The sequence below is a fragment of the Centruroides vittatus genome, unplaced genomic scaffold (assembly GCF_030686945.1).
Source record: "Centruroides vittatus isolate TY-2023 unplaced genomic scaffold, ASM3068694v2 contig_726, whole genome shotgun sequence".
In the NCBI taxonomy this organism is placed as follows: domain Eukaryota; kingdom Metazoa; phylum Arthropoda; class Arachnida; order Scorpiones; family Buthidae; genus Centruroides; species Centruroides vittatus.
Window position 1 is genome coordinate 1,293,899 of NW_027122463.1, and position 64,031 is coordinate 1,357,929.

The 64,031-nt window shown below is 29.7% G+C and overlaps 1 long non-coding RNA gene across 2 annotated transcripts; it reads left to right on the forward strand.

Annotated features, from left to right (window-relative positions):
• Positions 1 to 44,463: 44,463 nt before the first annotated feature.
• Positions 44,464 to 45,699, forward strand: LOC136980806 (uncharacterized). 2 transcript variants are annotated; one of them, XR_010881609.1, is made up of 4 exons: positions 44,464 to 44,845; positions 44,926 to 45,116; positions 45,193 to 45,398; positions 45,605 to 45,699. It is a non-coding gene; the product is annotated as an uncharacterized lncRNA (long non-coding RNA). The 2 variants fall into 2 exon arrangements; XR_010881608.1 differs by having other exon boundaries at positions 44,464 to 45,116.
• The last annotated feature ends 18,332 nt before the right edge of the window (positions 45,700 to 64,031 follow it).

Here is a 64,031-nt window from a genome sequence, read left to right on the forward strand (position 1 = left end):
ATTTCACATAAATTATTCATTATTTATTTTCTTAAAAATTATTATTTATATACATAAATTACAAAATTAAAAAGTTTTTAAGAAGGTTCTAAAATATCTTTATTATTATTATTATTATGTTGCGAATGTCATGCTCAGCTGATATCGGTGCTATGCCAGACTAAATTCAAAGCATAGCCACCCAAACAAGTGTAACATTTACCTGTGTTATTGGTATATGTGTCAACATCTAGAAACTTCCTAACAATGTGACATGTGTTCAATATTTGTTGCTTTCTGTGGTGTCAGGTATATATTTTTATTAAGTTTTAATGTTTCTAGACTTATGTGAGAATACCAGGGCTTTATTTACTTAAATTTTAGTTAAAAATAATATATTATACTCAATTTAAAGATTTACTTTATTTAAAATATTATTAGAATATTTTTCATGATAAAACGCCTTAAAATCTAGGAGGAAGTGTTGACAGAAATTGATGTAATAATTGATAAAACCATTTTTTGATGAACAAGATGAACAAATTGATAATTTGTTCATCGTTTCACCCCCTTTTAACGGTAAACTGTTAAATTTAGTATAAAGATGTGATAAATTTAAACCATTATATATTGGAGTGATAAAGTGACTTGAATGTATGTTAAAATCATTCTTAAAAAGGTTGAAATACTTTAAATTACCTAGAATTAAGAAAGGGATTGTTCATCCCCCTTTTGTTAGAAAGGAAGTTGATTTCCTTTCTGTAGACACTTTATTACAGTCTGAATCATCTAGATTCATGACGCACAAACAGTTTTACCCCAACTTCTCTTTTTACGTAAGAAGAATCCCTTGTTTTGATTGGGTAAAACAGAAGAATAATATCGAAATTTGCACCCAAATCGAGGAGTTCGCTGAAGACTTTCATCGCAAGAGAAAGTCCATTTGGGTTTTCCAATGAATAGTTAGGAGTCCGCCATAAGTCTTCGTTGCAAAGATACAGCGAGAAGGAGTCTCCAAATATATCGATAGTCTCCACATGGATTGATATGATACAAGTCCCTCTCTAAAAAGTGATATAATAATAGTGGAAGAATAAAGACTTAATATTGTGTCCACATATAAAGACTAAAGAGTCAAATAGAAGACGTCTAGAATCTACTATATTGAGGCATCATGATCTCCAAGTCATTTATGTAAACTCTCTCTCTCGCGATTAGAATATAGATTTATGATACCTTTAAGTTGGATCGTTTGTTGTATTTCCATTTTTAATTTCATTAAATTATGTTTCGTTATTGTTAATTTGACTCATAAATGACTCAAATGCATCCAGCACCATTCCAAACTTACTCGCGTCCCTCCCACTCGTTATTCCGCGAGGTGTAGAGTGTGTTAATTCGCTAATTCCGTAGGTTAACTGGTGTCAGGAGAAAACTAAATTACAGGGACTCTTAAGCGTCTGTGTTCTTCAGGATATCTTCACGGATTCCTGTCCAAATTTTAAATTAATATAGGAAGCCATCCTACTCAGAGAGGCCGATCTAGATCGGAGCCCGGTAAACGGTGGACGGATTTCACTATAAATCACGTATAACTACCCTGGTGGATCTCACACTTATATATATAATGTAGTGTATGTGGTATAACACCAGTAAAAGACAGGATAACAGGTTCAATAAATACCTTATCTATCCTCCACATCTGTCTTATTTCTTGAGTGAGTGGAGTGTATTTGTCGAATTTTTCAGTGTGGACAATTTTATGTTATAAGTGTTTGGAACAGAGATGTCTATTATATAAGTGATCTTACTGCATTTGTCAATGAGAGTGATGTCAGCTCTATTGTAAAGAATTGTTTTATCTGTAATTATGGCTCTGTCGTAGTATATTTTGTGTGTCTTTTTTTAAAACTGCCTGTGAAGTATACTTGTAGTATGGTACCTGTGGGTTTAATAATCTGTGTTTGTGTGCAAGCTCTTAGATTATTATATTTGCTATTTGATTATGCCTATATAAATAGTCTGCTTGTGCTAAAGAGCTTGCAACTATAAGTTATATATTGTATTGTCTCTATGATGTAGCATTTTCTGCAAGAATCATTTGTTAGCGATGTATCTTTCGGGATGTGTTTTTTTTTATAGCTTTTAGTGTTTATGAACTGATCTTGAATGGCAACCATAAACCTCTCAATCTCTCTAAACAGATAATCCCTAGTCAGCCAGTAGTTTGACGCAGTTTTGTCAACATAGTCCTGAGCTAGGTCATAGGCATACCTGTCATGAAGTGCTTTTTGGGCCCATTCTGTTTAGTGGTGTCTGTTATTTATGTGTTACACTTTGAGAACCTGGACATAGCTTAAGTTTAAAGGTGTGTAGTTACCGTCTGCCAATGTTATAGCTTTATGTAATCTTGATGTTTCTTGTTTTTTGTGTGAAAAACTCTCGCAGTGTCAGAATTTGTTTGTAGTACAGATAAACTATATTAGTCAGGCCACGGCTACCTTCTTTACGATTAAGAGTTAGTCTTTCTACAGATAATTTTGGATGATATTGTTTATGTTTACTGAGTGTTATTCTTGCTTTCCTTTGGGGTTGCTCGAGATCTGTGCGTGTCCAGTGTATAACTCCAAAAGAATAAGTGAGTACAGGGACTATGTATTAATAGCTTTAACAGTGTGTTTTACATTTAAATGTATTCTTAGTAATGGGTGTAATTATTATTATAATTATTATTATTAGCAGTTAATTTACGTATGTTTTGACTGATTAATTGTATAATGTGATTGGCACAAGAAATGTTCATAGAAAGTTTATCGATCCTGTGGGAGAGTTATAGATCGTATATGTTTGTAAAATGATTAAATTTTTTTTCTGTATCGAAAATGAAGAAATTGCGTGAGGAATAATCCATGCGTACATCATAGCTGAGTAACGAATCTTTTGATTTTCCAATTATTACTAAGATTTACATTACTGAGACGTTGTAAAAGAAATCGATATTAAGTCAATCGAAATACTCGTATTTATCCTGGTAAACTAACGATCGATTCCATGTGATCTATCATTAGGTAAATATAAATGGCATTCTTTGGTAGATCTTACATTATTGTTATATTGTTTAGAACAGCGACGCTAAAACTATGACTCTGGGTTGAATATGTCTTATAACACACATTAACCTGACCCGTGAATCCATTTATAAATGATAGAAACTCGCCTACTTTTGGTATAAAAATTATTCCCGTCTACCTACGAGTTTTCACACTAAGGCTCACCAGTCGAAAAGTTTGGGCACCACTGGATTAGAAGGTTTGGTTTAGTTTATTTGATTACGGCAACCGAAACGTGGGCGATCTGACTTTTATGGGAAAATGGTCTACATTTTGGTGTTACAAATGTAAAGAAAACTCGGAAAACTCTACATGGCTAGCCCATTGGCGAGGCGTGAACCCGCGACGAACTACCAGTGTTCAGTGGTTTTATCAATTCCGCTACAGGTGAGTCTGAATTAGAAGACTACAGTATAAATTCGTTAATCTGCATCGATAATCCAAAATGTCCAGTAATTTGGCAATTATCCGATAATCCAGAATTATCCGATAATAATTCGACATGCTAGTATTCTACGAATTGGAATTCGGACACGTGGTGCGCTAAAGTCCCCAGCACAATAAGGTTTTCATTTACGTTTTTATGTGTTTTTCAGCCAATCTTAACACAGTATAATTATGCCCTGTATCATCATCACATTGATTAAATACGCCTTACAATGCGCGCTTGTATACTCGTAAATACCTAATAATTATTACACTTTAGTGGTCTCAGCCATCTTTGATCAGTTATATCTATCCGAAATTCGCTTTTAAACATGACGTCAATATACTGAACATGTTCTAAAGTATATCTTCTGTAGAAAACAATAATCAGATTAATATTTAACTGCTCGGAACTATTGTGCTTTATAAAATCCACCCTATTAAAAATTCTGTGCACGGAATGCGCTAATATCCATATAAAAATATATTAAGTAAGCGGTGACATATATATATATATATATTCAAATTATAATTTAAAAAGCATTCTTATTACTTAAAATACGTTAAAAAATCAAGAATTCTGAAAACTTGTAACGTATAAAATAGGAGCAAAAATTGTTGTGACATGGGCACATTCCCGTGCTGAAATTTTTAATATTTTAAACTTTTTAATTTAAAATGCATTCTCCCGATCTCAAATTAGTAGTGCCTTGTTCCTGTACACCAAACTTCTCCTGATAACAGCAGAGTCATGCTGGTTATGAATGTAACTCCATTGTAAAAGAGTTTTTGAAATGAAAGCACGTGATTTCCGGTAAATTGCGGAAGTCACGTGATTGTTATATAGTTAATCCGGACCTCTTGTCCTTAGTCATTCCGAATCTCATCTCGTAGTTTATGTTTCGAATACCGTTCTCGAGATTAAGGAAAGACAGACAGACACATAAACGACAGAGGGAATTTATGTCTACAAAATTTTTTCAAAATGCATCCCATCAGGTGTAAGTTTATATCGAAAACTAGAAGAGGGAAGCCTGGTAAAGCGACTTTAATACAGCTGAATAAGCAAGCCAATGATGTAGCCCGTTTTAAATGAAACGGAATACATACATCGATGGATTGAATATCGAGTTGTATTAAATTCGCTCTATTAGGCAACATGCCCTGTATCTTTTTTTGCACGTCGCCATATATATATATATATATAATATATATATATATTTGTAAGTAGTCTTTTATTTTACTTTGCATTAGTGTACGTGATTATAAATAAATAAATAAATAAATATATAATATATATTTATTTATATATATATTTATTTATAAATACGTCCATTGAACATGTACGTTCATGTACACTGATGCAAAATTATAAAATACTATACATGTAATGTAAAATAAAAGACTACTTACAAATGTATTTCTCGTTTCTGAATAGAAAATATACTTGTTTACAACCAAAGTCCATTAAAACATATTTTATCGTAAACAAATAGGAAATATGTTTTCTTATTTCTTTAACATATAAATCATTAGAAGTGTCATCTAATGCGAAAACATTTATTTTTGTTTCACATGTAACTGTAGTTGAACTTATATCAACGATGGACATTTCTAAACGAACATTAAGCAACTTACCATTTCAAGCAAAAAGAACGAATTCGGTAAAAACTTACGTAATGGCTTCCATCAAATTTTCTTCCTAGACACTTTAGTCTTACTCAAGCTATTTATTGATTTAAAATAATCCAAAGGTTATTCCAGACGAAAGTACTTTGTGTAAAAATTATGTCAACGTATATACATTTTCTTATTGGGCTGCGATTTGAAAAAAATTGTAGAGTTATAAATTTTCTACTGTCTTCCGTCTGCCTGTCTGTCCTTCCTTCATTTCGAGAACGGAGTTAGATAGATGACCGGAATGACTCTATTATTATCAAGAAAAGTATGTTGTACAGGGGCACGACACTACTAAAATTAAGAGCATATATTTTAAATGAAATAAATTAAAAATATGATTAAAAATTGCAGCCTGGCATTGTGACAATATCACAATAAATGATTGTTCGTTTTAAATGAATTTTATTGAAAACCATTTAAGATATTTGTATTTATCTCAAAATAAAAGGAAGCTAAATCCGTATCGAAGGGAAACAAAATTCCACTTAACTTTCACAATTGGAACACGTACTGAAATCTGAAGCCTCAGAGATTTTAAGATAAATCCATAGGAGTAATCGAGAGAGAGAGAGGAAAATTGAACGAAATGGAAACAGAAACGATATTTCTCTTAAAGTGCTTTTATCCATGTATCCAGTAATTCCAAAAATATTTTTAAACGAAACATTGCTATGTTGAATGAATTTTCTTCACTTAATAAGAAGGCAATCTTGTTGACACGTTCTCTCTTCAATGTGTTTGCTTTCTTATTGAAAAGATTTTCACTTCCGTATTATCTTCCAAGTTGATGACATCACATTTGTTTAACCAAAACGTCATCTTTATTATTTTCTAGACAAATCCATCACAAATTTTAATACTTATCAAATATTTTTAAAATTTTTGAATCTAAGTTCTTTACTTTAAGTTGTAATTAATTTAAATCGGTAGTGAGAAAAGCAAAGTGATAATAGGTATGATTGAACAAATAAAGATATTAAATTTATTTATATTCCGATTTCTATATTATTTAATAATAATAGTTGTTTTAAAATGATTTTATTGGATAAAAATAATATCACTTCCAAACCTTAAACACTGAATTTCTATATTCGTAATTAATATATTTAATATGTAGCAAGTCAGCTCTCTCATTCATAAGGCCATCCAGAAATGAAGGAAACTAAGAATTTTTCTTAGTGCCTGAAGAAAATTTGAGGCCTTACTGGTCCCTACCTTGTAAATTAATGTTATATTTACTAACAAAAAATCTTTAAGACTGCTTTTTATTATTAATAATACATAATTATATTTTAAACGAAAAAAGTAAAAACAGCACAGTGATTATAAAATCAAATTTTGATGATGTTTGTTAGTCATTATCACAATGTAACAATTCTAATGAAATAAACACTGAAGTAACGAGTGGTTTTAATGCTATTATAGTGAAACTATGGATAGAATATCGATTATCACCAGAGGGTTGTATTCAAAAATAATTTCTTAGCACCCCAAATGTTTCTTGAGCCACACAGGAAAGCAGGCCTCACATTTTGTAAATTAATGATTTTAATGCAATCAAAAATATGGTCATTACTTATTATTTCATAATTCGATTCATTCAAAATGATTAAAGTTAAATGAAAAAAATACGTATTACGAGCAATTATTTATTGCAAGATCGTCACAATGCTCTCAATTTTAGTAGTATCTTGCCCCTGTACATCATACTTTGCCTGTTAACAATGGAGTCATGCCGGTCATCTGTCTAACTTTATAGCATCTATCTAACAATTTTTGAAAATTGCAGCCCGATAATTCTTATTTCATAACACTTATTTCAGAGCTGTATTAAATAACGTTAGAATTATATTATTTTCTGCAATGGGCTAGCTACGTGAAATTTTCCGGAGTTTCTTTATATGCCCAATACGTAAATGAGGCCAGTTTGCGATAAAATTCCCTTATCTCATATGTTGCCTTGCCTTATCCTATCAATCCAATCTAATTCTACATTACTTTCTACAACAGTAATTCAAATATTACAAAATAATAGGTGTAAAACTAATTTACAATTGTTCGTTTTATTAGATTTTACATTAAAAATGCTCGTGATTGTTTTATAATAAGATAAATAATACCGGTATATTTAGTTTAGAATAAATCCTAAATGTGAACAATAAAACTATTCATTGTCCTGCCATATAGCGATAAATTAGTTCGTCTACCAAAGTCAAATAGAAAAGATTTAGTCATTATATTTCTTGATATACTTTCCGAAATATTGATATTATTTCGAAATTCTAGAGAATGGTAAATTAGTCAACATTTCTAACTCGAATAACTTGCTTAACCATATCAGGTTATCTAGTTGAAAAATGGATCGATAAGATACAATGAAGATAATAAAAAAAAACTGGCAACATTGATGCTGGACTTTTCCGGAATTCTTTATTTGTTTTCAACTCTAATAATTACTATTATTACCATTAATTCTTCAGATCTGTTCGAGAGATATTAAGGGGGCGAGGACCATATCTCTCGAAACAATAGTCCGATTTTCTTGAACATTTCAAGAAACATTTCCCTATATTACACACACCTGCCTGCGAAATTTCAGAAATATTCGGCGAAAGGCTAAGGAGTTATTAAGCTTCAAAGTGGGTGAATAAATTGTCCCTCCTATACACATCCATACATAAAGGGAAAAAAACCCGATTTTTTGCTCGACATTTCAAAATCTTCCTATTCCAAAAATGTAAAAATTTTTGAGGGTCATGGTTTTGATCAATCGCCATACTTTCCCTCTGTTATATAACAGCCAGGAAAGTAAAATTGGCAAAATATATTGATCTGAGATAGTGTAATTCCACATATTTGTGTTTAATCTTTATCCATTTTCTTTCTTTATGGTCACTTCTTATCATTCTTTCCATGTGGTCTTCTCACGTCAGTTTCCTATCAAATCATATCTCTGTGTCGTAACACTGTCAAACTCTTCGAATTACTGTCCATCAGTCGACATGTTGACTATAACATGGGCCGGAGATAAATATTTTGAAGTAGCGCAATTTATCAAATTAATAGCAAAAGTACTTTTATTTAATACGCTATAAAACTTTTCTATATCAATAACAGATACTAAATATATATATAAAACTAAATAAAATATACTTGTCATTATATATATATATAAAATGGCTCAAACGTCAGTTAACCAAAAATTATTTTAATTGTTCTAAAAGTAATTTCAAAGTATATCTAAGTTAACTGACTTTTGAACTTCTCTACGAAATTAACTGTGTGACATTCGTCTGGATATTTTAGAGGAAAATAAATAAATAAAAAAACTGTTTAAAACGGAAAAATTTGGTACCACGTGATTTCGGTTTACACAGGTTTTAATGTATAAGTAAATCAAATAAGAATTTTGATTAAAATCTAATTTTTGTTTAGAAACTTTATAATTTAATAAATAAGATTAATCGTATAAATTATTTAAGATGTAATTTTGAAAATTGTTGGCTCGTTTACAATATATTATATAAGAGACAAAGCAAAATATAATAAATTATTTAGCTACTTAAATCTTATATCATATTATCAATTACTTTACATTATTTATAAAATTTTACATTCTCATTTCTTAAACTATTTAATTCTCAAATTAAAGAATGTAATAGCATTATTATACTGTCTAATTATAGTTCACTTCATAAAATATGAATTACAGTTAAACAATACTTTTATGAGGTAATATTACTTAATAATTTAATTCTAAAAATTTTTATTATATTATTTTGAATAATAAAGCGTATTTAAATGTTAAATAATGATTAAATTCAAAAATATAATTTTAAAACTTTACATTATTGAAAATTGTTAAACTGATTCATTATTTAAAGTAAATAGTATCATAAGTAAGTTATTTATGCTTTTTAATCATAAAATTTACAGTACAATATTATATATAGGTCTATTTTAAAATTAAACTATAAAGTCTCATAAATTTTGAATTTTTCAATTTTTGTTTGCACATGGTCGACAAAGAAAAGAAATCTTAATATAAATCTAGAAGAAGAATTGTCCATAAATTATGTAACGCTATTTTTATACTTTTCAACTACCATCCCAATGCACCTGTAATATTCCGTAATGCTGTCGCACATACCCACTCCCCAAAGAAGAATAATGCTCACTCTCCATCAACCTCTTAATTGTTCTAAGGAATAGTACACAGTACGGGGTACTGAACGTTGCATTATTGTGCTAATTACACATATATCGCACAAAGCAATGACATAAACACTATGTTTCTGAAGAGTTGTATAACGAATGAATCTGTAACGCAAGAATTGAGACCATAGCATAACATCCTCATTCATTTGTAATGGGTAGTAAAGATTACCTTATAACTTATCTCCCGCAGGTCAGTCAAGCGCTTGTATGGGGTCCGGAGATTGAGCGGTGCCCCTTTTGCTCCTTAGTGGGCTCCCCACTATCAGGAACACATGAAAAACTGTGACGACGTCAACAGTTCTTGGTATTGTAAACATAAACTGTGTATCGGCTATGTCACCATTCTACAGATATACAAGTTTAATAAATAGATTCACTAATGCATATTAATTATTTAATGTAATTATAATTACTGGAAGCGTAGAAAAAGAAATGATGATTCGTTTCCAACAAGGTTGATTCTATTCTTTTGCAGAAATGAATAATGTTATATTTTATTACAGTAGCAGGAACAACAAACGACTATTTCTTTTATTTTTCTGGATAAAATTGCAATTTTTCCTATTCTAACTGTGGCGTGTCTATCAAGTTTGGATGTGATAAGCGTCTAAAAGTTAGTTTTGATTTCTAATTTTAATATCCGAAAAAGATTGCATGCTTCATAGAATGTTTACTTCCTACTCATTTACCTTTCATCGTGTCATTCAAAATTGCTTTTGAAGTAAATTGTTTGGAAAATAACTTAGTTTAAAATTGTTGTTTATTTCACCTAAACAATAAGAAAACACTTGAAATGATTTTCTTACAGAAAGCATTTCCCAAATATTTTCTTTTGTACTGTACATAATATTGTCATAAAATGTAAATCGTTTGAAAATAATATGAAAGATCAATTGTATTTTTTTAACAACAGAAAAAAGCCGAATAAATTAGAATATTTACTTTCTGTCATTTTAATCTAACTGACAATGTCATTTTTTTAATACTTTCCCCTAGAGAATGTATTAAGTCTACGCTTGGAGATATGAAAAAGTTCGTTTGCCTGATCCCCGAGAGTTATACAATATATAAAGATATATAACATTTAAAAACACAAATAAAAACTAAACCTGTCCATTTTGTTTTCAAAAATTCTAGTGTGGCGATGAATATTGACAGATGTAGTTATTTTTTCAAAGAACTATTATTTTTACTTTAATGATCTGATTAAAAATGATGTAATAGAACTTTGTGTGGATTTTTATGAGAAAAAACAAAATTAAATTATTGTGTTTTAGTAATTTTCTAAAATAAATTAGATTATTTTATTACTTATAAGCGAAAATTAGTAATAAAAGAACGATAGATGACTGGCACGACTCTATTGTAACGGGATTAGTATAATGTACAGGGTTAAGCCACTACTAATTTGAGGTGAGAGCATATGTTTTAAATTAAATTAATTAAAAATATGATTAAAAATTGCCCCCCGGCATTGTGACCATAACACAATTATTAGAATATGCAAATATTTCAATTAACAATGTCGAAACTTTGATATTTCGACATAGTTTTGAAAATTCAAATTGATATTTTATAAATAATGATTTGATTCATTGAATTTTTTGTGTACTTTTAAATTATATTCTCAAATTTTTTAAAACTTAGAAAACTTTTGTATTGACAGATAATATTTATTTATCACTGAATGAACTCTTGGCTTCTTATACTCTAAATTATTTGGCAACTGACACTTTTTACTAGAACTTTTCTCATTCACTGCAAGAAAATCCAAAATGCATGTCACTATTATCGGTGTAAGAAATATGATAAAGTTAGTTTTATGCCTGAGGTTTGTGGCTAGTTCGACGGTACAAAGTTCCAGCCGTCAAATAACTTAGAATTCTAAATGATATTATCTCTGAACAAAGCCAAAATAGTTGATAGTCTTTTAAAAAAATGGACATTTTAATTGAATTAAATTTTATAATTTTCATTAGAAGAAAAACTGGACGAAAATTAAGAGTAAAAAATATTCGTAACTAAAAAGTAAATTTTTAGTGTCTTCAAAATTTCTCTCTTTCATATACTGTATCAATAACACAGGATCACATACAGTTTGGCAATTTGATATATTTAGGCAAAAAAGAACCCACAAAAGTTTGTAGAGTTAATAAGATAATGAGCAATCTACTGAGAAGAATGCCTTCGACGGAAGTTTCTATGAGAAACTGGCTCCTATTTAGGTATAACACATAAAAAAACCCAGATAAGTCAGGTGTGAACCCACGACTAACTACTGTTTAGTTGTTTTATCCACTTGGCCAATGATGGACGTCCTGAAAAGAAAATGGACTCTATATCAAAAACACCGCAAAAACAAAGAACGAATTACAGTTCCCAAAATTTATATATGTCTTTTAATTACGAATTATTAATACTTTTAATAAACATTAATAATAATTTATGATTATATTGAATTTTTTATACATTTGGTTTATATATATATTTTTTTAATGAAAAAAGGAGTTATTTTTATTCTATTAATTATGCTATTAACTTCATCAGTGCATTAGCTTTTTTCACACAGACTTCATAGTTAATTAATCTAAATATTAAGTTAATCAAATTTCATACAGAACTTTTGAAGTAATTATTTATTAATTACTTAATCAAAGCTGGAGTGTATGTATTTTAATTTCCTGAGATTTGAAAGGAAATAGAAAAAGTTTGAATAGGAATTTTTTCTATTTTTAATTAATTAAGTTTAATAACATTTAATAATCAATCAACATTCTTTTTAATTATATTTTCGGTTGAAAGTAGCGAAGAAATTACTTAGTTTTATTTCTAAACTTTTATAATTTTTGTAAACATTTTTACTTTATTTATTAACAGACTGTTTCTAAAATACTCCTTCGAATCTATCATATAAAATTATACACGAGTAACAATATTTTATTGTGGCAAATTAGTATGGCTATTATATATAATAAATTTCAAATTCCTTATTTTAACTTAGCTATACAGATTAACATTATATATATACATTATGTAAAATAAAGTGAATATAGTGTCTATAAATAAATTAGAAACACGTGACTGCTAGAAGAGTACACGCGATACTTTTTATATGGAGTGTTCAGATTATGTAGCGCTATTATTAATAGTGATATAAAAAACCAGTTTAATATAAGAAAATGTTCAGATTATAAGGTGTTCAGAGTAGAGTCTAACGTGAAAAGTCTGTGAGACGTGGTCGGGATCAAAGAAAAGTGTTCAAAATGGAGGACTTTTTCACTTTACAGAGCTATTCGGAAACAGTGAATGTACTGTCTAATAATGTCTCCTACCTGACAATGGATAGCAAAGTTTATGAAAGATCCTAGGTTCTACTTGTGTCAAAAAAAATGACTGGTTTGTTCTTCTAAAAAGGAAACAATAACAAGGTGTATAAGGTTAATAGTCATTCAAATTTAATTAAAAAAAACACTAAATCAAACATACTCGAGTCGAGCACAGTTAGAATAACAGTTGCAGGTGTAAATATAATAGCTCTCGCTATTATAACACACTTTGGATTTAAACAGTTTGTCCCAAAGTTTAGACTTTTTTATTTTCGGATAAAGTAAGTTCAAAATATCGGGCCAATGAGTGAATGCGTATAAATTACTTAATGTAGATTATAATAATAATAATTTTGTACATTACGTTCGTTATTAGAAAGTTATATATTTTTAAAATATATTTAAGTGTTGGAAATAAAAGACACCCCTTCTACAATTAGTTAAACTTCTCTCAGCTTTAATTATTCTGTTTATTATTTTTATTTTTTGTAAAAATTAATATGATTTTATAAACATAAAAGAATATGGTTGAAATCATTATGAAAACATGCCTTCAACGAAAGTATACACATGTTTTACATTAAATTTTACAAGAATGAACTAAGAGCCATTTCATTTAAATTATAATTAATTGATTTTATAAAGCGTTTGTCGTGTGATATTTCACTAAAAGATTCATTTCAATCGATATCCATTCAAAGTTCGATGATATGGTTATGTAAGATCTTACAAAAGTTTGTTTTATTTAAATGTAAAATCCATTTTTGCTGTTTAATAGCTAATTTATAATCTACTAAAATCTTAAAAAATAATAATTATTCTTTTTTATAACTTAATTCTTTTACTACATAATATTACCTATTGATTTTTTAAATAGAAATTTTATTTTTTAGGAAATTCTAGAATATAAGCTATTTCTTTTAATTTGCTTATTTTCGGAACGGTTGAATTAAAATATTGTTTTGAATCAGTCTTCAGTATCCTCCTGCGCTTCTAACCATTATTATGGTTTTATTCTTTCTGCGACTCATCGAAACATTTGCATTAATTCTGTACACATCATAAAACGTTTTGGAAAACAGTGAAAAAGTGTTCTAAAAATGGCATTGTGTTTTGAAGGAAGGAACTCAATGATAATTGACAGATTTCAGTGTTGCAGAAAGAAAAGCTTCTGGAAGCATGATACAACGCTTTCTGGTATGTAGTGTTAGTCCATACTCTTTTATCTCCTTTTATAATTTAAATATTTCCAGCCAGCTCCTTCAAATGTACAGTTACATTATATTATGTAAGCCTAATTGAAACTACACAGAACGGCTCAAAATTCACTCAACAAAACTGTATTTTAAGAATGATTAAAAGCGGTTCTAACTGTTCTGAAAGTAATCTTAAAATGCATTTCGATTATCTAACTTTTGGGCATATTGTGTTGTAAAAATCAAATTACAATTAAAATTTTTAAATTAAAAATATATTGAAAAATATTATTTAAATCTCGATTAGAGAAAGGAAATTCAGCAACACGAATGAGCATTGGTAACTTATATAAGTTGTCGTTTAAGTTTAATGAAAGCAATCGTTAAAAGCAATATTTGATCAGTGTATTTTTAGACAACGTGATAAATCAGTTTTTACAGATTATCGTGTAATTGAAGGACATAAAAAAGTAAGGTTTCATCATTTTTTAAATGTAAACAAGTGTTGATACGAAAACATCTAAATTTATTCTAGTGTTTTATATAGAACTGTTTGTCGAAGGAATAGATTAAGAAATCAAATCTTTGGTGATTAAAAGATACGTCCTGTAGACTTGACCTTTTCACTTCTTGATTTCTCTTTATCAGATTGGAATGTAAGTGTCAATGGTTCTTCTACAATGGAATAGATGAAAATGTGAAGTGTCTGCTGCTTCACGATAATGCCTTGTCGCACACTGATTATGAATGACACCGTGAATAACTTTCCCCATTGCCCTAATTTGGATCTATTGGATTTTTATCTGCTACCAAACTTTTTGACTTTTTTTCGAATGAATGTACTACGTTACTGTAATAGAAGGTATCGCAAAGTTAAATGTTATTTTTTGTTTTCGAATATATTTTCTAAATTATTTTCAGTAGTTACTATTTCCTTAATCATAAATATTCGTATTCACAAATTACAGAAATTTTAAAAAATATTTTATTACTTTGGTATTAGTTTCTTTAGAACATTTCTGATAAAAAATCTTTAGAGAAACTATATAAAAGTTTAATTTAATTTTTATTTAAATTCGAAATATTTCTTTTTATTAAGTAATGAAACTGTTCTTAGAATGTGTATTTTAGAAACTGCATTTAAAATTCTTTATTATCTGTATTTTATACTTTCATGTACGCAATGAAGGCTTTTATGCATAAAATATATTTTATCTAGAAATAAGAATAGATTTAAACTCTAATCCTTAAGTCTTTTGTAGCACTTTAATTTAATTATCCGTTTATCAAACCAATAATTCTACATGAAAGTGTTTAGATTTGCAGATATAACAAGAACTGATATGAAACAAGGAAAAGAAACAAATATGTCAGTTGTCAGCTTTTATTTTTATTTAATGAAAAGAAAATGAAACTCAGTGAAGACAATAAATAGACAGAATAAAGTAAAATAGGGTAAAAATTGTTATCATTTTTAATGAAATTACAACTGCAGTAAATTTTATAAAAGTAAGTTTTTCAATATTTAATTAGGTCCCAATTAAAATAGCAAACTGCTGCTTACTGTGAATATCATTATTTAAAATGAATACTGGCAAGGAAGAAATATCAGTCATGGTCACATTAAAGTTAAACATTCCAGCGCCTGCTTCTGCAGGTGACATATGGAAAGAATTTTTAACGTTTCATGTAATAAAAAACAAAATGAACGCAAATGGAGCAATCTCGATTACTATGGCTCCATTATCACAATATATATCGCAAATAATTTTAATATTTGAGAAAAGAACGCGTAAAGAAATGTATTAGGTACGTATACCAACTTATTCATTAATGAACACAGTTTCGTAAGTAACGATATAAAACGAATCTCTAGAACGAATAATTTTTCAGATACGCAAGAATTTCATCGTATCAGTATCAACACTCAAAGATGAACATTCTGAAAGCACGTAAAAGAACAACGAATTGGTTTCAACTACATACGTTTGGAATTGTAGCGGCTAATTGCTGGGAATATTGCTTTATTTCTAATGCGAATAGAAACTAGTTACTGATGGTGGAGCCAGTACCTTATTCTCCACTACACAGACTCTCAATGTATGAAAACGTAATGTTATAATGAGCTATTTATTTATTGTGTCGTCGTTACGATGCCGGCCTCCAATTTTTCCTCACAGTGCTCTCAATTTTAGTAATGTCTTGCCCCTGTACATCATACTTTTCCTGTTAGCAATAGAGTCGTGCCGGTCATCTATCTAACTTCGTTCGCGAGAAAATTTTTGAATTGAAATAACGTTACTTCTGTTCCAAACCAGATGTTCTTCTACAGTTAATCAGGACCATCTGCTTTTATGCTTTTAACATGTAATTTCGATGTTCAATAGTCTCATTCCGTTCTCGATATTATGAAAGGACAGACAGCACACACCAGTGGGAATTTATAGGTCTACAAGTTTTGAAAATTGCAACCCAAATATTAATATACTAGCAGATAGGCCCGGCGTTGCTCGGGCAAAAGTAACGATAGCGAAGATTAAGATTATTACGTTATAGTCACAGAAGAAAAAGAGTAATTTCATCAACAAACTAATATTTCTAAAGAAAAGTCGAATTTGAAAATCGAATATTCTAATATTGTTCGATTTTCACGACGTGTTCTGATTATATCGTTCGATTTTCATCGAATGTTCTAAAGAAGAAAAGTCGAGAAAAACCGAACTAATCTGTTTAAATTTGAAAATCGAATATGTTCTAACGGTTAAAGTTTACCTAGGGAACCCCAATGGCCGCACTTCCGGTAATCTCGACGGCAGGTGATGTTAGAAATTCGGTGTAGGTGGCGCAATTTTTAAATAACGCTATCGTATGCAAATTTTTTGTTTTTCGTGACGGCTCGACTGCTGCGAGTGGTTTTTTTTCCACCAGTTAAACATTTTTGAAGAAAAAATGCTACTTTCTGCTATTTTTAATAGTAAATAGGTAAGTTTTTATTCCGTCTACTTTTCGTGATGCAACGTGCAGCAAATTTAATAATTCTATCGTATTCGTAATTGTTGTAAGACGTTTTTTTCTTTTTTTTTGGCGACAAAATGGAAACTGCATACATTAATTCTGAAAATTTTTGGATTAATTGTACCTCCGGTCGTTTCTTTAGATTAATGTACTCTGGTTTCGATGATTTGGCAATAGATAAGAAAATGCCTAGTGATGTGAAATTTGCAATATTCTCGAATTTGCAACATGTAGAAGAGGTATGCGACAAATGTGGGAAACGTCGTAAATTAATGTATAGAGCAGATAAAAACTCTGTATCGATGCGATGTAATGTTTGCAAGACGAATTATTCAGCTTTCCAAGGAACCTTTAAAGGGAAATGTGGTCGTTTGTCGTGGGAGAGTATTTTGTCATTTATCTGGCACCTACTGTGTTTAGAGTGTTCGCTAACTGTTGCTGCTGGAGCTTCGGGAATCTCCAAAAAAACACCAGTCGACTGGGCAAACTTTTTACGTTTTGTTATGATGGTTTCCATTAATAACCTATGTACTTTTAAGATTGGCGGGATAAATAAAGTTGTGGAAATAGACGAAACAGCAATTGCAAAGAGAAAATACGAGAAAGGTAGAAAATTGAAGGGGACGAGGTGGGTTGTAGGAGGTGTGTGCAGAGAAGGGTCCGGAATCGAGCCGAAATGGAAAGAACCGGAGTCCGTTCCAGCTGCTCCACAAAGCGACGAGTGTAAGAAGGGAAAAAAAGTAAGGCACATTCGTGTGGCGAAACTAAAAAACGTGTAAAAATATCAAGTAAAAAGAGAAACATCAGCGATAGGGATCGCAAATCAAGGAAAAGCGAGAAGAAACGGAAAGGAAATGTATGACAGAGCGTCAAACACGTGAGTAACAGTTTGTTTTATATTTCATAGCTAGCTGAACTTGCAAAATAATCTTAAAACATTTATTTTTTACTAATGTAATTATTATTTTTTCAAAAAATTATACATACTAACTAATTTGCATAATTTTTTGAACGTAGTACGCGTGCTTAGTACAGCAAACAAAATGGCGACCGGAAGCGGGGCCATTGGGGTTCCCTAGGTAAACTTTAACCGTTCTAACATATTACTCTTTTTCTTTTTTTTTCCTCCAGCGCCCGTAAATCTTGCATGTCGCTTTCTCTTGTTCACCATTGTTCCTTAGCACTTCCATTGTTGATGGAAGTGTTAAGACTTAATCCTGTCCCTCTCCTCCGTGGGAAGAAATTTCGAAAAATTCCTTCTTAGTGGGCGTTCCCGTGACGTACCCTAACTGTGTACCAAATTTCAACTTTCAACTCCTAACCGTTTGGACACGTCTCGATAATGTATATAGAAGATTTAATCCCGTCCCTCCCCCCGTGGAGAGGAATTTCGAAAAATCCCTTCTTAGTGTGCGTTTTCGTGACGTACCCTAACTGTGTACCAAATTTCAACTTTGAACTCCTATCCGTTTGGGCTCTGCACTGATTATTATTATTATTATTATCATCAACTCGTCTCGATTATATATATATATATATATGAATTTATAATCTTTACAATGATGATAAAAGTTTCGTAAAATATGAAAAAAATTTTAAATGACATATAATAAATAACAATAATTTTGAAATTTTTTTATTTTCGAACCTCTTCAAATATATATACTGTGTATAAAAATAAATTTTGGTAAAATTGAAGAAATTGTACTATTTACGAGAAGTATTTGAACCATAAAATAGCCATAAACACCAGCACTTACCTATAAACTTGCTCCAAACTTTCGCTTCAGTCTGTAAGCTCTTCTCCACTAGCTGAGCGCATGAACGATTCATACTGTAATATAGTATATACACGTGTAAAGTGTAAACTGAATTAGGAAGTTAAACGTGCTCTGTGAAAGAAGTTCCTTCACATACAAATCGCTTCCTATCCTACAAATCGTATAAAAAATGCAGAATATACCACAACGAAACTATGATTATCAGTATATTTTTAGGAAAACAAAAGCATATTTAAAGTGTTTGCGAAAATCTCAGAAGTTATTTGAACTTTTCTCAGACTTACTGAAAGTGGTTTGTCGATCTCAGTTCGAGAAATGCTGATATAAGCTGTTGTTTCCAACGTATAATAAAGCGTTTTTAATAAAAATATATTAATTCTAAATGATGTCATTTGCTAGCGAATGTTATGTTTGGTTGGCAATGTAATTTATTCCTGTTGAAAAAAAAGTTGGATTGTAATAAGTATAATAATGTTCAGGTCAGCCTTCTTCCTTACATACCAACACTCCTGTCGGTTTAGGCCGTCACATAATTGGATCGATTAACTCGATCCATTATGTTAATATAACTGCTACTACTAATTATGCTGCATATGGGCATAATTGCGGCAAGATATATAACCTATAATATGCCATCATCTCGTGCTAATTAATTAATCATTTATAATAATTTATCAGTTAAATTAATATCATCCATAAGGAAAATAAATTAATATAATTTCTATAATAAATTTTATTATAAAATATTTCTTAATTTTAAAAATTTCAGGAACCAATATGAGGTTATTTTGTTATTAGATGAATAACAAATTAAAATAATAATTACAAGAATAATTAAAAACTTTAAAATAGACATATTCAGAACATTTTACTTTTTCAAACTAATTTTTTCACCTAATTAATAAAACTTTCTTAAAATTTATTTCGTGTTGGAAATAGGCCTATTACATTAGCCAAACCTGTGAAACGATTACATTGACTGTTCTCTGTAGATGATTGATGAGGGAAATCCCTTGGCAGCTATAAAAGGGAAATTATCTCTTTTCAAAATACTTATCAAAGGAAATGATAATGTAACGCTAAATAAATATATCAGAAAGTGCTTGAAGAACTTGTAAATTATTTAAATAAAAAATTATTTGATAAGATTAGAAATTTGCTGAAATTATTGTTGCAATAAACATGCTAAACTTTTAAATTATAGTGTAGCTTATATAAACACAAACACAAAACAGATTCAAGTAGTATATCAAGTACAGTCGAACCTCTTAACATATAAAATGGTCGTTGTTGGAAATTTGACTGTAGTTATTGATATATTACATTCAACTTCTGATAGCTTGTGTTTAATTGAGTGTTTTCTACTGCTTGAAAGGTGTTTGTCATTGATTTTGTTATTGGCAAACATTTTAAACATGCAAACCTCATATAATTAAGATCAATAATTATAATATAAATATTAATTTCATTAATCTCAAGTCGAGAAAAAGTTAAATTTTATACGAGCATATATATAATTTTATTTAATATAAAAATATATGCTTTCCACCTCCAATTACTAGTGTCTTGCCCCTGTACATCATACTTTCCCTGTTAACAATAAAGTCGTGCCAGTCATCTACCTAACACCTTCAAGGGGAAAATTTTTGAATTGAAATAACGTAATTTCCGGTTTGTATCAGAAGCTCGTTTATAGTTAATCTGGACCTCCTGCCTTGTGCATTCCACATTTGATGTCGTGCCACATCTGTCTAACTCCATTCTCGAGATTAAAGAGAGACAGGCGGACAGCCAGACGAACGACAGTGGTAATTTATAAATCTACATTTTTTTCAAATTGCAGCCCAATAATGATAGAACTGCTAAAAGATATTGGGTTCTTACAGCTGTAAATAATATATCGCTTGATCAGAAACTCTTTCGCAGCGAACCGTGTACAAAAACTATAAAGTTCGATATTTATTTTAATATTCAATCGAAGGGTTCAAATAGGGAAAGAAGTTTGGAGTCGACCTGCTGGTAGATAATACTACAGTATCTTATCGTTATTGAATGAAAACTTGAATGAAATTACTAATAGGCTGTATTGGAATCTCATTATAATGCTCCAGTTACCTCTTCAAAGTTTTTAGAAGAATTGTTAAGAGCAAAGAGATAGACGAATTGTAAACTAAAGAAATCCAGTTTAATAAAGGGAATACTGTAGGTAAATTAGTTTGTTTTTTGTTTAAGGTAATTGATTCTGAAAGAAAAAACAATATAATGGTGTTTGGTTTGTAAATAAAGATACTGATAGTTTGTTTTTCGAAAGGATGTTTAAAAATAAGATTAAACTGGTATATAAGCATACAAGGTAATATTGTAGTGTAGTAATAGTAAAACTATATAAGCACGAAATTGGTACTTCCGAATTACAGTAAAAAATATTAAATTAAGAAATCAGATATTAAATAATTTTTTTGATTTTTAAAAGTAATGAATATAATACTGAATACAAGTGTCATATATAATTTGAACTATTCAGTTTGTATACGTTTACGTAAACATTAAACAAGAAGTAAATTGCATGAATTAAAGAGACAACCACCTATTAAACATATACACAGCGACTAAACAAATTTAATAAATGGATGATGTTTTGATTGCTAGCGAGTATATGTGAAATTTATTATTAGATCAAATTATATTATTCTAATTGCTTTTTCTTTCTCCCTTTTTTACTTCCCATGCTTGTTTTATATGTAATAGAGGAAAGTACTGCAATCGGTCAAACGATGAGCCCCAAGATTATTACAAGATTTTTCAACTCGGGTCTTTGAAATGTCGAAAAATGCAAACAAATTTGGAGTTTTTTCTGTATGTGTGAATGTTAGTGTGTGGAGGGTACGATTTTGTTTACCCTATTTGAAGCTTAATAACTTCTCTGTGTTTGGTCAAAAATTTCTGAAATTTTATAGGGAATGAGTGTATTAGAGGGTATTGATGCTATTAAATTTTCGTCGATAATGATTAACAGGGTAGAGAGATAAAGGGTGTCGTGTGTCATATCTCTAGTAGGGTAGGACTTATTGACGCTTTTACTAGTTATTAGCATTTATAATTTTTTTTAATACAACACATCCCTACCTTCAAATTAAACTTTTTGCCATTTTATAATAATTAAAAATATAAAAAGTTTTTAATAAGATAATATCATATTAGAGGCAGTGGTAAGTAGATAAAATCACTGAACCCTGGTAGTTGGTCAAGCTCAACCTGAGACATACTACCAAGTGATTGGCCGCGAATTCTGCTTTGCAATGATAGGAAAAGGCAATATCGACGGATTATAAATCGACGACATCATGAATGCTTGCCGCCACAAGTCAAGTTATTCCTCTAACTATTCTGGCGCCTCTTGCTTAAAATTCCTAAAATCAAAGGAATTGACAGTGAGAGGTGTCTTTAGAGGTGTGTATTCTTACTGAGAGTAAAGACCAGCTGGCTTTTTATTTTTTTCTCTACGCACAGTGGCGCGTAATTCCTTAAATGGGGCCGGAGAAATTTGAATTAGGGCCTCTTGTACAGTGTTGAGTTCAGACATTTTTTCTTCAGGAGAATTTTTTAGAATGAATTCCTCGGTATCCTCTTGAATTCAACACTGTCCATGCCAAAATAACTAAACAATGTCAGATAAAATTTCGTTAAAAACAAAACAAAATTAGATATATGACATTTATGAACAACCCGAAGAAAAATTCTTAAATAATACAAGTAATTGAACTAGTATTTACTTTTATTGCACTAAATATTAACCTAGATTAATTAAACAAGAATTAGAATAGTAAATACTTATAAACTGCAGTCATTTAATATAACGAAGAAAAAACTTTTTATAAAAATTTCTGCGCTGTTCCTGCACCCCACCTGCAATCTAAGGTTCCCAAATTTAAATTTCGATAGTCTTACCACAGTAATGAGTTTATAAAAAATTGGTTTGGAGGGAGCAGGCAGGCCTCAAACCAATTTTGGGCAGTTGCTTGGGCTCCACAAAATGAGGGCCCTAGGTAATTGCCCTTTTTGCTTTTAGAGTAATGCACCAATGGTAAACAACGTAAAAAATCAATAATTAATAATTTTTTAAAAAGTATTATAAAATTTTCATATAAATAATAACAATCGAATAAAGTTAATAACACATTAGTGATTCTCATCGGTTAGACATTAGTTATTGTTAAAGAATTAAAAAGAAATAAAAACAAAAATGTAAATTGAAGATGCGTGAAAACTTTCAAAGCTTGAAAAAATTTAATTTTTTTCTTTAAATACAATGACTAGAATGTTTAATGTAATTTAATATGTATTCGATTCCTATTACAAAAGTTTATGAAAAGAATTTTTTTCGAAAAGTCTTTCACGCAACCAAAACGAACAATAAATTACTCTGGTGAGACGTTCTTTATTCTAACAAACTGGTATTTTAATTTTTAGATATACAAAATTTAATTATAAATTTTTAAACAGATTTAAAGATAAATCTGTGAATTTTCTATATTCTTTCAAAGTATCTACTGAAAATAATTATTTCATATAAAGTGTAGGAAATTTTGTTATTTATTGTAAATAATACGTAATTTAAATTCATTTGTGTTAATATAATATTTTAATTTTTAAATTATTTTATGAGTAAAACTATTTAAAAAATCTATTTTACATTATAGAAGAAAAATATATTTATGTTATTTCTAGTATTTTAGAATGTTTTCTTGAACTTTTCACAATTTATATTGAATATTGGGAAGAAATTAAATTCTTATTTATTGACTTAATATTGTAGATTATGATTATGATTTCCATTGATTCGCATTTAGTTAAAGAAAAATTTAGAAATAAAAATTTAATTCTTAATCGCATTTACTTGGAAAGTTAAAAAAGGCTTCAAACCAACGTAAACAATAATACATTAAAATATAATAACAACCGAATTTATAAAAGGATTATACTATATACGAATAGAACTAGGACATCTAGAAACTTTTTAGTTCATAGAAGTGCTAGCTTCATAGAAGAGTAGATCTCAAGTACAGTGGTGCCTCGTATAACGTACGCCTCGAATAACGGACGCTGCGAACAACGGACTTTCTGTTTGACCGTTACGTGACTCGAGCAACGGACTTTCCGGCATAATTGGTGACTGCTCCATGGGTGCGTTCTTTAATAGCGGTCGCTCTGCGTCTCCGCTACTACGGGAGTGCGCTGCTGTTTGTAGGCATTTAGGAACGACGGCGAAAGAAAGAAAGATGGCGGCGCCCGCACTATCAATAGTATCGTGATGGAGGAATGTATAATTCTAAAATATGAGCTTTAAAAGGCAAAAGAAGTGGTCCCAATTGTAAAATTTAACCATAAAATGGATTATTTGTTGAAAGAGCATTCAAAATAGCCACGAAAAAAATTCGTAAAGACACTTACATCACCGCGTGCGCTAACTCGCGCTTTCACAATTTCTAAATTCTCATTCATAAAACCACATAATGGACCCGGAAACGAAACTATCTGAGCCATGGAGGACGCCATGTTTCTTTCCACCGTAAACTACTGCTACAAGCGGCCGTTTTTGCCGTTCGACAGCATGCACTCCCACTGGAATTTAGGAACGCGTTCCGCAGGAATTTTTAAACGGATGTCGCTCGCGCAGCGTTACGCGGAGGAATAAAAGAACGCATCCCATGTTCATTTTTTATGATACAGTACGGTTATTTTATGCTGCGGAACGAATTAGATGTTTTAACATGTATTTCTATGGGAAAATGCGTTTCGTATAACGGACGTTTCACTTAACGGACGTGCACCTGGAACGGATTAAGTACGTTATATGAGGCACCACTGTATAGCCATCAAGATATTTCTATGCTTTTGTCAAATATAATATCAAAAACTTTATTTATTAAATTTCAACATAAAATATTACATGGACTTTTATAATAGCGAAATTCAAAGGTAGAGATTGGATTCTTTACTTAGAGTACTGGTATTTTAATAAACGTGCTATATTTATTTTAAATGCCGACGGAGATTTGCCAATATCTGTCCGATCTTCTTTTTTAAAAACTGTAGAAGATGCCGACATATGATCTTTAGCTGAAAGACACGTAGTTCTAAAGTTGACTGCATGAAATTTCGATATAAATATGAATGGTTCTGAAGCTAAAATAAGTCAGTAAAACCAAATATAGTACAGTACTAAAAATTGAATTTTTATACATGTGTCTGTAATTAAATTGTCTGTCGTATTTTACAAGAAAATAATTAAATTGATAATCATATCCGAGAGTAGTTGTAATCACATTTGTATAATAAGAAAGTGAACTTAATAAAAACGAATATAAGATTTTACAGTAACACAATGTCAGAAGAATGAGAATAACTATTAGTTACGTGATATAAAATCAAAAACCTTCTCTTTTCTATAGCCAAAAATAACTTAAATTATTTGCCTAATGAAACTATCTAAAGGAATCTCAAAACTGTCAAAAATCAATGTAATTCGATCAGCTTCTGAACTTATTGACGTCAAAAATTACACACCAAGAAGTAGACGTTGGAATCGATTGAAACTTTATGAGTAATTGTAACGACAACGGTAATAACCGATTACAATGTCTTAGCAAAAGGATAATTTCCTGTGAAACAATGGCGTCTTTAGTACTTTGTAGGACTTCCTTTTTCCTGTATACATTCAGCGATAACATCGAGAATGGAGACATACGGGCATCGTAGCTGTTCTGTGACAGATGTGCGGGCAATATAGATGTTGCAACTGCTATTCCACATCCATAACATTCGCAGATGGCCGAAACATGCATCTCATTTAGTCCCACGAATTCTCTATGGGCGACAAATTACTGGACAGACTAGGGAGTGGACAGGTCAAGAAAATGTGGGAACGTGATAGACATTTCTGAGAAACAGTAGTTGTGTACAACTAAGCATTATCTTGTTGGAAAATGACTTTGAAGCCCTGCCATGAAAGTAGGATTTTCTGAGTAGGCTATATCTCCGTGACGTTAATGTTTCTTGTATCACTACTAGAGATAACCGACTGTCCTACTAGATGGTTCCCTGCCCATCAGTGACTGAATAGGTAAAACCACTGAACACTGGTCGTGGCCACTGGAGTTTTCCGGATATTCTTTACGTTCTTAACACCTAAATAGGACCAGTTCCTTACAGAAAGTCTTCGGAAAATAGCTTACATGTCGCATTGCCGTAGGCAAAAATAAAAAAACACGAGATGGCTTCTCAGACCTGCATGCCAGCAATGGGCAGTACATCACTCGACAATAAGGCCAATGAACTTCCATACCCTAACTTGATGGGCGCCTGTTCCAAACCGGAACTGGAAATGTCGATAAAAACGATGCACTGCCAGTCCTTAACAATCTATAATTCTCCCGTGGTTCTGTCGAAGCACCACTGCAAAGAAACCGACGATGTTTGAGGAGATAAAGAAATGAAATACAATTTATTTACATACATTCATTAGAAGTTGAAATACAATAAATTCGTCAATTTATAAAAATACGAAATGAATACCTCAAATATCAAAATACTACAATTTTAAGAATAACCGAGTAAATATAACCATAAGGTGAACCCCTAGATAATTCCAGACACTATAAAGATATTCGTGATTGCTCCGAGGAAAGTGTTCTTGGTTGCTCCAAATCTCCATGAAAAAAGACGCTTCCCTATCTATTTTGATATATGACAAGTAAACAGCACAAAACACATTATTATCTATCACAGTTATAAAAAAATATCTAAAAATTATATGATATTTACAATAAATCCTTCCTGAAAGAGGAAAATCTTCCTAAAACAACGAGTTTTCAGCTGCGCAAAACATAGATGGAAACAGGCGAGCATAACAATACTACTTGCTACCATCTTTTAATTTTTACAATATTTAAGGTCAGGCTTTAGCCGCTGTCTAGGAATACCTGTCTACCCTATATTTTTGACTCATCTATATAAGTAATTTTATTCATATATCTATATTCAATGCTCTTGTGTCGATATTTTTATGAATTTATTTTCATTCGTTATATAACACAGTTTAAAATAAATTGTTATATAATCTAATTAAATGAAAACAAATTTAAATTAATGTTTTGCTCAACTTCATCTACGTTAATTGAAGTTATAAGTTTTCTGATAATTATATCTTTATTTATCGACTTTAATATAAATCTCATGACGAAAGTTTTTACAAATGTTGTAAATAGGATAAAATTTGTAAACATGTTTTTATAAAATAGATTATGAAGTAAATATTTGTAAAAATATTATTTTTTCTATTCTTAAAGAGAGAAGACTATACTGTAATTAGCAAGTTAAAATTTTTTTGTGTAATAATCAAAAGCGCAGTGGCATAACTAATATTTTTCTCTGCTCGCGAAATCTGCCGAGAGGCATGCCTCCTGAGAGGACTTTCTATGGGAAACTGGCCCCTATTTAAGTATTTCAGATGAGAAGAAAACCCGAAAATACCATGTGGCCAGCCGGTTGGCAAGATGTGAACCCACGACCAATGTTTAGTGGTTTTATTCACTCGACTATTGATGGGTCTGGGAATGATCTGCGAGGCTGATACACTCATTGCCATAAAAATTAGCACACAAAGAAAGAGTTGTCGGAATCGAATAAAACTGTACATGTGCGAGTATAACGGTAAATGATTACAAAACGGTAAACGGTAATAAGTATATGATTACAAAATGAAAGCAAAAGAATCATTTATTGCAGGAAAACCTACAAATGAAAGGAGGTTCTAGTACCCTGTAGGGCCATCTCTAGAATGAATACACGATGTGATACAAGCGGGAATGGAGGCATACAGGTGCCGTATGGTATCCTGCGATATCTCAATCCACAGTTTCTGCAAGCGGTCTTTTAGTTCGGCCAAACTCCTAAGCTGTCCAACTTGGCGTCTAAGGTGATCCCAGACATGTTCGATCGATAACAAATCAGGAGACCGGGCAGGCCAAGGAAGTGTGGCAATGTGGCAGACACCCTTGCTGGGTGAGGTCGAGCATTGTCGTGTTGGAAAATGGTTCTTGGGAGCTCTGCCATGAGACGCAACACATGATGTGGCTGCAGGATGTCATTAACATTGCTGGGCTGTCATGGTCCTTTGGATTACTACTAGAAGTGACCGCAGGGCCGGATTTACCAATCCAGGGGCCCTGGGCACAAATTCAATGGGGATCCCCCCTTTAAGAGTAGGCAAATTTGATGATTTAGAAAATTTACACAAAATGCTGTACTTTCAATTAGATTTGAACTAGGAAGTTGTAAATTTCATTTTAAAATAAGGTTATTGTAAACATACATATATTTTATTGTGTAAAACTAATTATTTTAATTTAACTGAAAAGTACCTATGTGAAATTTTTTCCCGAAATTTTCCGATGTTTCATAGGTTTTTTCCCGGGTTTGGTTTTCTCTGCCTGTTGCCCTCAAGATTAGGCCACACTAGGCTGTCGCGGTAATAGAAAAAAAATTATGTTTAAACATAATTTTTTCTCAGTTTTGTGGGGGCCCCTATTTTCTGGGGGCCCTGGGCACAGGCCCCAAATGCCCTTATGTAAATCCGGCCCTGAGTGACCGGCTGTCGCACCTCAGACCATCATACCAGCTATGGTGGCGGTATGCCGCTTCAAAGTATAGGCAGGATTGAGGCGTTCAGGACTTTCAGATGCAAACACAACCGTCGTCAGTGACCAATCTGAATCTAGATTCGTCACTGTAAACGACCCGGTTCCATTCCATTACGGTCCAATCCCGTCGAGAGCGACACCAAAGGGTTGCATTTTAATGCCCTCGAGCTCTTTCATAGGCTAAGGGGTTGCATTTTAATGCTCTCTGCTGGCATTACGCAATGAGTCATCACGCTATAACTCTAATCATTTCGATATCTGCTAGAGAATTATCTTCATGCCAAGTTTCGCAGAGATACGACAGATCCTTTTTGGTGTGCTAATGAGTGTATAAAAAGTACAATCAGAATGAAGACAATTTAAGCGTACCATAAAGTACCGTTTATTTATAAACAATTTTTTTAATTTATAAAAAATTATTCATTTATTTATATTTAATTTTATTAGTTTAAATTTTTCCGAGAGCCTTCGATGATCTAACACCTACGTCACTCCCGTAAAATACACCATAGAAGAGGCAATACTATCTTTAAATGAAGAATCCAGAATCTTCCTTTGATTTTGATTAAATAATTTTTTATAGTAATGATTAAATAATTTTTCACCAATGTATTTATTTTTATAATTAAAGATTTGAACGTATAACTAAGTCATCTCACATTTTCTGTTAAAGATAGGCTTATATATTATATAATTAACTGATATTTCGAAAAAGAAGAATATATTTACATTATTTTCTTCGCAATTTATTTAATTTATTTAAAAGATAAATCTTGATAAAAACACGAATAAAAAATACAGAATAAAGAAAAGAATGTATGCGTACATAAAACAAACCAAGAAATAAAATTAAATATTAATATTTACTCTTTATCGATTTTCTTATTTGTAGATATAAAATGATGAAATATTGATTTATTCAATCAAAATTTTTCTTTATAAAATTTTTACACATAAGATGAAGAATTGACGAATAATTTAATTACAAAACAAGTTCTGAAAGCTTTTCTGAAAAAATTTTAACACAACATGAATTTCCTTAGGTGCATTCAGAGAGCAAGGGTCAAGAACCCCCTTCATTAACCAAATTGAAAAAGAAATTAATAAATAAAATATAACATAAACAAAAAAATAAATAAACGATTCTTCCTAAAGTATATTTTTATATATTTTATTCGTTTTTTAAATAGATCTTATAGATTATCTATAAAAAACTAATGTATAGTACAAACTTATTCCTGATACCAACTCACAATGTTACTGAATATGCTACTACTGGAATTTGATATACGAAAAAAATATATTAATATAATTGTAAGGATCATATCCTCTTTTTAAAATTTATTTTAAAAAAATATGGTGATAAAAATAAAATACTGTTTATATAATAATTCATATTTTTTATAAAAACACCTAAAATATAAACAAGAAAATTCTGTTTTTTTTATGCTGTTTCCCTGTTACGTAACAAGACATACACTGAGTATTTTTCATCATTCGGGGCAACATAAAAAATACTCAAATAGTAATTTTTATACTTATATAAAGACAAGATTCTTACATAAGATTCAAAGTTATGATTCGAGTAAACATCCAAAATATATGGATATAAATATATTTTGTAAACAATGATAAACTATTCTATTTCATATATTTTTAAATATTGCTTTTCTGTGTTTTATTATTTATAAAAATTTATTTATATTTTTTTTTTTACTGATGTGCCGGAAATCAGTTAACCGATTATTTTTAATGTTTGTATAAGTAGTAATGTATTTGAATAAAATAGCAATTTAGTCTTTACACTGATTAATTGACTTTTGAACCATCTTTTATATTTAAAGTATTAAAAAATTAGAAGAATTCATAATAATAATAATAATAATAAAATGTTATTATATATTAATTGTTATATTATATTCCGAATTAAAAAAAGTTTTCACATTTTATATATTATTTTATAATATAATATAAAAAATAAAATTACTTTATTATTAAATAGTTTTTTTTATTAAATTTCCTCCAAGAAAAAGAATTTTAAAATTTCAAACTTAAATATCATTAATTTTTATTTTAATATTTAAAAAAATTATTTTTACAAACAAAAAAAGATAAAAAAAAACAGAATTTTTATTCTTTCATGCATTTTTTTTATAATTTTATTTAATATAAATTCTACAAATTCATTATTAAAATGAATTTTCATTAATTAAAGCTATGAAAGTATGATAGGTCTATAATTAAATAATTAATTTAGTATAAAAAAGGGTTGTTTTTAATGCGGAAAATCTTAAAAGAATTTTAATATTCAACTTCCAACATATTTTTTTTTTGTTTTTTTTGTTTTTATTATCTTGATCCAAGAAGAGAAAAACATCAAAATTGTACTGATGCATGAAAATAACGTTTTGTAAACGTAACACAATTATAAATGTAATTTTAATTGTTTTTAAACAATTCTAATTAAGAGGCGCTTTATTATATAATAAATTGACACTAATTTTTTGGAATTTACTATGAATATTCTTTACTTAATTGTGTTAATTCTGTACAAAATAAAGATCTTTCATTGTTATTGTGAATATTTTTTTTAAATTTTCAAACGTTATTGGTTTAAATTTAATAAATTATGTCAATTTTTCAGGGTCAGTTAGGTCAGTCTGCCTATCTGTCTTTCCTTAATTACGAGAACAGAGTTAGATAGATGAACGTCGCGAACACATCTGGAAACACTGGGAACAGGAGGCCCCGATTAACTATATACAAACTCCTTGTACAAACTGGAAGTCACGTTATTTGAATGAAAAAATTTTCTCCAGAAAGGAATTAGATTGAAAACTGACCTTGACTCTATTGTTAACAGGAAAAGTCTGATGTACAGGGCAAGACAATACTAAATTTGAGAGCATTGTGACTAAAAATTGAAGCCCCCGCATTGTGATGTTGTATCAATAAATAATTGCTCGTTTTATTTATATCTAGAACAGAAATTTCAGTTTTTATACAAAGTGTACAAATGAAAAATATATGCTATAAATTATCCTTACATAATTTAATTTAGATAAATCTATACACTTTTACCTCACTGTTGTATATACCTGTAAACATTACCTAATAAAAATCCCTCTATTTTAGTTATTTGCCACTTTCATCTAATTTATTTTCTCGCTATATATAGTTATGTCACAATCTTTTTTGGTATAAAAGTCGATGTATTGACTTATAATTATAAAACAATATTATATTGAGTAATTTTTCTTATATTATCATTATATTTTAATATAAAAACTTCAGTACAAGACGTAAGAATTATTAATTATTAACCAATGGCCAGCTTTAAAATGTTTTTGTCTAATATTTACATACACTTAAAAGCAGGCATATTAACAAATTTAATACTCCATATATCCACAACATAAATTCTTAATTAAATTCACATTAGTATTCAATTATAAGAGAATTTATTACTTAAAGATATATATTAATAATGTTTACATTTAACATTAATTTCTTGTTGCAGCTATTAATACTTTAACGTGTTCACGCTGTTTTAAGATGTATTTATTCTGTTGGTTGCGGTTACTTTAAAGGGAATTTATCGTTTTGATTTTTATGTTTTATTGATTATAACTTTATAATTTCACTACCACAAAGGGAAGCATTAGTATAGTGTAAGGAGGATAAAATGTAAAGACAGTATATTTTTCAGTGTTTCTTCTATGTTCTCGTTTAGTCTTTGTTCTCTGTTTTCCGGAATGTCTTTGGGAAAATGAATTCGTTATCTAGTTTAAGATAAAATAACCAAATACTTATTAAAAACAATAGACATTTATTAATAAAAAGTAATAAAAATAGGAGGAAATTGGAAGCTCTGAAGGAGAATTTGTAATACGTATACCACTGTCATTATCTTAAGGAAGAGTGATACTATTTCAAAAGCTTAATTCAATTCCATAGCAAGATTTTGAAAAACGGAATCATATTATTAGATTTTCTAATATATAGAAATATATTATAGATGAAATACAGAATCATATTATACATTACTAAGAGGGTTTCTTCCACATGTACTGTACAAAAATATTGTGACGATTCATGGATTCCCAATGCCGCAGTTTCTGTTTATTTATTTATTTTTTCTTGACTGAAAAATCGTGTTTATATCTACTCTATTCTTTATAAATAGAGTAGATATAAACATAGCCACTCAATATATTGGGTCGTTGCAAATAAAATGGCCGTTTTTTAAAAGGTAAACTTTCCAGTCTTGTAGTTCAACTTTTTTCCATGTGAACAGTGCTGTATTTTTACAATTGGAAGAGCACACACATGTAACACGTGAATTTAAAAATGTAATCTCATTTATATTGTGGGTTTCACATGTTTAAGAGTACTTTTTCTGACGGCATGGAAAAAACGGAAATTGAATAATTTTCTTTTATGGGTATAAGCATGGACATAATGCACCTAAAGCAAACCGAAATACCAATAAAACATTTGGTGAACGTTCTGTGAGTGAGTAGGCCACCAGGCATTGGTTCAAAACATTTCATTCTGGGAATACAAATCTCAAAAATCATAATTAAAGAGCATCATCGAATCAGAACATCACCTGACTGTCCGGAAAATCGCGGAAAGATTGAACGTACTGGACATTATTCAACCATTTCTTGACATCTAAACAAATAGGGAAAGTCAAGAAGCTCGACAAATGGGTACCACATGAACTCAGGGAGAGAAATAAGAATCCTTATTTGGAGGTCTGCAGTTCTTTAATTATTCTGCTGAAAAATGAAATTCTTTCTCATTCACTTTAGTCTGTTGGCAAATAGTCTGGAGAATATCACATTTTTTATATATTTGGACAGTTTTTGGCAAGAAAAGCCTTCAAGGAAGAGGAATAAACAGTAGCTTTAATGACTTTTTGGCTTCTCATTCTCGCGAATTCTATCAAATTGGCGTTAATGCGTTTTTATTGCATTGGAAAAAGTGTATTAATGTCGGTGGAGATAATTTTGGTTAAATATGTAAGTTTTAAATGAAATTAATAAACATTGAAAGTCAGAAGTAAAAATCGGTCATTTCATTTGCAACAACCTAATATATTACTATCGAGCAACTACGTTTTCACTTATCTGAATATATCAATTATTAACGCTTTACTAAACTAATATTTAAAATTAACAATTTTTGATTATTTAATTATATTTTTATTGCATTTTTTTATTTTATTTTACTAGAATAAATAGTTTTGTGAGAATTATTAAATAAGTTAAATGTAATTAAGCTGACTACAGAAAAAGTAATTATTTCCTAAAAAAATAATCTATATTTTGCAAATGAAATTCTAATTACAACTTGTTTATATTGTTGTTCCTATTTAAAGTAGAAACAAGCAATGATGAGAAAATTTTTTTAAATAATAGATTAAAATTATATTGTAAATCTGTTTACAATATAAATTTTTAATGAAATAACGTATCAAAAGTCAGTTTCTAAATACGAAAATTCTGTAAAAAAATGATTATAAGATTATATAACAACAATTTCCGTGAAATATCGGTTAAAATCAAAAATAAGAAACTAAAATAGAATATAAAAGAATAATAGAAAATAACTTCTTTAGAAATAAAAAATTGGTTTCTCACTTGTAAAGAGATTTCATTCAGTTTGAGTTGCGCTCGAGTTAAAATTTGATAATAAACCTTTTATCATTTGAAGATTAAATCATAGTTTTATCTTCTCAAAAAGTTCCTTTCATTGTCAATGCTGAAAGTAATACTATTATAAACCGCTGCTTCCGGTGATACATAATATGAAACTACACGATTTTTATAATATTTGTTAAGAAAATTTCTTAAAAATTTTAAAATGCTACAATTCTATAAAAAGATATATCGATATATTTAATTTTTTGCTCTTAAAACTTTTTAATTTTGTAATTGGAATAAGAAGCCATCTATTAATCAAATGTTGAGCCGCTTTTCTTGGCTCCTGTCCTTGTTGTGTACAATGATATACTTTTGGTAAACCTATTCTCCTCTCATTACGTATACAATAGTTTATGGATCTCCCTTGACATTAACAAAGTTATGCAAGTATTTTCTGAGAGTTTACTCCGTATTATAAGAATAAATTCATATGCCACTAAGAAGTCCACGTAGACAATGCCTCGACTCCCTCCCCATTGTGTACAATGTTGTCTTTTTGCGATCTCCCTCTACTCTTATACTGTACTCATAGTTAATGGACCACTTCTAAAATTTTTTTATATCTCAATAAGGACTCAATTTATTTAACGCTTTATGAATTATTTTTACTACAAACACTACAAACAAACAATAAATTTATTTAAAGAAACGTTAACAAATCTTTAATTCAAATATTTGAGTTTAATTAAATTTGAAAATATTTTTATAAGAAAAAATATCCTTGTAAATTTTAGAAAATTAATTGATATAAAAATTGTTAAAAGACTGAAATTATTGTTTATCCAATTTATTTGTTGAACGTTTCAGGAAGAAGTTAAATTCAAACAGAAAACGGTTAGATTTGAACTATTGAACAATGGTAAATCCAAAAGAAATTGATTTTCTTAGATTTAGCATTGTTCAATGGTTTAAATCAGAGGTTTTGTTTTTATTTTTGCTTGAGATTTTAAACATTTATTCAAAGTCAAGATAAAAATCAACACGGTAAATATATTGTTTTGATCATATACACAGCTAATAAATAAATTATACTTCAAAAACATAAAAAATGGATACAATACAAGAAAGAATATACATTAACAGTATACAAAGCTTGTATTTTTCTGTATTATTATTCAAAGTGTTTATACATTATGATAGATCAACTCAGTTTTTATAACTTTATATAGCCTGGAAATTTATTGATAGTTTGTTTTGTCAGAATCGTGTATAATCTGACGTCAATTTGATATAATTCCCGCACATTTCTGGTAATAAAACGTATAAATGATGTTAAATCAGCATAATTAATATTTATTATCCAGAAAAAACAATGTTTTCTTCTGCAAATTATAGTAAAGTGGAAATAAAATAATATTGTTTTAATGACTTGTCATTGTTAAATTCGTATTATCAGCTGTGGTATAATCAGAGTTGATTGCCACAAGTTATAATTGTCGACAGTCATTCCCATATTTTTAAGAATTACTTTAGGAAAATAGTTTATTGATTTAATTTTAATACAAGACACTACTTTTTAAACATTTTTTATTGTAATTTTTAAATTTTATAGAATTCTTTTTGCGAAATGCCACACACAAACATGTGAAGATTCTTGCTTTGCTGGTGCCTAGAGCCAGAGTTTAAAAAAGCATCATTATAACTTATACGTAGTATTCCAAAGTCAAGAATCTTTATTTAATGACTACAAGATTTTCCAGAAGACTTTTCTGTTTTATATTCTTTGTATATGCTTACTCAACTAGACAAACTTCCCTTCTAAATTATGTTAATTAAGTTATAAAAAGAATTATAGTAGCAATTATCAGCTTAGTTTAAGTATAGTGAAATATTATTCTAAAAGTTGCCCCTTGTTAAAAAAATTTTATCAATTTATTTCATTTAATACAGTAAATGAGTTTATTGTTTATTCACATTATTTTTGCATTAGTAAATGTTAATGATTCTCTCAATATTTGTATTTTAATCAAATTTACAAACGTTCTTGTGAATTTCTGTAGTAAACTGATTAAATAACTTTAATTAATTTGCTAATTAACTAATGTAACTAATTACACGAAAAACAAATGAACGAGATTTTTTTCAGTACAGTATATGTTAAATCTAAATTTTAATATTAACTTAATTTTATTTTAATGCTTTAGATCACTTTTTAAATTTAATTATTTATTAGAAATACTTTCCCTGATCTCATTCTATTAGTGTAAATTCAATAAAATTTGGCTTTTTTCTTTGGTGAATTTTGTTTCTATTATTGTCAAAAATTTCATTATTATATTATTATATTTTCAGACCATTTTAACAGTCACTACTTTTTTAATTTTTAAAATATTATTTGGAGATTAAAGTGACTATAGTGTTGTCATACAGACATACATCAGTCCCACCTACCAGTGACCATATAGATAAAACCACTAAACACCGGTGATTGATTGTGCATTCGCGCCGAACTAACGACCATATGGAATTTTCTTTACGTTTATAATATCTGAATGTGGGCCAATTTCCGTAAAAGTCCTGGCGGCGGCACCCCCTCCTGGCAGGTCACAGAAAAGCGCTCGTGCTGCTACAGATGTATTTGTTTGTGCTCCTCAATTAAGTGGATTTTTTCGCGGAATTTTTTGTGCCAGGACCTTTTGTAATACACGGTTGGAAACAGTTAATCATTCCAAAGCCCCTGGTATGAAAATTACTTAATTACATTAATTTTTTAAAATTTCAATTAACTAACTTTGAAATTTTGTATTTTTGATCGGACCTAGTGGAAGGGGGATTAATTTTCGGGGGGCGACAGCAGGGCGTTTGTCAATAAGAGGGTAGTTTTAGAGGTACCTAAAATTTGGTGGGGGTAAAATAAAAATTTAACGAGTTACGGGGTTTAAACAATTTAGTATTACAGCTTTTGGAAAATTTCAAAATTTTGAGTTACAACGGATTTTAACGGCCGTTTAACGGATTCAAGCGGACTTTATAACGGCTCCAACTGTCTGTTTATTCATTAAAATGCATTACTAGCTTAATTAGTAGGTACCTTATGGTTAATTGGAAATAAATTAGTCTTCGTTTAATTAGCGTAATATAGTTCAGCTAACTATATATAAAAACATTTCGCATACTTATGCGTGTATTGTCGAGACATTGCTGTACCTGTTAGTACATTTGTCCACTCAAGTGATTGCTTTGACATCAATTGCACGTGGCTTACTACCTATTCTTGAATAATGGAGTTAAACGGTGTGCAATATCAAGCTGAACTTAACAACACACAAGACTCACAAAGTGGCCCAGCTGTTGTTCTTGGGCCAATAGAAAACACAATACTGAAAGAGGCAAGTTACCACCTATGGAAAATACTTGACTTGGTACCTGAAACCTTACCGGTCAAATTTAAAGATAGAGGAGTGTAAGGAGATCCGGGAAAGAGTTTCACAGCTACATAGCTGTGTCAACCAAATATACGGAATCCTTAGGGAACTCAGAACAAAACCCAGCCCCCCACTAGTATTTAGTAATGGACAAGGGATCCAACCAACCTATGCCACTATTACCAAAAGTAATAGACCAATTCAACCAAGCTCAACTACTAGGATGGTCGAGTCATTAAACAGAAAACTGCAAAGAGAGGGTACTGATGGCAACCATGCAGGCCTGGTTTACATGAAACAAAACGTGATCACCAAGGTATTCCACCACATCAATGAAGACTGATTCCCCCGTAAAAAGAAAATAGCCATCTACACAGACAGCATTACAGCTCTTCGCTCAATTTCCAACACCAGCGACAATGACTACAATGTTACCACCATTCCGAAAATGCTTATCAGTAATAACCACCACCATCACATCATCCTCAACTGGGTCCGTGGCCACTTCGGGGTGAGGGGAACGAGGCAGATGATGCTCTCGCCAAAAGAGCTGTAGTCTCGTCCGTTCTTTGTTCTTACAGTAAGATACCGCCTTCCACTATCCATAAAGGGATCTATAACCAACTTTTGCAAACTTGGCAAGAAGACTGGAACAACTGCACTACAGGCCGTCCCACGCATGGCTTCATTCCAGACATCTCTGTCAGGCTGAGTTGCAGGCATCTTGTTCCCAACTTTGCTTTGACTCAAGTTCTCACTGGCCACGGGAACTTCAACGCTTACCTCCACCGGTTCTGGCTATGGGACAACGAGACCTGCAGGTGCAACACGAACACCAAACAAGACTACCTTCATCTATTATTTGACTGACCACTCTTCGACAGCAACAGAGATAGACTCATTAGGCTGCACTTCGTAACAACCATAACTGGCCGTGTCCTCTACAAGTCCTAATATATGAGAAAAACATGTACAATCATCTGAATAATTATCTGCAGAGCATCAAAGTGCTTACAGAGAGGACGAGAAACTCTTAGTCAGTGGCAGTATCCTCGTAGTCCTGCAAATCTATTGAACTAAGATGTTAACACCACACGTTAATAAAAATCACTGTCTATGCTTTTAGTGTAACTCTAGGAATTTCAATTGTAAATACGTTTGTAACCTGATAATTTGTTCGGGCTATCTGTAATCTGGCACCTAGCACCCACCCTGTATCTAGTTTACGCACAGTTAATCTGCATAGTGTACATACGTTTGTCATCTGTTTTTATGTTTGTACTATCTGCGATTTGTCAAACAGCACTCAGCATGTAACTACTTTGTACCAATATTTTTCTGCGTACTGTATATACGTTTGTTTCCTGTAAATACATTTGTGCTATCTGTCGTTGTCACATAGCACTCCCCATATAACTAATGTACTGTACTAATGTTAATCTGCATAATGTACAGTACAACATAGTACATCTGTTCTTATGTTTGTACTGTCTGCGATTTGTCAGACAGCACTCAACATGTAATTTCTTGTAACAATATTAATCTGCATACTGTATATACGTTATTACCTGTACATATGTTAGTGCTATTTGCGATCTGTAACATAGCACTCCCAACTTGTATTCCTCTGTAACATTCTTGTTATTGTTATTGTATTTTCTACTGAACATTTCCTTATAAAACACCGTCGCGGAACGCCCATCGATCCCAATCCCTTTTTCATCCCCTTTCCTTTCACACACCCACCCCTTCTTTCCCACTCCCATCTTCTCCCCTTTTCCATAACACAGGTGACACCAAATAGTGATACCGTCTTACTATTACTACTACCACTACCACCCCCTTCTGGCAGATCTCCAGAAGCGATTGCTTTCCGGGCGATGGAATAAAAAATTCCATTAATCAGTCAACCAGTCGGTTATTTGTTCAAAGAATAAAATGGCCAAAGGGGACTAAGAAGAAGCAAAAGGCACTCGCTCTACTCCTGAGGCCCAAAAACGCTCCGTTCATACATCAGTCCCATCTGAAAAGTTTTTCTGCAGTTGTTAAACCATTATTCTTGTAAAAACTCTTCAATATTTTTGAAAATTGAGCCTTTTCCATTAAATAAGCACGTCATTGGAAACGTTTTAAATATTAGAGCAAAATACAAACTAAATGAAACAATTCAACATTTCATAATTGCATACCATTCATTCAACATTAAAAGAACGTAAAATAGTATTTATATATTAAGATATTATTTTATCATTGTTAAATAAAATATAATAAATTATCAATATTTTATTAAATCGTAAACGTAATTACAGTGCACTAAATTTAAGAATAAATCGCACCTTTTTTAGTCAGAGAATATTTATTTTTTCAATGAAATGATAATCATAAGGTTGAATTTTCTTTAAAATCACAGTGTAAGTATTATATAATCTCAGTACATAATTTAAATAAGTACTTCAATACAAGAATATTAGTGAGATTTTATTTTAAAAATCAGCTTAGATTTATAAACTGTAATTACATTAAATTAAGCTTTATCAGATGTTTCTCTCTAGTTTTGATAATTTGTATGTATATTTAGATTTTTTAATGCATTTTCCCCTAAAGCATTTATTTTCGTTTGACATTTCTTAGTTTTAATTTATTATTTTTATTCTTTTCCGTCCTGAGCATTATCTTGTCACTTTCGTCTTTATTCTCTTTTAGCTAATTTACTAAACAAATAATTCGAAGGAACAACGTTCAAACCCGCATATATCATATTCAAACAGAATTGGTATTTAATAACAATATGTTCAAAATAAAAAAAAATTGTTACTTCAGTGTCTAACATAAAGATTGATAATAATTAAAGTATTCTAATTCAATGTTGTCTAGAAAGATATTTAGCAATCTAAATACAACCAAATTTGGTATCGCGACATTTCAAAACATGCGGAAGACATTCTCTTAAAAAAAGATAGTGCAAAGCTCACAACTCTGTTAAGAAACATTTCATTTGTACAAGATACACTTAGGGTTGCTATCCGTCCTCCATTTCGGAGGACAGTGCTCCAATGAACTGTATTTTCTTCCTGTCCTCCTTTTATCAATAATGGCCTTCTTTTGAGTACAATTTTAATTGTTTGCTTATTCTTACATTTACTGTCTTTTAAATATTACCAGCAGACGATGATCCAATATCTTATATTCTTTTTGTAAAGTAAAAGTTTCGTCTTTATCACTCGAGTAATAGAATAAAAAACTATTATTAATCAGATTAAAGAAACAAATAAAATTTAGAACTCGATTACTCCTCTAGACGGTATTAATTCTAACTTTATATTTGCAAAATCTATTTATTACGTATTTAATTTTTTAGCTTTGTAGTAACTTGTTTTACACGTCTTTCGCACGTCCTGAACACCAAATTCGACTGCTACATTTCTCAGGAGAACCATTGAATAGAGATATTGTTAATTACGATCTATCGATATCGTACATAAAACATTATTTTTCTATACATTTACGTAGCCTTTTTTATATCAGCTTATTTATTTATTTTATAAAATGAGAATCTGAATATTCTTAACAATACCATTATGTAATTCACAAGTCATTTTTCATAGCTTTAGTAACGCAATAAAAACTGAAACGTGAGATTCAACTTGTGAAATTTCGGTCTTAAGCGATGTTTTTCTCACTATAAATTATATTTATTACTTTAAGACATGGATAATTTGTTATTAAGAATATATTATTTAGGTTATTAGTGTTAATAACTTGTAAACATAACTAATATTTTTGAATATTAAGCGGATAATTAAAAAATATTTAATTAATTGAAGCTATTATATTTTTTCATCAAACATTTTATTATTATTATTATTATTATTAATTATTTTTTTATTCAAAAATGTTTCCATTAACAAATTACGCAAATAAAATATTATACAAACCTTTCAGAGATGAGAGTGATGATAAAGTAAAATTAACTCTTTTAATTAAAAATATTTTTTATTAGCATCACTTAAAATGAATATTCAATTTAATTAATTGATATTAATAAAATGATAGAACCTTATTATTATTTTAATTTCATAATATTAACAATTATCATTTACGTGTCTATTAAGGCTAATCGTAACCTCTTTGGTAATGCACGCTGTCTTTTGCAGATGGAACTAAAAATGTAATGCTTTTTCTATGAGAGAAATCTTTTCCAAAGTTCTCAAAAACAGGAACAGATGAAACTAGAACTTTTTTGCATTAGAATCCTATTTAATTCTTCTATTAATGTACGGTTCAAAATTTTGAAACTCGAATTCGTTAATATTTTAAGAATTTTCTACGATTTAAAAAAATCATAAAAAATTAATGTATTCGATTTTAAAAATTCCGATCCGTACATTAATAGAAGAATTAAATAGAAATCTAACGCAAAAAACTGTTTGGTTCTATGTACTTCAGTTTTCGAGAATTTTTGCAAAAGGATTTGCTCATAGAAAAAACATTACATTTTTAACTCCACTCTAGAGATCGCGTGCATAAGTTACAATCAGCCTAAAAACTATTTTAATATATTTTTCCTATATAAAATATGACTTTTTTTTTCAATTAATAGAACATTCCGTCTTGTGCGATTGTACGAATCCACTGTATAATTCGATATCCTCAAATACAGTTTTGTAAGCATTGCTACATTGATCAATGCGAGTATTTTATTTGTACTAATTTAAAAATATATTATAAGCCACAATAAATGGTTGGTGATTTTAAGCAGTTGGACAGTTAAATATGATCTTACAACTTTGCTTGTTCAGATGGGCCTAATCTGCAAAGAGATCAGCCAGCATAGATAGATGAGACATGACACCTGAACTGCACTATCCATTGATTTTAATTAGAAAATAATATTGCTTAAATCTTCCTATCAGGAACTCTCTTTTGTTATATTATTAAAATCGAATAAACTTCAATAATAAATTAAAATATTAAACTAAAAATATTTTTAAAATAATTATTGCTAATACATATTCAAGCATGAATTGTTTTTGCTTTGTCAGGGATTCATAAATTATTTTAAGTAATGTAATTTAAATGTTTTTTAAATTTATAAAAATTAATTTAATTAAATGTTTTTAGTAGTCTGAATACGATAATTTGCTCCTTCATTTACTTCATTAGCGATATTCTCACTTTTTAGAAGATTTTACTCTAGTAAAATCTTAGAGTTGGCACTGGTTCCATTCATTGATAAATTAATCAAAATGTCTACTTAACGTGTGTTTGACGTATATTAATTAAGTGCGTTTTAATCTAATTACGATTTAGTTTAGTTCCAATATCTACTAAAAGTTACATAAATTAACTCAATTACACAAATTTCATTTACAGTTTGGAGTGTGAAAGACACGATAATATTATTATAAATTGATGGCTGAATACAAATAAAAATGTAATGTCTTCTTAATCACAATAACCAGAGGAACACAATTAAAATTGAGCCAACGTTTTCTTTTTGGCTTTTTCCTGCTTACGAATATGTAAATTAATTAAAAGTTCCTGTAAAACAGGATTATTGTAAACAATTTCTTATAAAAATTAAAATTACAGTAAGGACTTTTAATCAATTTACATATTCGTAAGCACTGAAAAGTCTCAAAGAAAACGTCGATTCTTAATGTCAATTGTATTTCTGTGATTGTGAAGGATTTAAGAAGATATCAAATTTTTATTTGCAATTTTTATCTTTATACATATTTTATCCTGGATTTTTAAACTTTAACATAATAATAATAATATATTTTTAAATGTTATATCTTCCATAAATTTCTCTTTTGTTTAGTTTCTATAAAAGCAGCCTTTATTCTAGACGTTCTTTTCACAAGAAAACTTTTTTTTAATATATCATAATAGCATGCAATGTTTTAATTTATAAATTTTCTTTTAAATTTTAAAGTTATTTTCATTGTTCCTTTAGTAGAATATTAAAAAAAAACTGGACTTAATACAGCAATTACTAATTGTTAACCACATCGCAGAAATTAGGTTAAGAACATTAAAGTTTCATTATTGAACATGACAGGAGCCTTTTGGGCCGTTCAGTATATATCTTAAATTACTAATTTCACAATTAATATGTCTCTAGAAGTTATTGTCTCGAAAGCACTCTTGGAAGACACTCTTTAATATATCAGTTACTGAAAAATCAAGCATTAATATAGAATAAATTATTATACTATCACACAGTTAATTATTAAATTGGAAGAAATTACATTAAAATGTAATAATTACGATTTTAAATATAAATAAATGTGTGTGTAAATGATATAACCAATGATGTAATTTTATTTAAATATGTTAAGTTTCATATTACATTAACTCAAATAGAGAGAAATTAAGGGAATTTTATTTACTTTTCATTACTGTCTATTTTGCAAAGTAAACAAAGATTATGTGTAAAGTTTCAAACTAAAGTAATCTTTTCTCAAATAAATTCGAGTAATTGGATTATCAATAAGAAACAAGAGCTAAAATTTTTATAATTTTTAAAATTCTCTTCTCCAATCCTAATGTTTTTAATATACAAAGAAAGTAATTTAATTTGGTAATTTGTAATTAAATAAATTAAAATCTATTCAAAATTTGAGTTTTCTGTACGTAACGAAACTGAAAATTTTTTGAAAATTTATTTTATGTTCTAATATTATTAAATTGTACATGAAATAAAATTGTTCATTTTTTAATTTATTAAATTAAAAAATAACACTTAAAGAATATTAAAAATGAAAAGAATACAAGATGGGCCAAACGTAATTTAATTTGACGGCTGGATGGCTGCTCTTGGGGACCTGGGTTTGAACCCAGGCTGCAAAAAAATCAGAAATTTTTCGGTGCTCTGTTCTGGATATGTCAGGCTCCATCCATTGTGACCCTACTCGAACCCACGTTAGGTATGATTGATTATAAGGTTGTCTTAAGCCCTGGTCACACTATGCGATTTCCAGCCGCGCCGGCAACTGCAACCGCGACGGCTGTTCCCGTTAACTAGTAATCCCCCCTCGAAAACCGGCGCGACTGCAACCGCAACTAGAAATAAAAAGTTTGTTCTACTGGCGACGGTTGCAAACGCGCATCCAATCAGCAAACGCCTTTGAGCCACGTCATACGGTGGCAACATTGAAAATAGTTCATCATGGCGGATAAAAAGAATATGGATGACACGTGTATAGAATCCAGGTTGATCGAACGTATCCAGTCTCACGAATGCCTGTGGGACTTTAATTCTTCATTTTATCGAAGAAAAGATAAAAAAGCGCAGGCATGGCGTGAGATAAGTGAAAGTCTTGGCATTGATCGTAAGTACCATTTTTAGATTTCTGGATATAAAATGTTGATTGTTTTTAGTTTGGTAACGACAATATTGATTTAAATATAGCTAAAGTACTAAGTAAAAAATTTCACCATCTTCGGACCTCGTTTCTCAGAATTAAAAAAAAGGTAGACGACAGCAGGCGAAGTGGATGTGGTGAACACGAAGTATACAAACCAACGTGGGAACATTGGTTGTCTCTGAGTTTTCTTTTGAATTCGTACAAGAAAACGATATCACCGCTGTTGTCATACGATGTAATTATATGTTATATATATTTTATATATTAAAGTAGGTAAAAATTAATTAAATGTAGCCTATTTCTATTTATAGTTAAATCAAACACAACAATCCACTTCTGGCTGCACATCTGATGAGGCAGAAGAAACAAATATAGTAGATGTACAGTACATGATGATAATGAAATGTTTAATGAAAGTATTTCATTGTCATCATGTACATTTGATGCACAGCCACCGAAGAAGAAAAAAAAGATGGCAGGAAAGGAGAAAGAAAATTTTTACAAATGTGCAATGAACGTAAGTTATTTAAAAATGTATAATTTATTTATTTATAGTTTACAGCTCAGAGTGAACAACTAAAAAACTCAAAATTATTGAGTAAATGTTCACTTTAGTAACTGATACTATAAATATTACACAAATACAAAGATTATTATTAAATAATATGACTGAAAACGTGATCTGTCTTTTCATTTAAGATTGTTTATTAAATATTTTTTCAGGCTCTCTGTAATGAACCGAATAAGGATGTGTTTGATGAATTTGGCAATCTTATAGCTGCCAAACTAAGAACACTTCCTCAGAAAAATGCCTTAGATTTGCAGATGAAGATATTTTCGCTTATTGTAGAAGAAGAAAAAAATATTATGAATAATAATTAATTAATAAATATCTTTCACTTATTGTATCAAAATTGTATTTCTTAACTCAAAATAGTGTATCATTTATAATGACATAATTATAATAATTCCAAACTTTTTAAATATTTTTACATTTCACATTTATTATTTAATAATTTTATAAACAAACAGTATTTGTATCCATACGGATATATCCCCTATAACCGGCATCCGAAAGCCTTAATTCGTTCATCAGCTGGTGGAAGCACGATTGTTCAGTTCGTTTATTTTCATTTCGCCAAGTTTTAACCCAGGATGAGAGTTTTTTCTTATTTTTCTCTTCGTGTATTCTCGCCAGCTCTAACAAAATTATCGCCTTTTTTCTCTTATTCATTTCAGAAAAGGAACTTCTTGCCATTTTAATAAAAAAAGTGGCTAAAATTCCGTAAATACTCTGAAGTAGAAAGTAAAATGTCGGTAAATTCACGAAAATAGACAAAAACAAGCTACTGTAATTTTATTGGTTTATTATAGGGTCACGTGTTCCGAGTTGCAACTGCAACGAACAATGTGTGACCACGAGAAGACGCACGCAGTAATGTTCAAAATAACCACTCAGTCGGTTTGACGAAAAACACAAATTTTATATTTACAGTAAATGTACAAAGTAATCCAAATTAGAGTTACAATTAATTATGCACAAACACTAGTCTGAACAACAACCGACTATTCCCGTACAAATTCGTCGAAAGAACTCCTTACGAACAAACAGACTTGTAATTAACAAAACCTCCGAGTCAGGAACAAGTTCGTACGCAAACACGTAACTTCTAACGAGAGAGTTAGTTAGCACTTCGATAACGACGATCTCCCTTGATTCGATCCGATCCGATCACCTCCGATACGATGCCAGCCGATCCGAACCCCCGATACGAGCTCGATCCGAGCTTAAATAGTCGACGGCGTTCGAACCCTGCTCCAATCAAATTTGAATGTTCCCGCAACGGCCGCCAACGGTCACTTCCCGCCGGCCAATCGTCCGATGGTCGACGATTTGAAACTTAACGGTTCTTCCCACGGAAGTTCCTAACGGTCGTTTCTACCGGCCGATCCTAACGACTTTTCCGTCATGACAGTTCGTTATAACAAACAGGTGGGAATCGCGCGTCTTGGCGATTCCATACCTTACACACGCGACTCGCGCTTGTTGCAGTCGCGGTCGCCTGCGCGGCTGGAAATCGCATAGTGTGACCAAGGCTTTAGTGCACACAAAAAAAAGAGTCAAAAATGGAAAAAGTTAGTTAATCATTGTAAAGTAGTTTAATTTCTTATCTTATCTAAACACTTTAACGTTTAATTTAGATTATGAATGAATAAAATTTCTTGTTTCCATTCTGTACTAAGTTGAACAGGTAGTAAGTTAGATCTATTAACATCTGATATATTCAGCAGGATTATTAACTCTCGAAGGATAGGTATTGTTGTGTAAAACTTGTACAAATATAGATAATTATTCGGCACAGATCTAGATAATTATTCTGCTTTAATCTGTTTAGATCTCTAGGGATCGTTCATTAATTACATATATAGTTTTGAACCGTTTTTGAACTCCTTTCCTGTTGTGTACAGTGATGTAGCCAACTTATGGCAAACTCCTTCCCCTTTAATTACGTGCATAATAATTTATGGACTACCTGACATTAAATAAATTACTCTAAAAAGTCCTGAAAATATTTTCTTATACTTTATTCATATGACTAGTTAGTAGGCTCATAAGAACAAATTCGTATTAGTACCTCGACCTCTTCCTCTCCATTGTGTACAATAATGTACATTTCGTGTTCTCTCGCTCCTTTAAATTGTATACGTAATTAAATTTAAAACATCTGGTTTTATTTGAATGAGAGAAAAAATTAAACAAAATTTTAATTGGCTCGATTAGTTCAAGAAATAAAACAAGAAAAATTAAAATTCGTAAATTCATTAATAGAAATTCTAAAGAAAAATGCGAAAAAACATTAATGATGTAATTTCTATTTATTTTTAATTGATTTGTACCTGTACATTACATTTGAGATACAGTGATTCACTTTTTATGTATTTAGTAATAATATGAAAAGTTCTAGAGAGGCTTGACTTTAAATATACATAGAGAAAAATAGCAATTTATAATTTATGGATAAAAATATACAGTCAATCTCCAATAACGGATATTTTCCAACAACGGCTACCTCTAAACTGCAGCCATTTTTCAGGAATTAAAATAATAATAATAATAATAATAAAATAAATACAAAATAATCCCCAAAGAGCGGCTAATTTTTATGTTCCCATCTGTTGTTCAGAGGTTTGTTCAGAGACCTATACACAATAAAGTCTCTGAACAATAATGTAAAATAAATATAAACTTTTTATATTTTATATTATTGTTTTAATACATTATATACTAGGAGGTCCGGCCACTTGTTCATGTATTTATCAGTTGTAACCTTTTATTTTCGAATATTCTGTTGAAATGTTTATAACGCATTCCATTATAAATTGTTTGTTAAAAATTTATAGATTTATTTTAGATAAATCGATATATTTGTGAATAATAAAAGAATTTATAGATAAGCTCCCTTCACTCAACCATTACAGGTGCATCGTGCTTTGTTTCTCCCTAGATTCCCGCTCACTTTAGTTTAATTGCCTGAGAGCTTCGTCCACTTCTTCCCAATATAAGCTATTCTTAACAAAAATTCCGTGACGATTCATCGATTTTCGGAAAGGAATTCGTATTTTAATTAAAAGAAATACAGATTCGATATAATTTCTACTTAAAAATTCCAGCAACAAATAGTTGCTTAACTTTCCCGGCAACATTTAAAACTGCGTATGTGGTGCCATCTGTTACGATATTTTATTATTAATTTTTTTATGCTTTTAATTATTATAAAATGGCAAAAAGCTTAATTTTCATGATAAAGATGGGTTTTATAAAAATTTGTAAATGCTAATAACGAGTAAATTCGTCATTAAGTTCTACCCTACTCGAGATATGACACACGACCTCCTTTATCTCTCCACCCTGTTGATCTTTGACGACGAAAATTTAATACATACATACATGAAAGAGATTGGCCGTATACAAAGTGTTTAGCCGACGGAAAAGAGGGTAAGGGAAAGGGGGAGGAAGGAAGGAGAGGAGATAGACAGTAGAGAAAGGTAGGATCCCTCTGAACGGCGTACGTATGGCTATTGTGCCCTCTACGTTTATCTCTCCACCCTGTTGATCTTTAACGACGAAATTTTAATAGCATTAATCCCCATAATACACAAACCATCTTGCAAAATTTCAGAAATTTTCGACAAAAATCACTGGAATTATGAAGCTTCAAATAGGGTGATCAAAATCGTGAAACTTCTGGATTAGTTTCAATAAAAGAGTTAAATGCATTTAACCTTTTATGTTTATGTAACTTCTCAGCAATAAACTTGTGTTTTCGAAGCAGTTTTTGAAGAACTTGTAAGCACTTAACTTATCGATAAGAGACCGGATGCATAAAACTATTAACGACTAATAATGTTGCAAGGATAACGATATATATCATTTATCACTAATTCTACATGATTAATAGTTTTATTCACGGAATATTTAATCTGACTAATAGAAGCAATATTTCTCGAATTAACTAAATTACGTAAAATTTTTACACAGAACTGTTGATAAATAACGTCTATATGCACACAACTTTACTTAATAATTTTGTTCTAGCTTAGACAAAGAACAGCCTTGAGTTGTATTTACATATAGAGATGAATTGGTGTGTGTCGGCAGCTTTGTCTGTAGAGAATCTGCCCTACAGAAACATCAATAAGATTTTTTTCATTACAGTTTTGAACTTTTAGTTGGCCAGAATACTCAGCTTGAATAAAGAATAAGTTAAGAAAAAAGGGAAGGCACACTGTGATAGGAAGTTACATCCTAACTGAGAACTTGGAGACGTGAAACTGATTGGTGCAAGATAGATCTTGGTGTAAATTTCGTGGCTACGACAGCTCTATGCAAGTTTTCTCCAAGAGATTCCTGCAACGAACGTTTCTGGCCTACTTCCGCCATTATTTTTTTCTTCACTTCTAAAACATCAAGCACGTACCCCTGAGGGTATGCATACCCCCAGTTGGGAGTCACTGCTATATCGCCTACCAACTTTTATTTTTAAATGAATTGTTTGCTGTAGATAAGGTATTATGTATTGTTATTAACGCGTTCAGCCCTTAGCCCGAGATATCTCGGGCAAGTTGTATAGCGTTACAAAAAATGGGGTCCTTTAGGACCCCTAAAAAATTTTTTTTTTTTTTTTTGATTTTTCGGATGTTTTCTAAGTCTCCAAATTTTTTGAAAAATTTTTACCCGCGCGAAAAAATTTTATTGCGAGTTTAATTAACCTTTAATGACACGCAATTAACGCTTAATGGTTTTTTTATGGGATTTTTTTATAAAACTTTATTCATCTTTCTAAAGTTCTAGTGCGTCGATTTTACTTCGGTAAAGTTATTTAAAGCTATTTTCTGATGTCAAAAACAGCATCCAATAGTTTTTTAATTTTTTTAATTAATAGATTTTATTATATATACGTTTAATTAAGTCGGGGGGGTCGGAAATTTCAATTAAAATCGTAATTTTAAAAAAATATTTAGAAATATACCGCCATCTAGTATTCACCCTACTTTTTACCCTTCTCCTCCCGAGAGTTTCATGAGAATGTCCCGCGAAAGACGACACCAGCTGTTCTCAAGGTCATCCAGCTGTGTAAACAATGACACATCGGTGTCAAGTTTCGCGCTAAGGCTAGACAAAGGAAATTATACTTTGAAGCTTTTTCTTCAAAATTAACACATTTCTATAATTTTTTTTTCGTTTTTATGTTTAACTACATTAAAATTAAAAAGTATTTAATTCGCCGGAGTCCCAAGGAGTTAATTAATGACTAGACTATTCATAATACTATCTTAAACCTTAATACAAAAAGTAAACTATTTAATAATAAGAAATGCCTAAAATTTTAATACACGATAAAAAAATTTGAAAAGCCGTTCAACACTCCTAAATATGAAATATGAATATCAACCTCTCAAATGATAATTATAGATACAAAGTGATGTTTAAAATAAGATTTCAAATTTAGATAAACAGACTAAATTTTTAGTTAAATGTTTTTGAATAATTACAGTGAAACCTGAGTTTAGCGGACACTCTCGAGACAGGCGACTGTCCGCTTAACTTATATATCCATTAGTGAATGTGCCAATATTTTGCCATTTAAACAATCAATATACAGTACGATTTCGCTTTGTACAAATATATGTAAAAAACAGTAATCAAAAATAACCAAATATTTGACAAAATTATAGGGCTATTTTAATGCGATAATTAGCATAAGTTGTTACTAGAAGTGTCAAGTAACGTTATGTAATAAATTTATTAATTAGAAATTAATAATTTTAATTTAGAAAAATGTTGAAGAAAATAACTGAAATGGAATGGTACTCAAAACCGTAATTACTGCAATCCGATTGTGTTAATAAGGCTTCCCAAGCAAAATATTTTCCAGTTTTCCTGACATGTAACTCATTTGATTTGTTCTGTTTCTGTTATTCTTTATTTGTACAAAATTATATGAGTTTCTTAATGCTTTTTTTCCAACATGGAAGGCAAAATTCGTGCACCAATATATCAATGTCTGATGCAGAAGTCGGAGCTGGATTTACGTATAAGTCAAATAAGATATAGTTTAGGGCCTCGTGTTAAGAGGGCCTCATTCTATTATCAAAGACAATTTGTACATATTGTCATTATTATTTGGTGAAGGAGAAAGGACTCTTGTGTGCTGTAATGGATGACTCCAACAATTACGAGCAAGTATTTATTGTGACGTCCAGGTTTCATTGTATATATAAACATTTTTATTTAATTATATATAATATTATAAGGAATACTGTTATATTATTAGTATTTAAGAAAGACAGTCTTTCTGTAGTGTTCTGCTAATTTTGTGGTTAAATATTTGAAAATTTTAACCACAAAATTAATGAAACTATTTAACAAAACAAAATAATTATAATTAAATCAATTATAATTTTATATTAAATTTAACATTAAAATTAAAACAAAAATCGACTTAATTTGTTATTATAATAGACGTTTATATAATAGAAGTTATTATTAAAACCTTAACAAAATATTTCCTTAAATGATTAAATAATGATCTTTCGGCTTAAACGGATCGGAAAGATAAATTAAATGCTTTCAATTAATTACAATTATATTAATATTTTAAACACTGGAGATTATTTGAAACATAATTAGAGTGATGAATAACAAGATTTTGGGATCGTCCATAAACACGTAACGCTATACATTCAACTACCATCCACTCCGTAGTGTTATCGCACATAACCCCATAAAGAGATGTAACTCATATCCTCTATCACTCCCCTTAATTGTAGAAGGGAATATACATGTATAACATACCGAAACATTACAGATCGCTGTGCAACACTTAAGAAACAAATAAATTACTGTTACCCAAGGATTGAGATCATAGTGTCACGTGGAAACACTCCACCCCTTGTAACACGTCGTAACGATTACCTGCATAACCACTCACCTGTATATGCGTTACGTAATTTGTACGCATTCTCTTTGACATTTAAGAAGTAGTACTAGTTAACAAGAACTTATTAGAGAATAAAATCAACTATATATATTTTCGTTTATTTTTCATATAATTATATCTCATGCCTATTAAAAATATTCAATTAACAACTTTATTTTGACTTAATTATTATATAAAACATTTATAAAGAAATTAATTAAAAATCTGCCTTATAAATATATAATTCGGCTCCAATTACAACAATATTTTATTTCTTTTATGTTCTTTCATTTCTTTCGTTTCAGAGAGAAGTAGTCTACATTTTTACTTTCCTTGCTGTTATATAATAGAGGGAAAGTATGGTGAGCAGACAATGATCTCCCAATACTTTTATTATTATTATTATTTTGTATTTTTTTTTAACTCAGTGGACCTTGATACGTGGTAAAATGCAGAAAAATTCGGAATTTTTCCCTATATGTATGGATGCTATTGTATGTGTGAGAGACACTATTTTGTTCACCACTTTGTAGCTAAATAACTGTAGTTCCTTTTGTCTAAAATTTCTAACATTTTGCAATGAGTTTTGAGTATTAGGAGAAAATTCTCCTAGAAATTTTCAGGTAAATCGGACCATTTGTTTCGGAGATATGGCCTACCACTTCATATCTCCCAAACCAATCTGAAGGATGAAAAGTAATAGTAGCAGATTATAAAGGATGAAAACAAGCAAATAATGCCGGAAAAAGTCCAGAAAGAATGTTGTCATCTTTTCATCAGTAGTTTTAACCATTAATAAGGAAAATACGATTAAAGATAGGTTCACATTGAACCGCTACGAACGAACGAAACTAACAATAATTGTGGTTAGCATTGTACCAACGTGATACAAACTAAGATAGAACGTGATTGTTCGAAAAGATTTAGTTTGCATTCCTCAATTTTAAAGAATTTTTCTCAAACTAAAGGGTAGGTATTTTAAAGCGATAGAGAAAATTTTATTTTCTGTTATTAAACAATTACTATTTCTTATAGATTAATTTAAACTTTACGTAATCATTTTAGAAATATATTCATTACTGTTAAACAAGTAATAATATTGTATTACTGCGTATTCTCATTTAATATAATAATTAACATTATTATTAAACTTTTCCTACTGATGATTGGATAAACAAACTTCAGACGTGAAAGTTGATTAATTGAACAAACCAAAATTCAGCAGAAGTTGGGATATTTTTAACTCCTCAACATGGAACTACCTGGCATTCGTATCCACTTCGTAGCAGTTCGTATGCTAATGTGAACTTAGCGTAAAAACCAAATTTTGTTATGAAATATGCATTTATGTTAAATATTATAAACATATCAAATATAATAAAATATTTAAAAATTCCAGCAACGAGTTGCTTATCTTTCCCGGCAACATTTGGTGGCACCATATGTTATGATATTTTGTTTAAAAATCTTTTTATATTTTTAACAATTATAAAATGACAAAAAGCTTAATTTTGAGGGTAGAAATGGGTTTTATAATAAATTGTAGATGATAATAATAAGTAAAATCACCAATAAGTCTGACCTTGTTGGAGATACGCAACGACCCTCTTTATCTTCCCATCCCCTCGACCTTTAATCACCAAAATTTATAAGCATCAATTCTTCTAATAAACCTTTCTGCAAAACACACACACACACTCACTCACTCACACTCACTAACATCCACACTCACAGAAAGAAACTACTAATTTTTTGCATTTCACGACGTTTTAAGGTGTCCTGAGATAGATCAAAAATGTGGGTCATTTTTTGACCGATCGCCATACTTTCCCCTCTGTTATATATAATAACAGAGGCTGTAAATTAATAATTATGAATCCAATTCGTTAAACTTTTAATACCAAATATGTTTATAAATAGAAAATAAAACGTTTATCCATGGTAAAAATAATTATTTTATCATAAGAAATACTAAAAGTATTATATAATATTGTGGCTTTTTATTATATTAGGAAGAATAACATATAGCGCTTTCTGCTTCCAAATTTTTCATACCTGAATCATAAATTCTTATACCATAACCTAATATATCATTCATTATATATATATATATCATTAACCTAATTGAACATCTAATTTCTAATTTAATACCAACAATACATAATTCAAGCAATTCATCTGTATTGTTATTACTTATACATTTGTAACATCATCTGATAATAGAATCAAATTAAGATTTTGGCTTAGAAACATTTTTCCTTTACATTCTTATTTATTGTTCTTTTTCTACTTCAATTATTTACTATTTCGTTTATCTTATTCACAAAATAATCTTCATTAAGTCTGACTGTATCCTCATTGGTTGCACGCGATTTCCATCAGGTGACAAAAAATATAATACTTTTCTACGGGAAAAGCATTATATTCTTAACGCCACTTGCTAGATCGCGTGCATAATTAAAATTTTACAATCAGCCTTAATGTGTTTCTTAATTTTTTCACATTTAATTCTTCCTTAGAAGTCTATTACACTTGGTTTTCCTTTTACAGATAATGAATAAACAAATTAATACAAACAGCGTGAATACTACAATTTAGATTTAGAACTGGTATAGAGTTCTAACTCATAAACATATACATTTGACTTTTAACATCAAGAACTTACAGTACTTGCAGAATCAGATCTTGTTAATGCTCTATCTTGAACATTCACTGATGAAATCTAGGAGAAGCATTTGGATTTCTGTTCTTAGTGCATAGTAAGAAATAAGTTTTTACTACTGAAGTAATTCGTTAAATTATTGATTTCACTGCACTTAAAACTGGAAATGCAAATGGAATATTTACGAGTACATATTGAAATAATCGTTGTAGAGTCGTGTTTGTTCAATGATTGTAAATGATTAAGAAAACGGAATTTTTTCTTTAAAAGAGCAATTGAAGAAAATCATTTAACTATACAAGAACATTTTCATTTATCCAATTAATTTGAACAAAAAACATTTTCTTGATTGATTTTTCAAGCGTATTATGGTTTAAAAATGAACGAAAACTGAAAAATATCAATTTTGTTAAATTCCATAATTTTGCAGAAATTTGAAAACAAATTTTGATATATCAGTGGAAGGATTTATTTTCAAAAAGTTATGGATCTAATCTTTTCCTGCCATACACTTCATAAAATTGCAGTATATGGAATGAAATTCATATTATAGAGCATAAAATCGTGTAAAAAAGTGGAAATCGATTCTGCATTAAAATATAATATAGAAAAATATATATTTATTAATACTATCATAATGTAGAATTTGTGCTATAAAATATTTTTAACAATTTTATATATTTGGTTTAACTCTTTCTGAAAACAAGAGAAAGGATAGTTTATCTCATAACTTCCTTCCTCTATAAGCCATCTTCCATCTTCAAGCTTCCTCTTCTCTTTTTCATGTGTTCCATTAATATATTATATGAGGTTTCAGATTCCTTCTTCCATTAAGTAAATTGTTTTTTCTTATCAATTAATTTGACCATAGATTCCTTTTGGTTCAGTTAATCTTTCAATTATTTCATTTCTATCTTTAGGTACATAGAAAATAAATGTATGTTTATTGTACTAGACACTGATACTTTTATGCAAAATAAAGGCTCGCAATTTTAATGATGCTCATTTTCATTTTGATAGATTGGTTAAGTACTCTGCATAGATTCAAGTGAATGTTAAATGTTCCATAATATTTTTAAATCAAAATTAATATCTAAGGCTACTAAATTCGCTTATATAAAACTTCTCGGACAAATTTTTTGTACGATTCACAATATTGGCTTTCTCCAACAATAAAAATGGAAAGAATTAATTAGAATTTTTTTAAAATTTTCTTGAGTTGAGCTACAACTAGAGGGGTCACATATCTCACGTGAGTTTTGGCATGAAACCTCGTTGCAGTACTAATGGAAAATTAACTTAGATGGTTAGGGCACAATCTCGGACATAAAATTCGTCTTTGTTTCAAAATTATAACGTGGGAGTCTTAAGAGAGTATATGCATAATACGTTAATGAAATCTTAACTGACTTGTAATTTACATTATCAATAAAACTTAAGGTTTAATATAATGATCTTACAACAAAACTACAGCTCTGGGGAATCCGCAATCGAATCCGGATGGGTCAAAAAATCCTCAGGAATTTTTCGGGAGCTTGTCCGTCCGGTTATGTCAGGTCCCGTCCTCATTGTAGGCTTAACCAAACCCATAATGGTCTTGCTAAAACAGACCCTCTTAGTACCCACAGGGCGGAAAGAGTTATAAAATAAATATACATTTGTTCCTCCAGAAGATTCTCCTCTTACCCTTATTTATTTGCACCAATATTTATGCAAATAAACAATGATTGTAATGAGTACACACCGAAATATTTCGTACAATAAATTTTAAATGATGTTATTATATTTAAGATAATAAAAACATCGAATTATGATTATGATTAAACAAATTTTAAGAATTTATTTATAATCAGACTTAATATTTAAAGTTTAAATAAATGTGGAATAGGAGAAAACAAATAATCTTAATCACATTCATTGTTCTATATCACAAATTATCAAAAACCAGACAGCAAAATAACCTTATCTAACTGAAATTAGAAACATAATTTATTGTGAACGTAGAAAATGTAAAGCGATTGATATTATCTCATTGGTTGTTATCATCCTTTGTTATTAGTATTGTTATTAATAAACCCTTTTATTTAACTTTCTTTGTATTATATCCTCAAATCTTGCAATTAAAATCTTCCAATTCTAATTAAGATGGAAAGTTGAAACTTGGGGAAAAGTCCGAGGATTTTTAATGATATTTTAGGAAGTGGGCCCACTCGAAACCCGACAAACATACACATACGATTAATTTTTATATTTGTCTACGTGCATAGATATATTGTAGCGATGTATATAGTGAAGGTAAGGCCACACTTCCATCTCCAACTCTAATCTCGAAATGTATAACTATAAACCATTTAAAAAATTTTTTTTTAAAAAAACACTTAATAATTAATACAGAAACTTTGCATTTGAAACATAATCTTCAATTGGATCATTGGCTTTTGAACATTAAAAAAGGAATTGAGCTATGTAAATTTGAAAAAAACTACTGTCTTTTAATACTTTCTTATTATTTACCTGATAGTTTAATTAATAATAAGATTAAGAAAATAGAATAATGTGATAAATTTAATATTGTTGATATTTCTGGATCGAGAGCAATTCAAGTATTCATAATTGAAATAATCTGTTATAGTATAAGAGAATTCAGAATTTCTGTTTTTACATATTTTATTATTATTTAATATATTTTTCGACAGATTTATTAAATTAAATTTTAACTTATTTCTGCTGTCTGGATATATTTTACAAGTATAAAAATAAATTTTATACGTAGTAGCAAGCGAAACTTTTGTAGTACGTGAAAAGTTTATAAATTTCACACTTATAAGATGCAAATTTTTATACTTTATAAGCGTTTAAATTTTTATCTAAGTAAACTTTTCGTAACAAAATTTCACCTTTATTCAGTTTTTCCATTTGTTTTATGAATTAATATTATAAATTTTTTGTTGAAACTGTATATAATTTCTGGAAATCAGTTATATTTTTAAATCAAAATATGCTAAAAATAACAATAAAAATTATTATTATACAGTAAATTCTCTCTGAAAATATTCGTAATAAAAATAATATCTAAATATATAAACTTTAAAATATGTAATTATTATTATTAGAATATTAGAAAAATCTAGACGAAAATTTAATCTTTTCGTAGTATTTGATCCGTGAATAATTATTTACAATTTTTTAAAAACACTTTAACTTTACCTTTAAAGAAGCTTTACTTTTGTTATGAAAATTATAACAAAAATAAAACAAAATCATTAACATTTAAACAAAATTTTATAAAATTTCTTGTTTTGATTCTATCAGTTTCGACAGGAACCGTCATATACTTTTGTTTTAATTAAATGATTGGGCTGCAATTTGATAAAAGAAATTGTAGAGGTATAAATTTCACTGCCGTCCGTCTGTCTGCCCTTCCTTAATCTAGAGAACAGTGTTATATAGCTTAAGTCGAGACCAAACATGGATAGACTAGAGGCAGGAGGCCTCGATTTGTTAGATGATAGGCATGACTCTAATGTTATCAACAAAAGTATGATGTACAATACAAGGACAAAACTGTACTAAAATGGAGTGAGCATATATTTTAAATTAAATTAATTAAAAATTGCAGCCCGATATTGTAAAAATCTTGCTTAAATATTACATAAATGGTTTCAAATGCTAATTTTAATCATAATGTGCCAATCTGAATCGTTGTGAAGTTTGTTTTCTTATCAAATATGTCGAGGATATAGATACTAATCCGGAGACTTTAAAGAAGTTCGATTCACGTATACAGTTTGAAATATCTATTCCGAGAGACATATTTCAAAGTATGATGTGAAAGTTTGGAGTAAGATTAAGAAAAATTTATATCGAAGTTGGGGACAAATATATAAGAAATAGCTTTAAATAATTACTTGAATAATTGAGTAACATTTGTATTCCTCGTCATTTAGTTGTGATAAAGCATTAAAGTCCCATTAGTGGAATGGATAAAAATTGCTGAACTGGTCGTGGATTCGCCTAACACCTAAATAAGGCCAGTTTCCCATATAAAGTCTTCCGGGAGGCATCCCTCTTGGCAGATCGCCCATGTTTTGCTTTTTCTTATTTCATCAAGTAAACTTGAGTGACAGATTTTGGGATATACTGTATTATATGAATCTGTATTTAGTTATAACTAAAATCTATATACAAAATCTACAAATATGAATTAGGAAAAAAAATGTTTTAACATATTAAGGTTATATTTTTTATGCGTGTGAAGTTCTTTATACACATTTAAAAAGAATTATAAAATTACATTATTTAAATTTACGAAAATTATTTTATTTCTTTAATAAATTAAAGATAGAATGTAAGTGATTTAAATTAATACTACATATTTAAATAAGTTATGTTCAATAATAATAAAATAAACTTGTTATTAGTATTATTAAATGTGTAAACAGTTCGTGCTGAGTAATTGTTATTAAATTTTTTGTTTATAATTCAATTTAAAGATTTTAGAAGGCTTCAGAAATAAAAATAAGTAGATTAAAAAATAAGCAAGCATATATTCTATTTTAAAATAGTTTTTCATTAAAAATGTACAGGTATTTATTTTAAAAATGTGATAAACTAATAAAGAAATTACATTTAATGTAGACTATTATATGCTTTTAATTTATTCTGTAAAAATTATTCTATTGTAGCGTTTGAAGCAATATATTTCTGCAATTGAGATAATCACATTAAAGTTTAGAAGAGGAAAGTAGAGTAAATGGAAATCTCAATAATAGAGTGCCCAAAAGTCAGTTAACTAGCATCAGCTGAACTTGGAATCAATCGAATAAGCTAGCACAAGATACTAAAAATCGTTATAGGTAGCATATTAATTGAGAAAAATCTTATTTTGAACAACTTTTGAAAAGTTAATAAGTAATGAAGTACTAATATAAGATAATAATTACAGTGGTAAATTGACTGTTGGGCCATTCTACATCTTTATATGTTATATTTGATAATTAAATATTAAATTAGAAAGCGTTATATATTTGTAAACGTGACATATATATACATATATAATCCGAATTCATTTCGTTTGTTATCAAAGAAGTTCAAGTCAAGATTGCATGTTTTCCTATAACAGAAGATACATTTAGAATTCAATGTTTCTCTATGGCAAAAATTCATTTCAATATCTAAACAAAAGTAATTTAAAAGTTTAAACGGAACGAGCTGCTTTTATGAAATTAAATGTTTTCTTTTAGATTTAAATAAATCTATTTTTTACAATTCTTAGTCAATGATGTTATTCACACGAACAGTGGATATATATAAATATATTTACAAATGTATACTTCACTTTTAGACTCATGCACTTCATATTTATCACATAAAATATAGGAAAAAGTATAATGTAATCTTGTTTCTGATAAAGTTAGAAGAAGAAAAATGTATTCTGGACACGATTTCTGAAGGTGTATTTTTGTAACTTGTCATACGCCTAAGGAAAGAAGAAATTTATTTTCACTACCCAGAAAATAACTGAAATATCAATATTAAAATGACGCAGGATAAACAAATTTGCATTAATATGAAGAGAACGAAACGGAATTAAATAGAAGCATTGTAAATTTACATAACTTTGGTCAGTTTCTCAATATTTAAGAAAAAAAAGTGATCTATTCACGCTTATCATTATTTTGTGTTTTTGATAAAGAAATTAATCAAACTATTATAAAATTTTGATCAAGGAAATTAATTCAAGTAAAAGAATACATAATAATTATGTGAAAGATTGAAAAATATAACCACTAGTTCAATTTTATACATGCATTTCTTGTAGCAATTACTGCAAATTTGCATGTAATCAAGAATTCTTTATCATAATATTGATCCTGAGTTATGAAGATAAAGTACAATAAAAATAAAACTGTATTGGATTTATTAGGCAAAATCTTAAAACGCTACTTTGCCCATTGAAGTCGATCAGGTAAAATAGACTAGAATGAAAGGTGACCTCAGAGTGGTCTACATGGTTCAAGTATAGATCCTATTTAAATACGCATCCTTGAATTTTAAATTTGAACAATAAAAAAAAAAAAAACAAAATTGTGAAGGTCTGATCACTATCTAATCAGCATATTTTTATGTCCTGCAATTTTAATGGTTTATTGCATGCAAGTATCCAGTGTGTACCTACATCCATGTGTGTCGTACCTAACCAAGGACCGGGATTTTTCATGGATAACATATAAATAGAGGCCAATTTCTCAAAGTAAGTCCAGATCGCTTTTGTGTTGTGTTGCTTCATCTTATCAATCCAATCAACATCAACCCTTATGAAGATAAATATTATTTGCTATTCTTTTCTTAAAGTCAGCTAATTCTAATTTGAATTTAAATAAATTCGTTTGAGTTCGTGTCGTTATTATTTAGAACCAGCAATTAATTGAATACATAACTTAATAATATCAAATTTACACAATGGTAATTTTAAAATTTTATTTTTATCGTAGATCCTCGATTAAGAGATATAAATACCTTCAGAAGAGAATTGAATAAATTTAATTGTTTTTGATGTTCAAATGTGTTATTTAAAAGTTTTAAATTATTTAAATTTATATGTTGGCTAATTACTTAAAACTTTAATTGAAATACTTCAGAGGACATTCAGTTCTGTTTCAAACTAGAGTATTAAGAATTCATCTCCTCTACAGGAGATAAATTCTTAAATAATACTTTCATGTTCAATAAAAATATTTCATGGCCTTTATTAAATGTAGGCAATTCCCATATACACAGTAGATTCTCGTTACCGTCAATCCCAGTGAGACTGCCTGCTAGGGTTGACATTAACCGGTAGTTGATCTTAACGAGCATTATACAATTTCTCTTTCAAAGCAAGTTATACTGTAGAGATGCTATATTGTACATTTAATTATAATACTGCAATTTCTGTTTTCAAGTAAATGTTTATCTAAAGAATCGAGGGGAAATACCAAGATATCATCAGATTCAATAACAAAAAAATTCTCAAGCGTTAAAAATAAATTTTTAATAATGTATTTTAAAAATTCATTATGAAGAATTGACATATTTTCCTGTCAAAATTTACTTATGGAATTGTGTATTTAGAATTTTTATAAAGTTCGAATACAGTCAACGGTAAGAACAGCATCCTTTGAAGTACAGATTGTTGTATCGTATCTTACGATTTTCTATTATTTTGATACAATTGTATTGTTGTACCGTATCGGTTAATGTCAACCCTAGCAGGAATATTGTTGTATCCTTAGCTGTCATTGTCTTGATCGGCATTACTTATACATACTTATTAAATTGTAATATTTTAAATATAAAAATCCTTAATTAATAAATGTACAATAAAAAACAGTGATTTCTTATAATATGCGTATTATCGGATAAAACTTATTACATTTGCTTATATTGTGTTGAAACTTCATGAATGTAACAGTATGAATAGTGGCGTAAGTGGGAAAAGAATGTTGACGTTAAAAATTTAAGCAAAGTTAATTGCATAGGATTTCTTCCAGGATATCAAAAACTTCTAATACTAACCGACAGTTTTACCTCAAGAGAACCTGTTATCAAGCCTGTCATAAGTTCGGCCAGGCCCATGAAGGAAAGGCCGAATGGTGAAGGACCAGGGCCCGATATATTCGAAAGAAATCACACCCTCCTAAAAATTCTTGGGTTTTCTACCTACCCGGATTCTACCTCTACGGGAGGCTGATACCTTAAATGTCTCGGGCATCCGGTTTGGCCTAGTAATGGCAAGTAAATACAATCACTAAACACTAGTAGTTGGTCGCGGGCTCTAACCCGACCAATGGATTCAGACCTAAGTGGAGTTTTCCGAATTTTCTTCACGTGTCTAACACTTAAATATGAGCCAATTTTCTGTCTACGTTCTCCAAGGAGGCATTCTCCTGGGTGGATCGCCTTCGTATTGCTTTGCCTTTTCCCATCTAACCAACCATCTGCCCTACAAAAGCTAGCGGAGTGTTGAAGCTAAACGAGGTTGACGCTAACGAGACTTTACTGTAATTTTGAAAAAAAAAATGCCTTGTTATAATTTTTATGTATACATTAAAATATAAATAATGTAAAGAATGTCTTTTGATGATGAATTATAAGGAATGATAAGAGTAGAACAAGAAAGTGTGCAAATATTTATTATTATAAATAATACAAAATGTTTGAATATAAAATTCAATTAGCCTAATTGGACTGCAATTTAAAAAATTGTACATCTATAAATTCCCACTTTCGTCTGTCCGTCTATCCGTACGTCAGTCTGTCATTTCTTAATCTCGAGAAAGCAGATAGATACATAAAAGGCGAGATTACATATGGAAACCTTTGGGCAGGAGATCCCGATTAAATGTATAAGAACTTCAGCTTTGAATCAGAAGTCACATTATTTCAATTCAAAACTTTTCCCCTGGAAAGTGTTAGATAGATGACCGGCACGACTCTATTGTTAAAGAAAAAGTATAATTTAAGGAGCAAGCCATTACTAATTTGAGGTGGAGAGCATATATTTTAAATTAATCGAATAAAAATGTGATTAAAAATTGCAGCCTGGAATTGTGACCATGTCACAATAAATAATTGCTAAATTATATTTTTACAAATACAGTTATAGAATTTTAATTCATACGTCTTCTAATATCAAGGTTTGCATCTAACTTTTATGTTTATCCAACTATTCTATATGTAAATTCCAAATATATTACGAAGAAATATTTTGAATATTCTTCATTGAATCTGAGAATTTTCGATTAAATCTGTGGATTTTAAATGTTTATTATTTCAATTCTATGTTTAAATATTTTAATTAACTTTTATCGAAGTCAATTATCAGATATTTGTGATTTCATTAAGCAGATCTCATATAGAACTTATTACTCTTTATAATTTAAATTTCCCTTTTTAACTAATAAGGATTAATTACTGCTTTAAATTATAGTTTTTGTTTATTAGAATAAGTACACCACTCCTATGG